This window comes from Parus major, chromosome 2 (assembly GCF_001522545.3).
Source record: "Parus major isolate Abel chromosome 2, Parus_major1.1, whole genome shotgun sequence".
Classification (NCBI taxonomy): Eukaryota; Metazoa; Chordata; class Aves; order Passeriformes; family Paridae; genus Parus; species Parus major.
This window is the reverse complement of record NC_031769.1, coordinates 113,729,412-113,801,500: the sequence shown is the minus strand read 5'-3', so window position 1 is coordinate 113,801,500 and position 72,089 is coordinate 113,729,412. Positions and strand designations below refer to the sequence as shown.

Sequence of the window (72,089 nt, the reverse complement as noted above, 5' to 3'; positions counted from 1 at the left end):
TGTGTCAGGTCCGTTGTTGTGAGGGGACACGGCAGCCAGTGTTCTCCTCCCTGTGCCTGGAGCTTTGCTGATGCCTTTCAGTTTGCAGACGTATGATGGTTGTGCCAAGCCAATGCTGATGGTGCACAAGGACCTTCAGTTTCTGGGCTGTCCACACAGCACAGGATCCTGTGTGCTGCCAGCCATCATGCCTCTCTAAAAATAGATGCTTCTTGTGGCTGGTGAGGAGTAAAGCCTTATTTCTTGTTCTTCTTAACATTTTCAGTGATACCAAAAAAGCCAGGTTTTCAGCTTGGCCCTCAGAAATTTCAGTGATCTTATCCAGCATGTCTCCATATCTTCATTAAAGTGGTACTTGATGTAAATACAAAGAAAAATACATAGGTACATGGAAGAAATACTATTTTTGTTGTATAGGAACAAGGAACAAATACTAACTCGCAGAGTTCAGTGGCTGCTGTAGAACTCAACACACAAGTGCCACATAAGGAGGTTTACCAGTAGGTGGTGACATATAATTATTTATTAGCTATTTTCTAGCTGCAAAGGTTCTGAACTGCAAGCAGCTTCACTGTGCAACTTCTTTATGCTTTCCTTTCATATTGATTCACCTCTCTGAGATCTCTTTTACAAATTTCACAGCTGCAGAAGTGTTTCAGAGCTGCAATTGCATCTTCTGTATGTAGCATGTCAGCCTACTCATGTTCCTTGAACTGCAGGGCTGCCTTCCCACTGCTGAGCAAAATGCTTGGTTTGTGTGGTTTCAGGGTTTTTCATCTGTTGATGAAAGAAAATAACCCAGTTCTCACAATACATGCATGAGAAAAAAAGGTCAATCCTTTCTTTGTAGTGCTTACCTCTTTTTTACTTCCAATGAATAAACAAGTTTTAGAGTTAGCTGTGTGGAAATCTACTATTTACTGCCAAATGCAATCAGCAGCCTTTCCTAATCTATCACACCCTTCTGCACATCAGTGCTCCCAAGTTCTGAAGCCATCAGTAACCCTGGGAAAAAATTATTCCCCTCAGTTTGGTCTATCTACTGTTTTCTATTAATTTAAATACAATGTGGGGGTTGTGACTAATGAAAGCCATATAGCTACAGCATATGAGATGAAGCTCGGGTTTAGGTAGTGAGCAGTTTTGGAGCAGCAGGAGGAGACAAGCCTTAAAGCTTCTCTTAGGCTTCAGGAATCACCACAGAAGTGAGCTGGGCCTGTTTGATTTTTGGGAAGGGTATTGGCTCCACGGAAGCCACAGCCCAACTTAGTTCAGTGGCTGGAGCAGAGGTGATAGATAAGAGTGCTCCTGGCAGCCTCTGCCCGCAGCCAGTGGGTGTATCTGGGTGAAAAGTGTATTGGTGCCCTCTGGGGGAAAGTGGTGCAATGTAACCAAGCATCAGTCTCGACACAATTCCTGGCCCTGAAGACACGAGCAGACCTTGTGAGAGGGCACAGCTGCCCTCGCAGCTGGTGTGGGCAGCCAGGTTGGGCTGGAAGCGGCTGCTAAATGCACTGTACTGGGTGAAATGTCAGCATGCTCTCTTCCCTGCATCCACGTGCTCTTGAGCTGCTCTTTCTGAACTGATTCTAGCTCAGTTTTCATTAGGGCTTAACCAAAAGGTCCTGCTACTGTTCTTAAAATGTTTTGCATTTTCTAACTACTATTTGATGCATTGCTGAGTTCTTGATGAACACCCATGTTCAAACCTGCACCGACAAAGGCTTATACATTCAAATATATGTCATGTTTTATTCCTGATGTCACTGACCTGAGTTGAGTCTTGAGCACAAGTTGTGACAGTTTTTCACATTAATATTCCTCTTACCATTTACTCCTTTACACAAGGAATTTTCTTCACAGAGCAAAGTCAGTATGTTTTTTCTGACTGCACCCTGTGGGTCACCCTCTTGGGCTGGGGTAAGACAGCCAAGCTCATGCACAACACACAAAGTGCTGCAGAAAATGTACCATCTGTCAGTCAGTGGGACCACATGGTGCTTTTTAATCCCTGCTCTGCAGTCTGGTGGCAACTGCCTGAGCTCTGTCTGTGGAAAACAGTGTATTTGTCTGAAGAACACCAAAATACCACATCCAGAGCACCAGAGGGTATTCTACTGGTGCTGCTGAAAAATCAGGAAAGCCTAATGCCCACTAATACAAATGCAAGGAGAGTCACACTTATCATCTGCTAAATTTGGTGAAGTATCTGTGGCAGACAAGACTCCTGCTTGCCTTTATCACAAGGACATAAGTCACAGGCTGCAGCCTGTTGTAATACAGGCTGGCTTTGGGACTGTAGGTTGGCCTGTTTAAGACATTCCTGAGAGAAAAAGATATTATTTCAGGTAAGTTGCCAAGCAGTTCCTGTGCTCTGCCTATGTCTGGTTATACTTTTAAAGCTATTATGTATGTACAAAGCAGAGAGTGAAAGAAGATGAGAGAAGTTACAGCTGCTGTTTGCTGGCAGCAGGATGCCATTTATAAATGATGTTATCATCACATTGCAGCACAACAAACCAAAGCACATGAAAAAGGCAAGTGTGACTGGCAGCTCTACCTAGTACAACACCAGACGTGGTGAGGGGACATGCAACTGTTGCTGGTTAAATGTTATTCCTGTGTGTTGGACACAAATTGACAGTAACTTCTGACTTTCCTTTTCAGTGTTGTCTGGACAACACATGCAAAAAATAATTAGACACCAATATAATAAAATTATTATTCTTATTTAGGATGAAGAGGTCACAGGATAAAATCAAAGATGATACTCAAAACTGAATTTTTCAACATTTCAACAAGCAGGAAATGGGAAAACAAGGTTTTTATAAAGCAATTATGTAATAGCAAGCTAAATTCAGCTGATGAAAAAGAAGTTTTTATAGGAAAATAATAGAAACACCTATGCTGAAATGAAAATGGGATAGAAGACTGGAGCTCACACACAAAATAAGTGATTTTTAGATTAATTGAGGGCAAACCTTGATGCTTGATATATGAAATAAATAAGGTTTGTTTCTTCGGTATAGTAACTTAAAAATTGGCTCAAATGTAATGGCATGTGCACAGCTACCCCAAGCTTCACTGCCTGTCTTGGTTTGAAGCCAGGACAATATTTCCACCTGCCAGATTGGCATGTCAATGCCTTCAGTGTAGTGTTCAATTGCAACAACAAGATCTTATTTCCAAAATCTCTATCACACAGCTGTAGGGACACCAACAAAAACTGGTACAAAAGTGAGTCTGAAAAACCCTTCAGTTTCTTTCTTAAAAACATGTTAGGCCTTGGATGACTAATGAAACATCACTATACCTGAGCTGCCTCCTTGATGGCTTGATGCCAGGTCAAGGAGCAAGCCAAAGTTTGAATTCTCATAAGTCAACAACAGAAAGGAGAAAAGATTTAGTGAGAAAATAAAAGGTGGTCCAAGGACAACGAAAAAAAACCCAAACCAGTGTGATTGTCTAGATCTACTTTCGTTTTCTTCGATGATTCATTCGATGATTCTGTGAAAGAGCATTTTTTCCCTTTCTTCCAGACAAATGTTGTTAGAGGAAGTAAGTCCACCTCCGCAGCCATCCCTTTGCCCAACTGCTGAACCCCGCCGTTCCCTCTTGCAGTGGCACACCAGAGCCAGGACAGTCCGCAAGGAGAAGGAGGGGGAACAGGCTGGCAGCTGAAGGGCAGCACGGGCTGCAGCCACCAGTTAGCGCAGTCTGAAACTCCTGGACACCGGTCAGTAACCATTTCATATATTGCTAAACTTGAACTATAAACTGCAATTGGTAAATCTGCAGGATTAATCAAAATACACCTGGCTAACCTTCAAATTATCAACTATTACTATTTGGTTACTTTGGAACTGCTACTGCTACGTGACATTAGCTCAAGGCCAGATCTGCAACTGTCTGCATCAATCCAGCAAAGCTCTCTGCAGAAAGGTGACAGAGCAGAGAGGGAACAAGCTCTCTCCAGAAATGGTTAATCAATAGCTTGCTAGGTTGACTCAGTGCCATTAGATACAGTGGTGTACCCACTGCATATAAATTATGACCTGTCTTCTCTTTCATTCTCAGTCACCTCTCCTGCCATCCTGGTAGTTACCCATTTTCCACTTGGAAGGTTTTGGGCATTACCAGAAATGTTCCTGACATCCTGGATCTTGGGAGCAGCAGTTATACTTTGTTGTGTGTCTTGGTTTCTTCTGGGGAGGAGGAGAAGGTAAGGACTCTTTTTGTAAAAGCATCTCAGTGTACTTGGCCTTTATTTGTGTCAAATATCCTGTGTACATCACTAAAAGTACTGTTGTCAAACATGAACAGGATAGCATAGACAATGCTGTAGTTTACTCTTTTGAGAGATGTATATTCCAATCATATATTCCAATTTATATTCCAATTTTTATGTATGAAATTTGCAATAATAGTGTAGTGATGCCTAGAGGTAGGTGTAGATACAAATCTCTGCATAAGCAAGGTAATTAAAATATGAATATGTATGCTCTGATTTACTAAAGTTCTGGGCTGTAATTTCACCTGTATTGTAATCACAGTGAATACCTACTTATATGTAATTATAGTTTAATACCTACTTAAAAACATTTTTATATTTTATCTAGTAACACAATTTAATACAGGTAATATTTATGTATATAATATACCATGTATATTACTTAAAAACATTCACATAAGGAGTATGTTGCTTAACTCTTCTTATTTTTTAATTTCAGCAATCATTTTCTTGTTTATTCTAAGAAGTTTAATAAAATAAGGTGAAAATAATTAACTTCATTTACTGTAAATGCTGAAATATTATATGAAAGTTACTTCAACAGTCATGATGTCCTTATACAGGAAAACTGTTTCTACTCAAAAAAGAAAATAATTCAAACACATGCTTCACTTTAAGTATCTGCTTAATTTAAAGCATGTGCTTGATGACACTTTGAAAGACTAGCCCTTGTGCTTACTGAGGATAATAGCAATATTCCCATATTTTTAGAAAGATCTGGTCCATTAATGGGATATGCCAATAATAACAACCTTCCTATACTAAAAAGTTTTTTTGCTATGTTCTTTCTTACATAGCTTAGCCCTTAAAGGGGAGAAAATTATTTGTAAATAAACTACCTATTTGTGGTTTCATTCTTCTTTTTTTTTTTTTTTTTTCACATTGCACAAAGCCTGACATCGGTATTTTACATACCTGATAATCCTGGAGAAGAGATCTTTATACATCATTTTAGACTGAGCTTTTGTTTGTGTTTTGTAGGCGGCAAGGTGAGCCACCACTTGAAAATGGGTTCCTTCCGTACCTGGGCTGTGCCCTGAAGTTTGGTGCCAACCCCCTTGAATTTCTCAAAGAAAAGCAGAAGAAGCATGGCCACATCTTCACTTGCCACGTAGCAGGGAAATACATTCATTTTCTCACTGACCCTTTTTCATATCATGCATTGATGCGCCAGGGAAAACACTTGGACTGGAAAAAGTTCCATTTTGCTACTTCTGCCAAGGTACTGCTGGTTTTAATATCTAACATGCAAAGTATCTGCTGACATACCTAGTTTATCGCTGTAAACATAACTATGCCTTTGAAGGAGGATTAGTTTCACATTTCTGCACTTTTACTGGTTTAAAATATCATGGTCTTTTTTTCCCTCTTCCTAAATGGAAAAGAAATTTGCAGTGATTTGGATTGTTCTAAGACTATACATTATTCTAAGACAGTACATTATTATATTACATTATTTTCGTTCCCTCTAGTAAGCTATGAAGTTATACTTTGGCTTTTGTTTCTGTTAGGCTTTATCATCAAGGTAATGAAAAGCCTTACTTATCATGCATACAATTTTTTTTTGTGACAGGCTTTTGGGCATGGTAGCATTGACCCAGCAGAGGGGAACACCACTGAGAATTTTCATCAGACTTTCATTAGAACCCTTCAAGGCAATGCCCTTGATGCCCTCATTGAAGCAATGATGGAAAACCTACAGTATGTCATGCTGCAGTCAAGAGCACCTAAGCCTAATACCTGGGTGACAGAAGGACTTTATACATTCTGTTGCCAGGTGATGTTCGAGTCTGGCTTTTTAACACTTTTTGGTAAAGAATTTAATTCAAATAATGACAAAAACCTATCATCAAAGCAGGAAACTGAGAGAGCTCATATCCTAAATGCCCTTGAAAACTTCAAGGAATTCGATAAGATTTTCCCAGCCCTCGTGGCAGGGCTGCCCATCCACCTCTTCAAGAGTGCCCACAGCGCGCGTGAGAAGCTGGGAGAGGCACTCCTGCACAAGAACCTCCTGAAAAGGGACAACCTCTCTGAGCTTGTCACCCTCCGCATGTTCCTGAATGACACCCTCTCAACCTTCGATGACATGGAAAAAGCAAAGACCCATGTGGCAGTGCTCTGGGCCTCTCAAGCAAACACTATTCCTGCCACTTTTTGGACCCTGTTCTATCTTCTTAAGTAAGTCTTAATGTTTCTTGCTCCCAAACATGAAAAAATGTTTATCCTTAAGAAGCCAATTCATTAGTACAGGCCAGTTCCACTGCTTGGTACCTCATCAGTGATAAAAAACTTACTGCTTGCAACAGAAGTGCTGTGTTGTTCTGGACTTCCACGGAAAAGTCCTTCACCCATTTGAGAACCAAGAGTGGTAGCACAGAGCAATTCTTTAGAAGCTTTTTTTTTTTTGTTAAGAAACATCACTCCAGGGCAATGCTACACTTTGTCAAGCAAGCTTTGGAGTAAATCTATTGATATGACACTAAAAGTGCAAGTTGCAGTCAAAACATTAATTTCATTAAAGGCCACAAATGTAACTAGACATTTTTAGACCATCTCACTAGAGCAGGTAAAATGAGGCTTAACTTCATTATTGTTTTCACAGATAGTTAATAGAAAATAATTCATATGTTGATAGATTCCACTGAAACTCTACTGTAGCTTGCACCTGCTGAACTTCTTACTCATGAAACAAGTACAGAGATCAGATAATACTATCAAATATGCATTTTAGAGTGGGCCTTTTTAGATTACCTTCTTCAGCATAACTAACTCTGAAATATGTGTCTAAATTCCTAATGCTTTTACTTAGCATATCTACTTGCCAGTGCTCATTTTTGAGGTTATTTAGTACTTTTTGCTCCAAGAATCCATTTGTTTTAGATTTTCTGGACTTGGAGTCTTTTAACACCTTATGATTGTGCCTTCATCAAGACACTACTGCACCCTGTTTTATTGTGTCTGTATATTTCACCATAGGTCATATGTTCCATGTCTGAAAGACAGACTAGGTGTTGCAGAGTACTATGTGGGCTCCTAGTATTAGGAAGATTCTTTTCAGCTAAACAAAATATTGTCACATCAGCCAAAATAAATGATGTTATAAAACTGATCTATAATCCTGTTCCTAAACTCCCTACCTGCAGTGGGGCTATTTTCTAATCTACAACTGGCTGGCTTTTTTCTTATTCTTGGCATTGCTTTTTAGTGACAACACTGTTTATTACCTGAATTATGCACATCAGTTCTGTCCCACTTGTCATTGCAGACAAAATCAAATCCTTGCTGTTCCTTTCTTTTTTTTTTTTTTCCTTTGAAGTTGTCATACCTTTGCCAAGACATGAAGAAGTGGAACTGCAGCATTTTGCTGCAACATTTTCATTTTAGAAGGTTGTGCTAGTCAGCCAAAAAAATAAATTTTAGTCAGGAAGAAAGTTAATAGCAAAACCCTTTCTTAGAAGAGTTTTTTTTATTTAAAATTATGTTATGTCCTTGCTCTTTTGATCTTAGGAGTCCAGAAGCAATGAGAGCTGCTACCAAAGAAGTGCAAAGTGTTTTGGAAAGTGCCGAAGAGAGTATCAGCTTAGATGGCAAACATATTTCCCTGAACCGAAAACAGCTGGATAATATGCCAATACTAGGTATGACTATTTTGTGCAGGATTATTTTATGCAGAAATCACACTACAATTTCCATGGTCTTCTATTTATTACCTTATAAATGCTTGCTATGGAATTCCTATGGAATTAGCAAAGAAACAGTAGAACAGGAAAATGTACGTTCCTTAGCAATAGCCAATAGAACCAGGCTTCCTAATATCCCAGGTGGTACTGAGAGTATCAAAATTCACATGAACAGCACTTTTCCATGGGTAATGGCACATCTCAATAATCCTACACTACTATATAATATAGACCCATGGATAATTCTGAACAATATTTTGTTTGGTTATGTCTTTAAATCAAATAAAAAGGTGTTGCCAAAACTTAAATCCCTATTCTTATTATGTGAAGCAATGTTTTCTAATACCATTACTTGTATTTTCTCATATTTTTTTTCAAATTATAAGCATGTTTTTCAGAAGTTACAGAGAGTTTTGATAACATTGCCTTATAACTACTGTTAGTTTTAAAAAAAGTCAGCTAATATTAAAACAAATATTGCCATGTTACTTTTTTTCTGAGTATGAGTTTCTCTACAGGACATCTTAAAACTTCAGAAAATTCTGCTCACTGCTGTTTCTTTTTATTGTTATGTTTTCAGTTTTCACTGGTCTTTATCTCAGTGTTAAAATATGTCTCACTTTTGAACATTCTGTTTCATCAACTATAAGCATTTTTCACGGGGAAAGCAGATTAGGTTCTCAGTGATATCTGCAGAAGGGATAGAAATGCTAGAAAGAAATGAGAAAGATACTTTCTTCAGCATTTAGAAAGTTAATATTAAAATATTTCTTCTAATAAATTCAGGGTTTGATAGTGGCTCTGAAATAGTTCAATATCCATGACCTGCCCTCAATATGTGAATACGCTGTTTCCATGGCAATCATTCCTTGTCCTCTCCCAACAGACAGCATCATCAAGGAGGCAATGAGGCTCTCGAGTGCATCCATGACTTTCCGAGTGGCCAAGGAGGATTTCACTTTGCACTTAGAGAATGATTTTTACAACATTCGTAAAGACGATGTTGTAGCTCTTTACCCTCAGCTGCTGCATTTCGATCCAGAAATCTATTCTGATCCCTTGGTAAGTATTTTTTCTCAAATTGTCTTGAAGCTGGTAGTCTGGCAGAAGTTATCAGTCCTTTAGATAAAGCATTTATTGGGGTGCCCCGTGGCCGGTTTTCTGTCGTGCTCCAGACTGTCCATTCTTACACCTGAAGATGTCATAATAGGAAAGAAAAAGAATAAAGGCAGTACAAGCATTATCTGTAAAACAGGTTTTGGTGTAACCAAAAGGTGTGCTACCAGCCCCAGACAGTCTTCTACTTACTGCCCTCCTCAGTGAGGGAAGATCACAATTGTGAGGTGAAGAAGAATAAGGATAATAGTTTCCCAAAGGAACAGAATTAGAGTTCTTTCAGTTCTTCTTCTGCTGCATGAACAAGAATGCAGTTTACAATGCTTATTTTTAGAGGTCAGGAAAGAAAAGGAGAGTTATCAGCAAGGAGCCTGGGATCCTGTCCCACCTAACAGAATTTCTCTGAGGTTACTCTTTCTAAAACAGCACTGTGGGGGCTGGTGGTACTGTATGATGTTTATTGCTGCAGACGTCTCTTTCCCCGCCTGCACTGTGTGTCTTAGCAGCTTTATCTGGTTTTTGGAGGTATTCAAATATCAAGGAACTCTCTTGTGTGTTTAACTGCAGACCTTCAAATACGACCGCTTTCTGAACGAGAAGGGAGAGGAGAAGACCGACTTCTACCGGAATGGTCGGAAGCTGAAGTATTACTACATGCCTTTTGGGACAGGCATAGCAAAGTGCCCGGGCAGGTTATTTGCTGTCCATGAGATTAAACAATTTTTGGCTCTGATGTTTTCATATTTTGAGATAGAGCTTGTGGACAGTAGTGTGAAGTGTCCCTCTCTAGATCAATCCCGTGCAGGACTGGGTATTTTGCAGCCATCCAATGACATTGATTTCAGGTACAGGCTGAAATGCTGATGAAAATATATTTTGTATTATGCGTATACACTATGTACTAGTAGTACATAAATACATTGTATATACTAACAGTACTAAATACACTGTATAGCATATACTTTATATACATTTTATGTATATATGCAAATGAAATGCTTCAAGTCTTGGGAGAAAATCTATATGAAGATGCTAATTCACCATTTTAATGAAAAAATGTGCACCAGTGTGATACAGCGCACAGTGGGTTTAATATTCTTTTTTGATGCAAATATCTCCCTTTTTACCAACTATTTTGAAAAGCAAGTTAAGATTTTCAACTGTGTGTGTACAGCAGCCGTTTTATTTTTTTTTGTCTGCCAGCAAATACTTTCCCACAAGTAGAATTTCATGAGCTAAGTCATAAGAATTTCAGAATTGTACTACAGTTAAAATAAATTCTTTTCTATAATTGGAATGTTGGGGGGGACAGTCTCCTCACAGGTGAAATAAAGTTTTTGTTGTATAAAGGCAAATTCACAGTGGGGAGGGAATAGTGTCCTGGGGAATTACATTTATGGTTTTATGAAAAACTAGAAGAAGACTTGAAAAAAACCTACAGAAATGTTCACGTTCAAGTGAAACCACAAAACTTGTATTATATTCTTTGTAAGATACTTATTTTTAGAAAGTGCTAACTGTGTTCAAATAAATTATATTGGCTGAACCAATGCATCTCTAGTCTGTTTCTTATTATAATATCTTAACACTATCAAAGGTTTATGCACTCAACCAAAGCCATCCAAACCAGTTTTAAACTAGCCAGCTCAAACACCAATATAGAGATAAATAAATATAAACCAGTGATTCTGGCTGCATTTAGCCCCATTGCCTAAACTCCATATTCCCATTAAGCCTCCTTAAGTTTAATTCCAATAAAGGATGCCCACATATTTAATTTTCAGTGGTGGCATGTTCATAAGAAAAATTGTTTCAGGGTTAATACAATTTGGTTCTCTCTAACATCCCTTTCCTTTTCTGCTGCAAATGACAGATGTATGTCAAAAAGGTCAATTTTTAAATGAAATTTCTCCGGGCTGAAAGAGAGAGCTTTCTTATCATTTGCTGATGAAAAGAACAAATAGACTTAAAACGCTGTTTTTATCCTGGTTTTTTTTTCTGAGGACTTATGGTCTGACCTTTTGTCCTTAATGTAAATGTAAGCCTTGTGAGAGAAGATGAGATACAGAACTATTTGATATTTTCAAATTTCACATTCTGGCAAGATATCCAGACTAGCTGATAGAACTCTTCTTAAATAAGGAATTTCTGATTGAGTTTTAGAATTACTTTAAATTATCTATTCTTTTTTCTTCTCACTATCCACTGTGCTAAATATTAAAAGGTTAATAAAGAGATTATGCAGTATGTGCATAACGCTTCATTTTGCGTGCAACACACATTTATTACCTGTGTGTTGTCTTTGTAATTTTATTTAATCTTTTTGCATTTTCAAAGGAGAACAGAGTACACTGATTTGTTGCACCATGTATAATATTAAACAATTATGTATAATGCAAGGGGGGTTGAATTATTGGTTTGGTTCTCTTGGTAAGGGTAGTATCCAGCACAGCTTGTTTTCACATCTTTGTCAATTATATTTTATATATAAATTAGAGCATATTCAATGTAAGCTAATTTGGAGAGTGAATGCAAGCCTGACATGTGCCCTGGCACGTTATTATCATCAGAGTGCATGCTCCTTCTTTCTTAAATAAATCCTGCTTGAAACAGCAGTTTTTGAGGGCAGCAAGGCTATGCAATGTTTTAAGCAAAATACACTTTCTTGACAAAAAGAAATTCAACACGGAATTGCAACAGCAGAAAAAAAATAAGACAACTGCTAAACTAATTCTAGGTTCCTTCAAAATTTAAGCCTCTTTTACATCCCACTGTCTCCTTCAAGCTCACTGCTCCACACTTCTCTGGCTGTGATTTAATGGGATTTTTGTCAATTCCTTTGGTCTATGAGAAACAAGTGTTCAGTAGTTCCTCCAGCTGATCCAACTTTGAGCTTCACAAGTGTGGGAGGATAATGGAAGATTGGCTAGGAAGATTGTGGACATGGTCAAATGGCTTGCAAGCTGGAGTGTTAAAAACCACCTACATCATACCAGTCATTGTTTAAGCTTCATGTGCTGAACAACACCTGTGTTGATCCTTTGGGAATCCCCCCACTGGCATCATGATTTATACACCCCCAGCAACAAACACCAAACAGCCAGTCATTCATTCCCCCAGTAGTAGGATCAGGGAGAGAATCAGAAGGGTAAAAGCTAGAAAACTTGTGCTTTGGTTTCAACAAAACCAAATTTTCTCTCCATTTCACTCATGGTGTTGCGGTTGTTCCTGTGTCCTGCCTGAGCTGGCTCACGCACCAAGGAATACCAACAATAGAGGACTCAGGGAAAAGTAAAAGCATTAGAGGATTCACCCCACAGATTAAAGTCCAGTTCTGAACACTGTGGAGAAGATACTGACTTAAGTGCAGAATCACCATAAACTGGTGGAAACCAGCGCTGTCGCTGGACCGGGCCCTGCAAGGCTGGCTCAAATGCTCCTGCCCAAACTCCTGCAGTCCTCACCACTCTGCCTGATGCCAGTTCTCTCTGGCTGGGGTAGCAGCTCTCCATGGATGGCTGGAGCACATAACCTGTGGGTTGATATGCAGTGTATAGAACAGAGGCAACCAGCCCTTTCTGCTCAGCTCTGGACTCCTGCAGCCTGAGGATGATAAAGCATGTCTGCAAGGGACTCTTCTCTTTCATATTGACCTCATGTTATGCAGATGAAAAGACCCAGTATAAGCCACTAAGTATGCTTCCACTCTGGAAATATATATACATATATATATACTGGGCTATATACAAGTGTTTTGATTTACTGCTGCAGCTGCTAATTTTCTAACCTCAGGTACCCCTGTTATTCTATCCCTATTACTGGGGTTACACAGATGCAAGTGAGGAGAGAAAAGAAGGTACAAAGTCTGTGGCACTATGCCTCAGCTAATGTAATCAAATACTTCAGCAATCAATACTCATCTGCCTTGCCAGGGTCACAAACACCACAAGGTTATATCAGGGCAATTCTTTCTGCTGCCTGTCCAAAAAGGAGGACTTCTATTAAAACAGGAGAACAGAGAAAAATAATACTAAAACCATAAGAGCAATTAGAAATATATTGGGCAGATCCAGGCTGGTAGGAAGCAGGCAGCCTCTCCTGTGAGTATTTCACATTATATATTTATGATTTAAAATGCATGAGGAGGTATGGGCAGAAGAGGAGCACTGATCTCAGCCCCTAGGTGGGCACCCTAATCATTAGGATAGCTCAGGCATTTTTCTCAGGGAAACTGTAGCATGCTTTCTCCAAAAAAATTAAAAGTAACAGACTCAACAGGATGATTTTCACAACTCCTTTACAGCCAAAGTGCTCTCTTGGTTGAGAGGAGATTAAATTTCAATTTGGGATTGCAGTCCCCAAGGAAGTGGAGGCTGGTGAGTTCAGTATCCCCCACACCCTAGGGGATAACTCCAAGCTTGTGGTTGTCCTGTAAAGGGTGAGTAAGAGTGGGGGATAACTCTTGAGGAACTCTTAGTGTAACATAGTTTAGGCACACCAGGGAGCTTAAATGTTCAGATTTTCTTGGACCCAGATGAGCTGGGCATTGGGCTAGTCAGATGCCTCTGAACAGTGATTTGGGGATTAGGAGCAAGGCACAGCCAGCTGAGTGACACCATGTGGCTCAAAATCTGGCAGAAGGAGGCATTTTGGCTGAGCAAATGGAACCTAGGCAGGGAAAATGTTCTACAGTTTTTTCAGGCTACAAGAAATCTTTACTGATCACGGAGATCTTGGAAGTGACATGGTGACTTTATCAATCAAACAAGACAACATGTCAGGAAACAAGACAGTTTTACAATTCTGAAATCATGCTGGCCACAGCTGTTGTAACAGAGTTGCCACTAAGTTCAGACAGCCACTCTTCAACATATCAGTAGTGGTTTTGATCACAGATTTTCAAGCCTTACTGTTTTTGTACCTTACTGCAGGAATATCAGGATAAATTGGTATTTATATTATGAGACCTCTTATGCAAGTTTTTGATGAAATAAAGGGGAAGCAAAAAGAGGAAAAAACATGGGATAATTTTTCTGAAAGCATGAAATTAATTTTAGAGATAACTTTTGTTTAGCTGATGATAGCATGCTTCAAGTTGTTTGTCATCTTGGTCCAAACAGATAGCTGTGGCAGCATAAATAGGTATTTGCCATTTATGAACTGCACGGTGTTACCTCTGGATGTCAACAGGCTGAAGATAGGACCAAGACCTTTTTGATGCTCCTGCTCATTGCAGAGGATTGGACAAGATGACCTGTAATTATCCCTTCCAACCCAAAGTATTCTATGATTCTATGGTTCTATTATCTCCGCTCATTTATACCACCAGGTCAACACAGTTAGAGAACATAAAGAGGAGGCTTGATCATAATTATGTCCAGCTGCATGCAGGGGATTTGGTGGTAAAAGCAGTCATTGCCTCCTAGTAACCTTAGAATTAAATAATAAAAAGGTTACATACTATTAAGTGTAGTGCTATCAGAGTAAACACCCAGCTTGCTAACTCTTGTTGACTTTGTTTTCTGCCAAGACAGACAACTCTGTGGGACACATTTCAAATCAAATGATCTTCAGTGACCCATGAGTCATGAAGGGAGAGAGAGGTCACTTCAGAACAATTCACTAAAGAGCCATAGATTTTTCAAATGAAAAGTTAATTTTATTTAATTCACCTATAAATAAGATCCTGTGAGCTCCAATTATCTTTTTAAACATAACAGTAATTTCTAAAATTTGTCTCATCAGATAGCAGGATCCCATAGAAATTTTGAAAGATTAAAACACCTTGGCTGACTGAATCTCTCTTGTTTTGAGAACACTTCAGTGCAACTGGACATGCAATTACTTCTCCGTAACATTAGTATAACAGTTGATTGGAAAAGGATTGAAAAAGGCCCCCAGTAATTGCAGACTTGAGACATAAAAATAGCCACAGGAAGAACAATAAATACCATAGGCTGAGAGAAGTCAAGCTATAAGTCACTTCACCCTAGGTATGGAATGAGCTCCCCTTTACCCAGGGCAAGAACAAGCGGAGCTTCCTTGGGATGGTTGGAATTCATGCAAGGCTCCTAAGGAATAGCCTTGCTCTCAGAGGTGCTCAGCAGGTTTCAAAAAACCAGCTGTTTTTGTGTTGGGTTCTGGAGGGCTTCGAGAAGCCTCCCTCCTGGTGTTAGCTGCAGGTAAGCATGTTGTGCAGAGCGCTGGCTGGTGGGAGCATGGGGTCAGTCCCCGCTGTCACCCCCAGGATGTGCCTGTGCCTCTGCCAGCTGTGCTGGGGCCAGACTCGCCTCTCACTGGGTTTGCAGAGAGAAAAGTGCCAGACTCCATCTCTTCTCAGCCCGTCTTTGATATGGACACTTGGACTCTAAAGGTAAGCCAGATACTGCAAGGGAATTGGAGAAAGATAGGAATACTTTGTGCCTGCAAAAAAGCTGTGTTCCCCCCTTGCTGTGATCTTTCATGTCTGGTTTGAAGGACAGGGTGAGGAACATTGGCCAAAGGGTTACATCTGCTGGCGAGAGGGGAACTGGGTCTTGATGACCTGCAGTGACCCCAGCTCTGCTCTTCTTTAATTCTAATTGCTCCTTAGGCTGAGGGAAAGACTTCCCTGCTTTATGCAACATTTCAGCTCAACTGCTCTGCCCAAGTGAGCGAAACCTTGTAAAGGCAAATAATTAAGCAGGAACTTTCTGAAAATACATCCTCTGCATCAAGCTGACAATTTCATAGCTATTTTATTTTCTCACTGTAAGAACTTGGAACAAGGAATAATATCCTTATAAGAATTAAAAGCTGATGTTAAAAACAACAGGGATAGCCATTAATGATGCAATTAAACGAGTTATGTTCACTGTGCCTCATACTCTTGGTACATTATCTTCTTACATGTATTATTTAGACAGAGAAAGCTTTGCTAAACAGACCAAAACAACTGCTGTCCATTGAAGTTCTGTATCTGGACTTAGAAGAGATTCTCCTGTGTCTGTAAAGAGATCACAGTCAGAGGACGGTCTCTGAAATCTCTTGACTTAGTATTCCTGTGAATTTGCAGAAACCATAGCCAGAGAATAGGAATGCTGGATGCAGATATATGTCATACACCACACTGCAGAGGTATCTGCAGATGAAGTTCCTAGTGGAGGCACTGCAGTGCCAGAAAACAGTTGCCTGGCTGCAATTTGGAAGACCCCAGCTCCCTGCTGAAGTTCTTGGCAAAGCCAGAGCAGAGGTGAGAGATGAAGGGCCAGCCACATCTTGCTCTATGAGTGATTTCTAAAGCTAAATGATGGCAAAAATTACTTGTTTATTCCTCAGCCTTCCCTGCTAAGAATGCTTTTACAATCATTATTTCCACATAGATAAGGACTTAGTATAAGAATTTCACAAATGCAGAACAAAATCACCATACTTCTTCCAGGGATGTCACAATCTAAGGAAAAGATGAGGTGAAACCATCCATCTAGAAGAGGGAAAAGAATCAGTGAGGCAGCATTGCCAGAATGACAGCTAGTGGTCTGAAGAGACCAAGAGATCAGTTAAGGTCAAGTTTATCCTTGACACCAAAGCATCTTGATCTGGTCTGATCTAAAACAGAACTAGACACTTAATACCAGATGACAGAGAGGTGAGGATTAGAGGTACAAAGCTGCTTGGAAGCAAAAAAAGAAAACTATATTTGGTACTATAAAGAATGCAGGATAAGGTAGCAAGGGAAGAGGGATGACAGCATAGATAAACACCCTTTGTGTCAAAAATATAAATGGATGTAGCAGGAGAGGAAAGGACAGCACTGGGAAATTATTGCAATGCAAGGAGGAAACACTTGGGTGAATATTTTGTTAGGAGAATGACTGTGGAAGACTGTATCTCAGCATCTATGCAGAAGGCAAGGCAACATTTGAAGGAGTACATGGACAGTGACGGAGATCGCTGACGGATGACCAAGGGTGAGGATGGGGCACTGATTTTCAGTCTTGAGCCCGACTAAAGACATTGTGAAGCAGCATCACTTGAGTGAACCAGGTATAAATTCAGTTGATAGGGAGCCAGAACAACTCTTTAAAACAGTGCTCCACAATGTGATTTTTTATTGTGCATTCAGCAAGCTGTGAAGCAAGAAAGGAACAGAACATGAACAGCACAGAAATACGCTTGCATTAGGTAACAATGGCTAGAGAGGAACAAAAGGTTAAGGGAGGGCATGACAGGGAGGCTCTGAGGAGTTAAAACAGGATGGAGTCAGAAGATGAGGAGGTCCGCAAGAGCATGGTTCTGGGAAAACCATCACTCTCTATTTCCAGAGTAGACCTCAGACAGACCCTATTCCACAAAGTTACTCTGTAAATAAAATACAACAGACTGAATCCACATGCATGCACTATGCAAATATTTGCCACTACTCTGATCAAAGTTATTAGGTGATAATGTCCAGCCTTGAAACTGGCCTTGAACAGCATTTATTAAGGTGTTCCACTGCTACAGCTATTGCTAAAGATCAGTATATCAAAGTGTACCATCAATCAGCCTTGAACCTTGTGCAGAGGACTGCCAGTGAAGCCATACAGAGTATAATGAATCTCGAGCCTGACAAATAAGACACACATGCAGCCATCACCAGCACCATGGAACCACTTTTACAATATATGTATTGTCAGTGATATGCTGGATAACAAGAAGGAGCTAAAGAAATACAGGATTTTATTGCTTCTTATGCTTATCTGGGGAATAATTCTAATATTTTTGAGGCAAGTTTTTTTCATAACTTAAGAGCCTTTACTTCTATTTCCCAATTTCAGTGTAACAGAGATTTTTGTAATAAGTATGTGGTAAGAATATGAGAAGAAAGGGAAATAATGGGTGCCACATAAGTAAATGAAAACATGCTGTAGTCTGAAAAATATTAAGTTGTGCTGCCAAAGACTACAGGAAAATAAGATTAAAAAAATATTTAAAGTCCTGTTTTGAGAGTGACAGACAGCCAAAGTGAGAGTCAGTTCACAGGTTAAGAAACTTAATTCAAGTTTCAAAACTCATATAGTCAGTGGAGATCTGGCCAGCACATGCAGGCAGCTGAACACCAGCAGCTGCCAAAGTGTGGTGTTACTTTAGGGTAAACCAAATAAATCTCTAAATTAACATGATGGCACTCACAAGGAGGTTGACTCATTTGTCCCCACAGAGGAAGCAGAGACATTTGAAATGCCCTGTAGTAACCCATGTATCTCTAGACTCCCTTCATACAGACTTACAGTCCCAAAAGTCAGGTGTTGAGTCTGTTGCCTTCACGGTGTCTTCAGAAACTGAAAAGCTCCAGGAATCTGACTGTGGGATAGCTGCCTGATAAAGCCCTAAACCTTTACTGAACAGAATGGGGGCTGGGAATTTTGCTCATGCATAAATGTGCACACATATGTATGATACCCACATTTAAGTGCCCTAATCTTTGAACTGAATCCCATTCTCAGAGTTTTGAGAACCATCAAAGAAATGTAAGCTCTGAATTCGGTTTTGGTCATCAGCTTTCAAAAGCAAATTTTTATTTCAACAGGAACAATAGCTATTGAGCATATAAAAAATAAAACTGTCCTAGAGATTTCTGCTCTTGATTACACTCTGAAAGGAGGTCCTGGAGAGACAGTATTTTTGGTTTAGTAATTGTATCATGTAATTTTTGCATAAACCAAGGGAGTCAAGATTGCACCGATCTGGAAAATACTTTGGCCAACAAATTCTGAGGAAATAATGCAAATTATAGTCACTCAAACCAGCTATACAGAGTGCATATTTCCTGAAATATGAATTTCAATTGGAAATAAGAAAATCAATTCTTTCCTTCCGTTGAATTCAAAATGACACATTCCTGGTTTTCTTCCCACTTGAAAAGCTTTCATTTCAAAATTACTTCAAGTTAAAAGATTAAAAGATGGAAAGCATATGATTTTATTTAATTTGATCTATACTGCCTGTCACAATATTTTGGTTTGCTGAAAACCCTGATATATTTGACTTAGGTCAAAACTACTAAATGGCTACAATCCAATCCTTTCTGTAATTAATTAGTTTCATAACTTCCCTAGTAACTAAAACTTCTTTTCACTCTTACCCACAGAACTGTTAACTTTCTCCTACCGGACACTCATGTATCGAAATCTATTAAGAACTCATACAGTATTTACTTTTGAAAACATTTACCAACCAATTCTTTGGAGTTCTTACACAGTAAAAGTTCCCCAAGACACTTAGCACTGTTTTGCTTCCTGTTTTGTGAATACCAGAAGGAACTTAATCTAAAACTTTCACCACAGGAAATCATTGTGTACTGCTCTTGAAATCTTCCTCTATAACATTTACAGTAAGGACAGAAAGTAACTTTGTATATTTCTATTAACTTGAATGAACAGAAGAGATGTATCCAAGCAGATTCCAAAAATTATTTTCTATCTGTTGCTGTATGCACAAATACAGATTTATCAAACTAGAGAGATGTTTCTATCTGCTGACATTAAATTTTGGTGTGCAGTATCCAGACTAACACATCCATAAGGCACAAAAAGCAGTTGGTGAGATGTTGCATGTTGCACCAACCATTTACAATAAATTTAAATTAAATATAAATAAATATTCAGGTGCAGTGCTGCATCTTAGTTTCCTACTTTAAAATATAATAGAAAAGACCTACCCAAATTCCTAATCACAAATTAAAGTCACTGACTGCTGTCTTATAATACTACAGTTTGGTTCTCTATTTATTTTGATAAGCTTCTACACATTTACCTTTGTCGCTGCAGGAGAATGTTATTAATATACTTGTTTAGAGAGAGAGCAAGAGAATACAGTCTCTACTAACAGAAGGTAAAAAAACCCTGTCTTTCTTAGCTCATAATTGTCTGTGAAATCTACTTCCAGTGTTATTTCACTCCCCCCAAACACAGGAAAGAAATTACATTTGTTAATCATATAATTCAAAGAAATAATTCTAAAGAAACCAGAAGAAAAATGGAAGATTCTTTTTGGTAAGAATTTTACCCTAAATGACAATCTTACTAGTATACAATACAAAACTAAGTCATATTAAAAAAATAAATCATAAAGTCATGGTTCTAAGAGCAAAGATTATATTTTAGTCTTTGGGGTTATTCCCTTTCTTAATGCCTATTCCCAACACTCGTGAAATAAAGGGAAATCCTCTTTCAAAGAGCTGTCACTGGTGACAGTGGCCCAAACAGGTCCACAAACCTTTATCTTTCCTTTTGACATGTGCATCACATCTGTCTTTTTCCTCTGCCAGGCAATTCATAGACTCAAAGAGCAGTTTGCATGCTGGTTGGAAAGAACCTTGGAAGGTCACCTAGTCCACACTGCCCCTGCAATGAGCAGGGACATTTTCAACTCCATCAAAGCCCAGTCCAGTCTGGCTCTGAATGTTTCCAGGGATGGGGCATTTACCACTTCTCTGGGCGTCCAGTTCTGGTGTCTCACCACCCATAGCATTAAAAAATTTCTTCATCTCTAGTCTCCTCTTTTAGTTTAAAAACTTTACCCCTTGTTCTGTTGCAATAGGCCCTGTTAAAAGTCTGTCCCCATCTTTCTTACAGGGCCCCTTTAAGTACTGAAAGACTGCAAGATCTCCATGGAACCGTGTCTTCTGCAGGCTGAAAAACCCCAACTTTCTCAGACTGCTTTCATAGGAGATGTGCTCCAGCTGTCTCCACTTTTGTGGCCCTCTTTGGACTCATTCCTCATTCCTGTGTTGAGGACCCCAGAGCTGGACACAGCACTTCAGATGAGGTCTCATGAGAGCAGAGTAGAGGGCCAGAATCCTCCTCTTCTAACGCAGCCCAGGACATGTTTGGCTTTCTGGGCTGTGAATGCACACTGCTGGGTCATGCCCCACTTTTCATTCACCAGCACCCTTCAAGTCCTTCCCCACAGAGCTGCCCCCAATGCCTTCATTCCCCAGCCTGTGTTGATACCCTGACGCAGTTGTGGGAGCCTGCACTTGGCCTTGTTTAACCTCTGATGCAGTGCTCGGAGGAAGATCATAAAAAGATTCACTTGCTGCTCAAGATTTGTTTTGGTTTTTTGCCTTTTAACTTCCTTATCTATAAAACCCATTGGATCACAGGATAAGAACAAATTCCTGCTGACTTCTACATCAATTCCATCTGTTCTGCTTTAGAACACAGAGGAACAAGAAAACATAAAATAAAAACAATAGAAAGGGGAAGTTCTCCCACAAAATAGGTTGCGCTATCTGCAATTTTTAGCATGTCACGGGTTGACAGATCAGCTGCAATAATGGCTAAAATCACATTACAGGGGTAAAACTGGGATGGCAATATTGCCAAAGTGCCTGAACTTTAGACATGATAATTGTCCACTTAGTCAAAAAAGGAAAAAGATAATCAAGGTCTTTGATATGAAAAATTTAGCTTAGCTAAGGGGGAAAAAAAAACATGCAGAGTGTAAAAAGCAGAATCCATCAGTGATGCTTGTATGAAAAGTGCAAATCTTTCATTACTAAGTTGAGGAAGAGTTGTTTTCTTTTCTTCTGTTTTAACGTATTTCTTCCAAACAATCCTTAAATATTGACAAAAATATGGCTCTCATAAAGCAGGTGAATCCTTGGAATACAAATGAATATGATCAGCCACCCAAGTAACTCATTACTCAAGCAGAAGCATTAGCTGCAAAAGACCAAATAAAATGGATGAGGTGCAACATAATAGATGAGATCCTGATAGTACAGAATGAAACTTTGTTGTCAGAAGACTCCCTCTGTTTCAGTGGCAGGTGTTTAAGAAGGCAAGAATAAAAAAAGAAGGAATGACATTTATCAGACATGAGAAGCCACCTTCATGGGAAGTATAAACTGAAAGCTCAGTGGGTGCTATTATAGCTGGAATAAGAAAGCAGTGTCTTTCATTGTCATATCTGTTGAAGCTTTTCTAGGAGAAATACCTGATATGAATTATAATCTATTCCTCCCTCAGAATGTTAGGATAAAGAGAGGAGAAAGAAGCTCCCCCTAATCATTTGCCAGGACCATAATAGTATAGTTATGGGGTTTTTAAACTCTGTGTTGCAGGAATTAAATATCCTTATAACTGTGAACAAGCTTTCTCTAATGATGCTACAGAATCTCAAATTCACTGAATACATTACAAAAATCCATATTATTGACTGTCACACTGTTACTCTACAGCAAAAAGACTGATTTGTTCATCTATTAAATCATAGAAAGGTTTGTTCATCTATGGAATCATAGAAAGATTTAGGTTGGAAGAGAGTTTAAAAATCTAGATTCCAAACTTCCCACCATGGGCAGGAACACCTTCCATTAGACAAGGTGCTGAAGTCCCCATCCAACCTGAACACTTCCAGGAATGGGGCATCCACAACTTCTCTGGGCAGCCTGTGCCAGTGCCTCACCTCTCTCACAGAGAATTCCCTAATTTCTTCTAATTTCTTCTAACTTCTTCTTATTTCTTCTAATATCTAATCTAAACCTACTTTCCTTTTGAAGCCATTCCCTCTCATCTTGTCACTACATGCTCTTATAATTAGTCCCTCTCCATCTTTCCTGGAAGCTCCCTTTGGGTATTGGAAGGCTGCAATTAGGTCACCCCAAAGCCTTCTCTTTTCCAGGCTTAACAATTCCAATTCTCTCAGTCATTCCTCGTAGGAGAGGTGCACTATGCCTCTGATCATCTTCTTAGCAAGCCTATTAGCAAAATGCAGATTTCTTAATAATAAAGACATCTCACTACTTTAACAGCACTTAGTGAGATGTTCATGTGTCTGTAAAAAGCCAGCAGCACTCTCTGAGCTTGGACAGGCTACTCTTCTAAGAAAACTCGTAAAATTCAATGCGTGTTTGTTGGTGGCCTTGACTATGAGTAAAGGCCATTTGGAAATCACTGACTCTGGGTCACCCCTACCTTCTCTGCTTGCGCAGTCGGTTGGGTAAGAACACCCACAGAGACAACGAAGGCAAACAGACCTTGCCAGGTTGACATGTTCTGATACTGGATATCAGTCAAAGCAATAGGAGCTAGAACTGATGGGAACAATAACACAGCCGTGAATCTGATTCTTTATTGTTTCCAAGTTTTATTGCAGTAGGGCCTGGTGAATGCAACTACAACCAGGCAGCCACTATTTTTCAGAACTGTAGACATGCTGAGAGACATGAAAGCAGCCACAAAAAACCTAGGATGAAAGCACTGAACATAAAATTCATTATTCTCATGGGTGCCTACAGGCAGGCCAATAGGAATTGCTTAGGAAGACAGAATTTAAAGAGACTTTCTGTACATGCATAAAATAATCTTTAGATGACTAAATAAATGAAAACCTCTGTGTGGAAGAGGTCAGTGCAGGTTAGAGAAGAAATGTGAGGAATCAAAGTTCTTCCAAAATCTTTTCAAGGTTCTAGTTTTCTCACATTTGTTTATTTGCTGATACTATGACTTACTCCATATCCTTATCATATGTGTGCCCTTAGCTTCTTTCTTTACTTGGACCAAGAGATATTATTACAAAAACACAAAGCCCAGACAGAACTGAATTCCAAAGGCCAGGCTCTGCAACAACAGGAATACAGAAAATACTAGCTAAGTCAACCTTATGCATTATTGAGTCCTTTGGTGGCAGGGTGTGTGTGGTTTATCCAAACTTTTCCAGATTTGGGATTTAAGAGACAGGGGGGAAAAAAATGAACCTGAACACTGAGCAAATCCTTTTAAGGTCTAATTGTCTGATTTTTCCACTGAAACATTCAGTCCTTTCAGCAACAAAATCCTGGCTTACAATTTTTTGTGTGGTGACCAAGGTTATCAAGCAGTTTCAACTTGGTCTAAGGTCTGTGTCCGTTTCCATTAAATACAATTTTCAGGAACAGGCCTTAGAAAATTAAATAAATTATTAGACTATAAGAGCAAGAGCAAATAATTTAGTAAAACACTTTTTGACATAACCATTTGCCTATGTCCACTTATGTTCCCTCCTCTGCTTTCAGTGATTCCTTTTAGACTACAGGATTTGAGGGCTGCTATGGGAAGAAGTCCTGCATTAATAATAATATGCAGGAATATTATTTTATAGTTAAAAGAGGTGAAATATCAAAACAAGAGAACTAAAAAAGTGATAAATAAAGAAGTGGAAACTACTATTGACAGAGTAGTCAGATATTCATGGACAAAAAGTGGCAGCACTTTTCAGCATTCAGAGGCAAAGTCTTCTCTACTGAAAATTTCTCAATTTCTTATACCAGGAATCACTTTGCAAAGAGAAGAATTCAAACACAAAGAGAAGTAAATATGTTATCTATGTTTTTCTCCAACTGCAAGCTTTCAAAAAAACTAGCAGTTTCACATTCAGGCTGGAGTACTGGTTGGCAAAATCTAGTTTAAAACAGACGAAATTGTCATGAAAGACTATAAAGACATTTACATTGTAAGCATTTGATTAATGATGATTTAGTGTAATTTGATTAGGAACAGTCATAAGATAAACAAAAATTCTTTGCACCAAAATGGAAATTTGTCTGCCATTTTCACAAGGTAAGCACTGGAGTTCTGAAGTTTTCATTGGTGCAAAACACTGTAGAAAGCTATTGCAATAACATAGTTTATGAAAATGAAAGTTTAATTTGGAAATCAGAAAATTTATTCTGCCCTCAAAGTGCAATTATTTGGTAGTGTTAAGGTTAGAACTAGTAAACACCATGAATGGTTTTGGTTTTTCTTTTTCTAGAACAGACAATCAAAATTCTTATATCAGCACCTAGTAAATTACTAAGAATTCCATTAAATAAACACCAATTTAATGGCCCAGTACAAACAATCCCTTCTATTCAAACTTCAGCTAGAAACATTATATTAGAAAAATCACGCATGGTTATTCTCATTTTTCAATTCTCGCTCATTAGTATTTAAATGGTCTAAGAGCTCACCAAATTGACTTGGACTGAAGAAGGTTTATAAATGTAAAATGGTAGCTCTTCTAGAGTAATTCCCTGAAGGTTTGTTGTTTTTTTTTTTAATTCCACAGTTAAGAACTCCTGTTTTGTTTTACATCAATGTAGTGCGGAATAAGAAATCTACCTTCTCATATCCCTGAAAAAGAGCTGAACCACCTAGTTTGTAGAACACATACTTAACTCCAGAGCAGACAGCTCCTGGTGAACAGAAGAGAACTCTCCCCATTTCTCAGTTTTAGATGAAAAAGTTTTTAAACATAATTTCTTTGCTTTGACCTCCAGATGTGCTCCCGGGGAGCTCTTATGGGCAGAACATGACCATCACTAAAGGAGAATTGTAACTAAGTGTTAGAATTTGAGTTCTAGTCTGTAATCTGAATTCTTTGATGTTCAGCAGACTTTTTTTGGAAGGTCTGTAATGGAAATTTTGAAGATGTACAGTAATGTATATAACATCTCCAGCCCTTTGAATGTGAAACCTACATCAGAATTTATTATGAGTAGACAAAGGCAAAGAAAGTTGCCTTTCAAAAACGAAGCAATCTTATTTTACTGTTTCAGTACTAAACCCAAATAAATTTGTCTTAATTAAAGCAAATCTTACAGAAAGCCAGCAAAGCAATGAGATTTAAACAAAAAAAACCTCAAACAAAACAAAATAACAAACAAACAAAACAACAACAAAAAATTTTATTTTAAAGGCTGGTCAGCTATTGAAAAATGTGTTTGAATTTCCTTTTGAGAATACCTGAATTTCCAGTTTTGTACAAGCTTCTAATTTGCATTATGCTTTTTGTTACCAAACAGTCCTCTAATACTTTCCCCTCTGTGAAGTAACTGCCCACTTTGAATCACCTCATCCCTCTTTTCTTCCTTTTAAGTTATTTGTTTTAAGAAATTTAACTTGGGACCAAGGATTCAATAGAAATGCTCTCTTAAAAGAGAGATCCTTCAGAAGCAGAACCAGCACTATACAAACTTGATCAAACTCTCTAAGAACCAACACAGGGATTAAAATAATCTCCCAATCACAAAGTCAATTCTGTAAACCTCAAATGAGTGAAGATGGTTCTGCTGCAGTTTCCATCTAACCTCATTCCAGGATCAGTGCTTTCCAGGCTAAATAGAAGCAGCCCTACTTTTAATGTTTTCAGGAACCCACCCCAATTATACCCATCCTACAAGAACACCACAATCTGACTGCTTTTGGCATGCCATTGATTCAGTATTTATCCCAGGCTCTTGCTGCTGTCTCACCTGCACAGAGAGCAGCACATGCCTACGCTGAGGCCTGCCAGCTTTAAGCAGCATGAGCAAGGGGGAGATGCATCTCTGTCTCTCCTCTCTGCACAGAGTAAGATAATTTAAAGACCATGGGAGCTGTAACAGTGCAACCAACTAAGCAGGGAGCTAGCAAATAGCACCTCAGAGTACTTGTTTGCACTTCCTTGCTTCATTTAATATTGGACAGATTTTCACCAAAGAGCAAGAACAGCATGAGATAACTGTTAATATGTGCTAATTATACAAGTGTGTCCAGGAGTTTAATTAAAGCAGAATGTTTACAAACATCTCAGTATGCTTCTGAGAAAGAAAAACAAAAACAAAAAAACTAACAAGGCTGTGTTTATCCAGAATAAATAGTTACAGATGAGTTTTCTTTAAAGAAAACATTCAGGTTTTGATTATTTGGCTCTTGTGTGATAAACAATTTCTAGGAAAGTCAAGCAGAGGTGAAGCCTGAGCCTTTCTTAGGCTGCTTACAAGAGCAAGCAATAGGATTATTACCTGTATTTAATGGAAACTAAATGGAACTCCCAAGCTTGACAGCCTTACTGTTAAAGATTATCATCCTCTACTAAGTTCTTTCTCCCTTGCAGCCAGTCTTAACTGCATATCCACATAGGTCGGCACTCAAAGAACAGTTTTGTGCCAAAAATGCCAAGATGTTAGCTACAAGTGACAATTTATAGTAATAAAAGCTATGACATACAATTATGAGACAAAAGATTCCATGGGTTTCCAAGTACTGAGAAACAGTGAAATATTTAAACACAAGCATTGACACATTTTTTTAGTGCCTGACAAAATAATGCTGGCTTCTGGGACCACCAGTTACTCTCAGCTGCCATCAAACACTAAAATTTCACACCTATTTGAAACAAAGAGATTGTGATAATATGTAGCTGTAGGTTTTTGCGTAAGAGGGAAAAAACAATTTCATTAACCCCTTTTCTTCATGTGTCACTGTTTAATCAATAATAGTCTTCAGAAGTAATAAGCAATGTAACTTCACCTGTATTCTGAATTGAAATATGCCCAAACCACGAACTGCCAAAAATCAATATCACAGACTTTGGCCTTGCATTTATATAAACAATAGTTAGTATATCGCTTATAAGGTACATGCATAATACATGACAGTTCCTTTATGTTTAGGCTTAAATATTTGGCACACAACACAATCACCACTTTATCACAACATAAATTTGGAATAACACAAGAAGTCTTGTCTGAGATCTTAAACATAAAACTTTAATTACTTAGCACATGAAATGAATTATGATTAAAATCATGCAGATATTCAGACTGCAAAACAAAATACTTCAAATACAATTGCATGTTTAAAATCTACTCAGTCAAATATCTACTTTGAGGTAAAAACATAAGAATATACTAGGCAATTATAATCTTAACATAAATAAACAAGTATTGATATTTTCAGAACAAAATAAACATGGAAAACAGCAATTTCTAACATACATTGGGTACAAGAGATACAGCCTACCTACTTTCCTTCAGAGTGTGATCCACTCATCTGATACAAATCCAAAAATACTAAAAAACTGCATACTACTAAACACAGCAGCCAGTTTCCCCCAACATAAGACTCCTACTCGCTTACTGCAGCATTGGGGCAGGTTTTCTGAAAAAATATATAATTTCAAAGATGAAGGGCTTTAGTTATACAGCTTCCAAACAAGCAAAGTGAAAGCTGCACAACCACATCCCCAGTGAATACTACAAAATGCCTTTGGCCAAAATTCCAAATATAAAGAACTGAAATTCAGGTAAAAAATATGTCACCAATTAACATGTTTATGCTGCCATTTGCATGCACAAAAGTAGACCAGTTCTGTGTTTGTGCACCTCAGTGTATTTTTGTTTGGGGTTGTTTAAGTAATTGGTTGTGTAAAGAATCACGTTGCAGACAGGGTCCAACTGCATATTCAGATTCAAAATGACCACAGGGCTCCTCTAAATCACATAATTTAGCCAGATGACAGTGGTCTCACATTTTTCTAACTTTCAAGAAGAAAAAAATTCATACTTATTTTCATCACAAGTAGTACAACTAGAATACAAATAAGAACATTCTATTATAGTGTGCAACAACTGAGGTTTGCATCTCCTGAACTGATTCACTTATACGAGCAACAATACAAGGAAAATGACATATAAACTAGAATATAAATATTATACTACACCATGAAACACTACAAATAGAACGTACAAAAATTATATTAGGGCATTAATTATCTGTAAACCTATTAAAAAGAACACCTTAATATTAATACAGTTTGCAAGGTAAACATAACCTACAGTCTAAGTTTTTAAATGGCTGTTTGTCAATGCAGCATAGAACATTTCCATAGTGCAAATCTTACCAACTGTATGAAAGATACTGCCCCCTTCAGAAAAATGCTCCTTTCCCCACTCCCATCAAAACAATGAGTCACAAAGTCCTATCTCATTTCACATTTAGTATAAGATGTGGGTTGAAACATACTAACATACAGAACCTTAATTTTAACACTGAAAAAGACTGAATAATGTTGAGAAATTAAAATAAAAAAAGTTAGATATGTTATAGCTGGAAGACATGAAATCCAAAAATATGACCCCTGGAAAAGAGGAAATAAAAGACACTGATATCTCCTTTCTTTCATCTGTTAGAAACATATAGTGTGACAGTACAGCAGGGCCCCCATATTGTACAACAACCACAAGATTACTTTAATTGCTGAAGAATCACAGTGTTAAGTATATCTGCTTCTTGTAGTGTCAGGCTTTCATCTGTTAGCTCTTTATTTGGAAAGGTAGTCACAAGAACAAAATCCGTTGTTGCAAAAGCTGGACGGGACTGGATAATGAAATCTCGAATGTGCTTAATCCTGTAAAAAGGATACAGACATGAAAACTCCATATGACTCCATCTCTGAACATTAAGATGATCAGAGAACACCAAACCATCAAGCAGACTAAACCACTAAGTAAATTCTAGATTTCACATTTCTCTTTGATCCAGATGACGAATGGTTGTAGCCTATAATTTTTTGGTTCTTGCATTAAAAAAAAAATTATATATATACAGGAACAAAATTTGTAACATGGAACTGTATTGTAAACTGACACCTAACACATAAAATCAAGTAATTTCAACATCACTGTCAAAAATTTCATTATTAATTAGTATATTCCGGAAAGGTAAATTATTAATGGAAGAAAAAATCTTAAAATATATGGTCACAGTGAAAAGAAAGCAGAGAGGAATTATTAATGCACTTCAATAGCAAGAAGTTTCCCCTACTTTCACTTCACAGTGAACAATAGTTAGTAAAACAGTCACATAAACAGTACAACAATAATAATTTAATTTTATATGACATGGATGAAAAAAATAGTATTTTAGAGATAAAATACTGAAATTTGAGGTTCTTCTATTAAGACATTAAGCTGAGAATAAATATGTGGAGATCTTTTGTAATTAATTAGTTGGCAAATTTACTGGAGCCAAATAAGCAGGGATTTCAGCTTTCTATCAGTCTTCAAGGCCTGTGACATAAGTAATGCACTTTAGAAGCTGATTTTCATCATATATATGGCAAAGATAACCACAAAGATTCAGAGTCAAGAAAAAATTAATAATAACTAAACAAGCTCCTGTCAACTCAGTCTAGGTCGTTACAGATGTTACTGGCAAGTTTATGCCCTTCCATGCAGACAGAAGAACACACAACTCAGCTACAAGAGGCTCCCAATAAGCCCCATGGTTTGTCTCAGTCACTTCTTCAGCTGTGAAGAAAGGATCTGGGCCTGTATCCTCAGAATATATTATTAGGTCTAAACTATCAAAAAATACTGCTGTATCTTCCTCCCTATTGGCATCTCAGCTAAAATTTCCTCACTGTGGTCTGTGTCTAGTCAGGTAAAGAAAGCTACACTTTGTCCTTATTCTGAGACAGGGGGAAAAAAAGGAAACAGATGAGCTCTCCATGTAACAATATTAACATGGAATTGGGTCCCTGCTAACACCATCTCCAAGTCAGGATTGAAGTTGCAGCCATGTTCTAACCCAATTGTACAGATTTCAAACTAAAGCTGGCTTTAACAGTGCTTCAGCATGGGTGGAACTGCTTCCCAAATCTCTGCCCTCTGCCCAAAGATCTCTCAGCAGTGGAGAGCAGAGCTTTGCAGAACCTTGCACTAACACAACCTCTTAGGCAAATAAATGGGGTTGGCCAACACCATTTGTGGCACTGCCTCAATGTCAATAAAACTGGTGCCAAGCTCCAATCAGCAAAGCTACTAACAAACCGAAAACCTTCATCAAGTTCACACACTGCCAATTCTTAGGAGATGACCATCCAAAACAGAAGTTTGTTTTCAGCATCATGTCCAACTCATATGCTGGAATTGCAAATGAGCATGAAGTGTCTATGTTCCCTTCTGCATGTGGGCTGCAGTCTACACTTACAGTTTGTACCACGTTTTGTCACAGCCTCGAGTATAACAAGGTAGAAAGCTGGAATTCTTGATTATGGGCCACAGGATTTCTCTGCCCATAGTGTGGACTATACTCCACACTTTGCAATAAAATATTTTCAGTGTGTCCCACGTCATCTCCCTGGTCCTCCCAAGGAGGGCCCAGGGCTGGGATGACAATGTAGACAGGCTATACAGATTTCAGTTATCCTGGGAACAGTTACGACTTGTACTGTGTCCTTAAAAAAAATCAAAGGACATAATTGGTTATAAAAGTTTGTACAGAAGTTGCAGTTATTAAATATATTGTTGTTTCCAAGTACAGAATTTTTGACTGTCAGTTTATCATGCAATCATGTAATGAAAGTGACACAACTATACATTTCGGCAAGGCTGGTATATCCCTCTTTTTGATGTCTTTCTGAAACTCATTTAATGACAAAACACAGATTTATTGAAATAGTTACTGTTACCTATGTTGATTCAGAATCAATTTACCTGTGTGTTTGATTAAATCTTTGTATTAACCGGCTTCCATCTGCTAATCTAATTTGAATTTTAGTTGCTGGCATGGAATCATCAATCAGAACAGGTGCATTAAGAATGGACTTCTCCTCCTCTTCTGGGGAAGAAGGTGTGCTGACTATTTCAGGTGTAAGGCTATAGGATTGGAAAAAAAAAGTCAAACCAGATGTTACTAATGGAACCATGACAAAGCAGTCTGAAATTTTCAGTCACAGGAATGAAACAGCATATGAATACAGAGCACAGAACAGATCCAGCTTTTTTCACCTTCCAAGTTTTTGCCCTTCACCACTGAAAGCTTTGAATCGCAGTCTGGGCTTCACATATTCTTGTTCTTGGTGATCTTCCATATCCAAATTTACCTGGCCACCATGAACAAGTCGCTGCAGTTCCAAAGGAATTTCCCTTAATTACAAAAATAATGCATTACAATAATTACACTTTCAATTACATTCTGAACTGCAAAATAAATCATTCAAAAACTACACACACAGTATGAGTCAATATTTGTATTATGTATACCTTGAAAGTCACATTCAATTGTTTTATGAATTGATTTCATCCTAAAAGAAAAAATCAGTGAACTAACAGTCAAAACCTAGAACATACTGACAGCTGAATCACAGAATGAGCTAGGAAAAAAATGTGAATATAAAAGCTATTGTAACAATTACCATTCAGAGTTAAACCAGCGAAGGAACCAAAGTATTCCAAATTTTTAAGTGCCCCATGCATCTGGTGACAGACTACATTTTATTGGTTCAGGCAAAGTCTGGAGCTTTTAATAAGTGTATGGAGAAAGGATTTTTCTTCACTTCACTTCAAAGGCATACCTCAAAAAAGTTGTCACCTTAACTTACCCTCTTTTAACAGACTCAAGAAATTGAGCATTTGTTGGATCTGAATAGGATCTCAACTCGCCATCATCTAAACTGAATCCATTCCTCCACAGCTTCAGCAAAATCTGAACCTATGAAGCAAAACAAATAAAAAAGTGAAGACAAATAAGGCAGCACAATTTTGTAGAGACTAGTTAGAGAAATTTTGATCTATACTAAACAGATTTTGTACAAGACCACAAAAGAGAAGGCAAATGACAAAGTAAGAACAATACATTGTACTGTAACTGTCATTGTTAGATGAGTTTTGAAAAAGCCCAATAGTTACAGACTACTATCTTCTTCTAGACCACTTTCCTACCTCAGGAAAAGAAACTCTTAATTTGCTATCCATGACATAAAGTATGATACAGAGAGGGTGCAGTGTTACAATTACTTTCAAAAGCAGTAAACATTTTTATTGAGAAATTAAGAAATAAACCATAAAATTAAAAATTACTGCTGATACATCAGTTACAGCAAAACCTACACTTTTCTCAAACTGTTACATGCTGAGCTCCAACAAAGCTGAAAGTAGCTCCATTTAGTTCAAATGCTAAGAATCCTGGAAACCAGCCTCCTTTGCTCCCTTCTTATTTTGCTACATCCTACATGAAAGGTCCAGCCAAGGCCTTCTAGCTTCAGAACTTCAAAACCTCTCTTCCTTCTAAATGCTTTGCCATCCAGCAAAATTAGGCTTCCTCAGCCAGTATAACTGGCCTTCCCTTAGAAAATTATTTATGCTCCCAGTTATGGAAAGCCCACTCCAACCAGATTCTGGCTGGGTACAGCCAGCTGTTACTTGGAATAGAAGGATCAGTGAAGGATAGAAGGCAGCAGCTCCATGTGTGGCATGACAGCACCCCCTAGCCAGAACCACAGCCCTTGGCCTTCGCATTTGTATCTAGACAAGCTGAAAATTTCCTTTAGCCATTCACAAAAATAGGAAAGTGCAGAGTGTTTCTCCCCACCCTCTCCTTCACATCCTGCTTTTGAAGTGACAGGAAAGAAAGGCCTCTAACCTGCTGCTTCACCTTCCCTAGAGTACATCTGTTGGAGTCTGAGATACAGTGTGTATGCCCTTGTTTTTAATATTTAGTTCTAGAATTCAAAGAAACACTGAATTTCATATAATATGAAATTCATGGGCATGTTTTCATGGTGATACATGAGAACAAATGCTAAAGTTAGATAGAAAAAGTGTAAGTGTGTAGATTAGAAAGTTTTTTAAATCACTGGGTGAAAAAGTAGTTTAGAGAACAGGAGACAAGATGGAGGATTTAAAGTGTTGTCCCTCGTTCCTTCTTTCTTCTTCATGTTCATCTCCTAGAGGTTTTTGGGTAATAGTAAGTGATTGGATAGAAAATGCCACAGTGCATCACAGAGGTGATGGGTCATTGGGTCATTAAGAAAAATAATATATGTGTCTATTGTTAATTGGGTAAGAATAGGTATAAAGATAAAAGAACTGCGTAGTTCGAGGCCATTTTGTGCGTCAGACACGAAGTGAGCCACAAGGCCTTGTTTGTACCATCAGAAGAAAGAAATGTGCCAAATTGCAAAGATTGATCTTGTAACCAGCCTGGAGAGACCTGTTAAGTTTTGTAAGGATCCTTCAATAAACACAAGAATCAAGATTCTAACGAGCTCGGGAGTTTTCTTCAAATCATAAGGACTGAGATAAGTGGGACTCCCGGATCCCAGGAGAATTCAGCCCAAAGGAGGCTGAGAGACTAGAGAAAAGTTACATCCACAGGGAACTGAGCCCAAAGGAGGCAAGAAGAAATAGAACATTACAACATCCATGCCCTCCAGTTTGAGATGGGCTGCTTTGCAAGCCATAACAAGAATCAATTCCTAAAAGGATTAATATGTTAGCATAGCTAAGAGAATTCAAGACTACACCTGGTGGAAAGTAACTGAAAATGAGGTGTGCAATGAATTTTCAGGTAATTTACATCTGACAGCTCCATAATGGAGGCCTTAGGGGTGTTCAATAAGCATCTCTTTAGAAACTTCAACAATTTCTACTGAACACATAGATAATATTTAGATATTATTTTTTCCTCACAGACATAGCAACAGTAATACTGCCATTTCAAGCTATAAACATGATTATGCAGGCCTCTGTTGGAGGTTCTGATTTCTGCTATGAATTTTACTTACATCCTGGTTTTCTCCATATATGTATTCAGAGTGCTTTTGTGATGAGTCACCCAATCTGTATCCACCACCAGAAAATGACTGAAAAAAATGCAAAGAAAAGCTTATAAAATAATTATCTGAAACAGTTTATTAAAATTCTTACCTAGGTGCAAACAAAAAAAAGAAAAAAAAAGTCACCCACAAGCTTGCTTCTGTGCTAAAAAGTGATAAAGGTACTGCTCTATCATGTATTTTCTGTGTGGAAAATTATATCTAGTAGCCACAGTAAGGCTAAGCAAGCTTTGTGACACATTTCAGCTTCTGTTCTGTACAGTTTTTCATACATAAGAATCATAGAAAACTTCAGGTTGGAAGAGACCTTTAAATGTCACAAACTTGAATGCTTCCAGGAATGGGGCATGCACCACCTCCCTGAGCAACCTGTTCCAGTGTTTTACCACATTCATTGTAAAAAAGTTCTCTCTTATATCTAGTGTGAATCTACCCTCTTTTGGTTTAAAACCTTTACCCCTTGTCCTACCAACACAGGGCCTGCTAAAAAGTCTATCCCCATTTTTCTTTAAGGCCCCCTTTAAGTACTGGAAGGCTGTAAAAATGTCTTCCCAGATCCTTGTTTCCTCCAGGCTGAACAATCCCACCTCTCTCAGCCTTTCCTCATAGGAGAGGTGCTCCATCCCTCTGATTATTTTTGTGGCTTTCCTCTGGACTTATTCTAACAGGTCCATGCCCTTCTTGTGCTGTGGATCCCAGAGGTGGTTGAAGCACTCAAGGTGGGCTCTCACCAGACTGGAGTAGAGGGGCAGCATCCCCTTCCTCACCCTGGCACCCACGCTTCTTGTGATGCAGCCCAGTACGTGATTTGCTTTCTGGGCTGTGAATGCACATTGCTGGGTCATGTCCAGCTTTTCATCTACCAGTACCCACAAGTCCTTCCCCAGAATTGCTCTCAATCACTTCATCCTCCAGCCTGTGCTGATGCTGGGGGTTGCCCAGATGCAGATGCAGGATCCTGCATCTGGCATTGTTGACATCAAGAGGTTCCCATGAGTCTACTTCTTAACCTTGTTCAGATTCCTCTGGATGGCATCCAAGACCTCAGGCACACCAACTGCAACATTCAGCCTGGTGTCTCAACCCCACTGTCTGTGTTACTGATGAAGACATTAAACAGCACTGGTCCCTTTATGGATACCCTGTCACCAACTTCCATCTGGACACTCTACTGCTGAATACAATTCTCCATGAGCAATTCTACAGGTAAGATTTGGTATGCAAACTTAGTCTGGTTTCTCATTTAATCAATTGTAATTAAAAAAAAAGCACATAATTCAAGTTCATGATGATTTCTAATGATTTCCCCTGAAATTGTGTGGTTCTTTCTCTTTATTTTCTAGAGCAAGCTATTTGAACACAGGCAATATAAAACTGTGTTGAGCAAATCTGCTATTTGCAAATCACAGAAAGAGGCACTTGTTATCCTTGGTATCCTGTGGTTTGATGAATTTGAGATGTAAAGAGAGATCAACATATTTCTTAACTTTTACCTTGGCTTTACTGAAATCACCAGATGCTCTTGAGGCTTCATCTAATGGGACAGCCCCATGTTCTTTTGCTTCCTTGAAGAGTTCAGCAACAATTTTACTTGGATTATTAGAAGCCCCAGAAATCTGTAATCCTCTATATTCTGAGTCACCTGAATAAAATCTTAAGAATAGTAATGCACATAAGCAATAATGCTTTAATTAACAAGCACAATTTTTCTCTTTCCATCCAAAGGAAAAAAAAAATAGTGAACAAAAAGACAAATTTGGCACAAAACCTTTTCATTCTGATAAATGTTCCACTTGGTTCCAACCATCTTAACAATCCAAGCAGCATTATATCAAAGATACTTGACTAACAAAGAACCAAGGCAACTTCTGGAACAGATCTCAAAGATCAGAGGGCAAGGCCATAAGTTTCAAGTGAACACAGTCCTGATGAAGCTGGGTATTTTATATGGCTGTCACCTACTCCCAGAAAGACTGATTTCCTCAGGGGTGTCCTGTGCATGGGATTGTGCCTGGACTAGGATATAAATTCACAGCTAACACCACCTTATCAGAACAAGTATAAAACTGTTCTTGGAAAACCTGAACAGTACCACAATTTGATTTTTTAATTCAAAGATCTAGCATACATCCATTTCCAACAGTACCAGGAATGGAAATTTTAAAATAATTAACCTTTCAAGACATTTTAAAACCTCAAGAAACTGTTGTGCAAGCTAATTTGTGGGTTTTTTTCTTCATAGCACCATTACTAGCTCTTGAAAAAAAAATGTTAAACTACAAATAATTCTATTCAAAACTGTATCTGTTTGATGCTAAAGATCAAGATATTTCTCAAGAATTATCTTGAGAAAGGCACTACAATCTCTAAATACCATTGGAAGAGATGCTGTAAAAAAATCTGTATATAAATCAGAATCCAGCAAACCTGAATGTTTTGCCCAAATGATTACAGGAAGCTTTAATAACTAATAACTGCTTTCCACTTTCCTCAACTTTGACACTTAACCTCTTGGAGTAAGGCAAATCAATTAATTCATGTGAAACGGTCTCTCAGACCAATGCTTTCACAATGTGTTGTGTGTTTTATTGGGTATGAAGGTATTGTACAATCATACTGTTTTTATAATGCCACATAATTGTCAGTCCCTGAGTAACATGTCTCCTTTGTATATGAATCTGTGTTTATTACTCCAACTACAATTTATATGGAATATTTTTAATTATTAGATTTAAAAGAATAGCGATAAGAATATGAAACAGGAATTCTTATCAAAATTTGTATTCAAGAAAGAAATTAAATACTCAAATATTTGAGCAATAGATACACAGAGCAACTCAGGATATTTAGAAAGACAAAAATGTTTTTGAGTACAAGAGTAAGTTATAACTTTTACGACCATATAAGTTAAGGCATCTACAGGTCCTACATCACTCCAGCCAGGTTCTGCTAAATATAATTTTACAACACCAGTGTACAACTAACACTCTAATAAGCACCCTAGCTGTTTGTGGGACAGACTTAGCTCACATGCATTTTGAAAGAACATGAGGGAACACAAACCTCAATTACTCTCACAATTGTTAAATTATGTTTTTGTTTTGTTTTAGAAATACCTTTGGTTTTCTTTGTCATCGCTCATGCTTCTCTCTGGTTTTCTCAACCTTTTAAGAGAATCCAGTTTAAGACTGTCAAGAGAATAAAAGAAAACATTTGAAGATGACTGGTGCATAAACTTTGTATCTAACTTCTGAAACAACTTATTGCTCAGAAACTAAGAACATAGAGTTGTGTTTTCTGGTTTTGGGGGTTTTGTTTGGTTGCTTGGTTTTTGGGGTTTGTTTTGGTTTGGGGTTTTTTTTGCCAAAGTACACAGCCATGAATGCTTCTCAGTGAACAAGGAAGAAAGGAAATATGTATGGCAGAGTCATTTTGCATTAACAGTTGGACTGGATGGTTTCTATAGGTCTGTTCCAACTGAACTATTTTTTTTTCTAGCACAGAAGAGCAGCACTGTTTCCATGTGATTAATGCATTGCTCTCATCTGAGAGCAAACTGATGTCTACTAATTCATCTCTTCCTTCTCACACAGAGTCCAGTATGAATGCCAACAAATAACTAGTATTTGCCAACTATCACACCAAAGTATTTGAGACAGGGTACTGCAGCTTCTCCTCTGATTGGGAGTGGGAAGTTATAACTTCATGAGATGTATTTGTAAATGGAGCTGTTTGCTTTATTTGTTTGTAAATTTAGTTCTGTGTTAGTCAGCTTTGGTGGTTTCACCAAAAAACCAAAAAAAAAACCTTAAAACCCCTATACTTCCAAGTGTCACATACTCTGCTAAAGTCTCTCTTCATGAAGAGATCTGCATTTGCAGTGAACTTGAAGCATAAGTGACCAAGATCTTTTCTGTTGTTTGACCTCCTTTGACACAGAGATCCATATTGGCAGCAGTGATTCAAAAACAAGACACACACAAGATTTGTTATGGCATCACTGTCGGTAGTTTTATAAACACTTCCCTTCTTGAAGTTACTTTTTTAAAAGATTAATTTAAAAATGGCAAGATACTTTTATAAAAAAAAAATCCAAGACTATGCTGAATCTCCAAATGTTATATGAACTGCAAACACTGCAGTTTAGCAGTGTTTTAGCAAAAGCTGGACTGAAATATAGATATACATCTTTCCTTTCACCTGCCCAACCCAGATAAATTCTTTAAGAAGCCCTTCTTATTTCTGTCACCCCATAGGAACCTACTAGGGAACCCACTAATAATTTTTAGAATCACTATTTGTCTCATCAGTCACTGCCATAAATACAACACTGAAAGCAGCTCACTTGCCAAGCTTCAGACAAACTGCTGGTTTACTGAATTTTGAAGAAGCAAAGAACTGTAGTAATTTTCTGATACAGCAAATTTCCAAATTATGTCTGTGTTAAAAGAGAGCAGCACAGCATTTTGCTTATAGAATCTAACATGAAGTGGGTTTAAAGTGTTTTAGAATACCTGGAGTACCAATTGGTAAAAAGGCTCCTAAATAAATTTTAAAAGCATTCTGAGAAGACAGACAACACATGATTGCAGAGATTCACAATTTTTGATTATGAATTGCTGTAGATTGCTTTTAATACAAGGAGGGGATCAAGGAGGAATGATAAAGTTTTGTGAGCTAATAAAATACCTATCCATGCATTTCTGAAAAACAAAATACATCTTACCTCTGTGATACCTTTGGGGTACTGATCTTTGTAGCTGTTGGCTTGTCAGAACACAATGACTGTCTTTTAGCTTCATCTTCATATAACTCTGCCAAGGCCAGCTGTAGGAAACAGAACTCTTTTTGTAAGTCTATAACTCTAGAACTACATATAGAATAGAAATAAGACAAAAATTAATGTGTAATATGCATCTTTCCAGAAAATTAAAAACATCAACATGAGGGACCCTAACTAAAATTCAACTTCCTTTGTGCTTTATAAAAAAAAAACAAACTACACATAGGTGCCATTATGACTTAGAACTTGTATTCTGCTATCCTTTGGTTTCCACTGCTTCACCAGCTACAAAGAACCTGTATTAGATTCAGAGTCACAAGAGTAAATACGCACAGAGATATTAAGCATCAGCTCATTAATGGTAACGAAGTGAAGCAGCAACCTAACCCTCTGATACAAGCAAATAACAAATTTGACAAACACTTTACATAGATATGTAAAAAACAAAATTCAAATAAGCTTGTACTGGGATGAAGAACAAATTCAGTCTTGCTGGCTTGAATTCAGGGCATCACTCCACAAATACTTACACAAAGCCCAACAACTTTTCCCACAAAGACTCCCAAAATGCTGCCATATCACTGGCAAGTTCATTCTTAGCAAGTTATGCAAGGGAGCTGCAATGTCATTTCAGCAATCTTTCTTTTGTCTTGAATAAGACTCTACTTTGTCAAATCATCCTTAGTTTTTCCCAAACCACTCTGGTCACTCTGTGCAACTGACATTGACATTTTCATACACATCAGAAAAGGTATTACTGCTATGAATACAGGGCGTTAATCTCTATTTTTTGTTGGTTTTATAATATTATGAGGTATTTTCTGCAGGGAAAAAATAAATATCAGGAATTATATCCATTAAGAAAATTAACTGGAGAAAAAACAGTAAAAAAAAAAAAAACATGCTGAAGGCCTCTATTCCATCTGAGAATAGAAGAAAATACCTTTCAGATACATAAAGCTGATGGGTAAGTTATAGACAACATACCCCGTACCATCCGAAATCCAAGGACTGAGGGATGCTGAGGGAGCACAGAAGGGCATGGCCAGGCTTCTGTGCTTTCCTCATACCCCATCTCATGTCGTGGCACCACAAATCAAGTACAGACCCAGGAGAGTATGTCCTTGGGGTTTAACACTTTAGCAGTAAGTATCCAGCCAAAATGCCAGTCTGCTTTAGCTTACCAAGACCTTATGATCCAAAAGTATTAACACAGAGTTTATTAGTGTTACCTATTAAACAGTAATATTAACAATATTAATTATTAAACAGTAATATTAGCAGTATTAAAGCAATCCCGGTGAATAACACAACAGTAACACTGGAGAAGAGAAGGCTCCAGAGAGATCTCACTGGGGTCTTTCTGTACTTAAGTGGGGCTTAGAAAAAAGAGGGAGAGCGACTTTTTACATGGGTAGATAGTGACAGGACAAGGCAGAATGGTTTCAAACTACAAGAGCAGAGATTTAGCTTAGATATTAGGAAGAAATTCTTTACTCAGAGGGTAGTGAGGCATCGGAACAGATTTCCCAGAGAAGCTGTGGATGCCCCATCCCTGGGAGTGTTCAAGGCCAGGTTGGATAGGGTTCCGAACAACCTGGTCTAGAGGAAGGTGTCCCTGTCCATGGCATAGGGCTGGAACTAGGTGATCTTTAAGATCCCTTCCAACTCAAAGCATCCTATGATTGCAGCAAAATTAATCTTAAGAAGAACATATGAAAATTCCAAATAGTAACCAAGAAATGAACTATACTCATCTTTTTCTGTTAATTATGTATAATTAAATAGAACAGGGACAGTTTCAGTTACTAAGTTTCACCTGTTTTCCAATCAGTTTCTTGCTAAAGGATTTTGAACCTTCATAAGGTGTCAAATTGCATGCAAAAACCAAAAAGAACACCGCTAAAAGGGTTTGTAATTAAGCATTTAAGTAGTAATGCTGAATTACATTTGTGATCACACAATACTTTTCCCACCTGGGAAAAGATCTTGTCCTTAGTCTTACATCACATCGGCAGAAGCTGACATTTTCATACGGGACAACACAGTTGTATCAAATAATCAGGAAATGCAACGGTCCTGCAATAACTTCAAGGGCAGTTAAAACCCAGCTAGTGAAGTGTCGGGAGAGTCCTTCCCGTTCCCCGGACAACTGAGCACACGCCGTTCCCTAAAGGGCCTAGTGCTCTTCCAGAGGCATCCTCCCCTTCCCAGCCTCAAAAGGGGCGTGGGAGCTAAAGGCAAAAAAGCCGGCTGGGCTCAGAGGGCACGTCGGTGCAGTCCCGGCGGGGTACCCGCACACCGCCCGCTCCCCTCAGGGACGGCCCGAGGGAAGGCCTGGGGCGCCCCCGAGGGGACGCGGCGCTCGGCCCGGCCTGGACGGCCCGGCCCCGCCCCGGGAGCGGGGCGGCACCTCCGCCCTCTCACCTGCAAATCCCGGGCGCTAGGCGGGCGGCCGCCGCTCCGGGGCTGCCGATCCCTGCGGCCGCCGGCGGCCGGAGCGGCGGGCACATCCCCGTCCGGCTGCGCGGGCGCTGCCCCGCCGTCCGCCATCTTGTGGGGGCGGTGGCGAGGGCCGGGCGGGGCGGGGCCAGCGCCGCCGGGGCGGCCGCCATGGCAACGGGAGGGGCCGCGCCGTGCCCGCCGTACCGGCCCGAGGCCCGCCGGAGGCCGCTGCCCCGATCGTCACAACTTTACAGTGCTTATGCAGTTCAGCAAACAAAGCTATTAGCGTTCATTCGTGGCGAATTGTATCGCTTGTCTATCGGTACTCAAAGCCCTGCTGTCTGGTTGGATGTCTTGTTTCTCATGCTGCTTAGTCTGCAGGTGCATTTCTTCCATCCATGTGAGAATGGGCATCACTGAGTTGGTGGTCAAAGAGTTGGTGGTTGCAGTCGCCCACTGCCAGAATTATGTATCACAGAATCAAATAGGCTGAAATCGAGTCCAACCTGTGACCAAACACCAACATGTCAACTAGACCATGGCACTGAGTGGCACATCCAGCCCTTCCTTAAACGCCTCCAGGGACGGTGACTCTGCCACCTCCCTGGGCAGCCCATTCCAATGTCTTAACCCCTTTCTGTGAAGAAATTGTTTCTAATGTCCAGCTTAAACCTCCCCTGGCTCAGTTGAAGCCTATGTTGTCTCGTCCTGTTGCTGGGGAGAAGTGGCCAACTCTCACCTGGCAGCAACCTCCTTTCAGGGAGTTGTAGAGTCATAAGATCATACCTGAGAGTTCTTTTCTGCAGTCTAAACAATCTCAGCTCCCTCAGCTACTCCTCATAAGACTTGTGCTCCAGACCCTTCACCTTCAATGTGTTTCATTGCCCTCCTCTGGATCCTTCTCTTTCCCCCAGTTACTGCTCGGTTCTGCTGACTCCACTCCTGGTGGCTCTTGTCCTGACAGACCTTTCATCTTGGGATTGTCTTCTCTTTTCCTTAAAACAGCTCATTTTTCTTAAAACTTAGCATGATGCCATGTTTTCTGGGGAGTCCCTGAAGTGGTTCAGTGTCAGCTGTTCTGTCTGCGCGCTTTCCAAACTCCTTGTGTACCTCCAGCCTGCTCACTGGTGGGGCACAGTGAGAAGCAGAAAAGGCCTTGATGCTGTGTAAGCCCTGCTCAACAATAGTCAAAACACTGGTTTTCAGCCACAGATCCAAAACACAGCATTTATGGAAAATTAATTCCATTATAGACAGGATGAAGAACTCTTGAGTGTGACCGGAAAGCTGAACTGCAGTACTGTGAAGCTGTAGCTGGAATAGCCAGCTGAACATCCTAAGTTTTCTCTAGGGCTGTTCAGCTCAAACATCTTCTGCTTTCTAACCAATCTCTCTAGACCCTGTTGACATTGGATTACAGTCCAGAAACACTGGGAATGGTGGCAAATGGAGCTGGGATCTCACGGAACTGTTTAAGCTGGACTATTAAACTGTGCACTTCATGCCTTCATAGTCAGCCAAACTCTCAGTGCGAATGCAGACAGAACTGTCTGTCCTGGCCCACAAACAACACAGGAAAACCATATCATCCAGTACCCAGATCCATCTCAAGGGTTGATGGTGACACTGCTCTCTACACGTGCGACAATATTGTTATTATGGAGTATGTAGATATGAATGATTGCTGGTTTTTCGACAGAAGTATATTGCGTACTTGACAAGGAGGAATGGCACCACTGAGGAGATATATTCCATGTATACGTATTTATATAACATTGCATATATAATACATTTCATGCAGCTCCCACGTTCTGAACTTTATATGCTGATGATGTATGCTTGCAAAAAATTCTTTGCTTGATTGAGATAAAAAAGGAACCTGAATAGAAATAGGATCTTCCCTCAGCTGGCTCCTGTACTTGAAGCATTTGTATGAGGACTATGCCAAGTACAAAGATTTAGTCATGTTATTTCATTCAGCCTTCCTTGGGTTGATACTTGGTGTGCAGCTGCTGTCTAAGTCAAAATGTCCTGTGGTGATGCAGACTGAATTAGCAGAGAAGATGTCTAAACTGTAATCACTTAAAAAGCTAAATAACTTTATTATAAAATCAGGGTTTTTTTTATAATTCAGTGTTCCATATTTTGACAGGCGTATCTTCCCTAAACATTGGCATTATTCCTGTCTGTCTTTCTCTGTGATTGCCCCCTCTGCTTAAGGCTGTCAACAACATTTCAAGGGATCACCTGAATGTAGATCAGCACATAATTATTTTCTCAGTGAAATTTATATTGTCACAAATATCTGGAAATTTAAATTTGTGCAACCCCAAGCATCCATTTTAATTTGCATAACATTATTCTTGTGGCCAATGTTTTCTCACACAGCTATAGATTTAAAACAGTTAATTACTACCTGGCAGCTCTAGTTCTTTAATTAAATTTGGTACTGTATTTTTCTTCATGTCTAAAATATGCTTCAACTATCCTAGATATTTTCCTTCTAGAGATTAAAACTAGTAGCATTTCTTTTTTGGCAGCCAGGTGTTTTTTGCCCAGAATTTCACTACAGTGTCAATCCTGTCCAGAAACAAACATAAAAACAGAAGTAAAAATAAAACAACAAATGAAAAGTACTTATATAAATTGACAAAATTCTCCATGCTAGAGTGTGGAGAATGCAGATATGTAAGACAAAAACTTCTAAATGCACTTCTGAAGCTGCAGTGAACTATAATCTTTTCTTGATTAGAGAACTTGTATCTCTCTTACCCAAGAAGCAAATCAGTAATTGCTGATCTAGCATTTGCATTTTAATTAATTTGCTTGATTTTTGACAAAAAAAATGTATAGTCCTTTAAAACTGGTTTTGTGACTAGTGGGCAGCAGGGAATTCCCTGATGCTATTGCTTCTCCATGAGCTTCAGTCCCATGAAGCTTGTGCTGGAAAGGGAGGAATGCAATAAGGAGGAAGGCATCTGTGCTTTGTTGTTGTGAAGTAAACTGTGTTAGAGGGAAATTTCCCACAGAAAATAATTTAGAAACAAGAAAAGGCTTGGGGTGAACACAATGGGTTGTCATGGCCTATGGTCGCAATGTACCAGCTGTTTTGCAACTGATAACATTGTATGATAAATGAAAGGAAATTTCTTAGGGGCTGGGAGATTCACATTTGTATTAAAAATATGAAATAACTTCCAAACACCAAAACAAATAAAACATAGTCTGTTAAAAATCTACACGTATTTCTAATTTCTAAAGCACTACATCTTAAACTCATAACTCAGTATGTTAAATAAACCTTTTGTTGCTGTTGAGGTCTAATGTTTTGCTATTTCAAAATAGCAATATAATCATTTCAACCTAGAATTACTTTGTATCACAATAACTGCCAAAGAGCAACAGTGTCTTCATTTCCCTGCTAACATTGGTTGTCGCCAAACGTTTCATCACTGTATTTTGGTTTTTGCCGGGTATATTTATTTAGGATGATAAAAAGATTTAATAATGTATCATTCAGTTATGGGATCAATAAATGACAGGTATTTGGCTTTTACTTGATGAGAATTGCACATGGCAAAGTTTTCTGTCAAAGCCTAAACACTAGAATAAAATGAAAGATTAAGAGAGGAGAGAAACAAGAAAAAACACTCAAGCAAAAAACCCCAAAAACAAACAAAAAAACCCCAAATCCCAAAAAAAACCCCCATCAAAACAAAACAAAAAACTACTCCAAAACTATGCTTCGGCTGTAGCATACAAGAGCAGAACTGAACTGCTTCGAGTTACAGTAGACAAGTGAAGTTTGTCACTTCATTATCTTTTAAAAGAAATTACAAGTCATTAGGATCCCTGACAACCTGAATTTTGCAGCTCACACTTATGTGAGCAAAGGGTTCAACAACACACAGGAGGCAACAGAGGGCTCTAAGGATATTAGACAAACCTTCTGCATACAACACATGTGAAATAAAGAGTAAAGTAGATATTTTATTGTATTTTTAAGGCTATTTTGAGATCAAGCCTTTGTGCTTTTCCTGTAGATACTCTGAAAATCAGGATATTTAAATTCATTCTGACAGTGCTAATGTATGTTTATTTCATTTTGATTCTCCAGTAGCCATGCCCCTACCTCCGTCAGGGCAACTAATGGGTGCAGAGACAGTACAGACAAAGATGAAGGTACCAGAGGTTTAGCAGTGGGTTTGCAAAAGACCTTCCACTGCTTCTGCTGTGGGTGACGCTGGAAAGACAGACATATTAAACATAACTAAGGAAACTAAATACCTACAAATCTATATCCTGCATCCCTTATTTCCATTTCTCCCTGTATATCTCCTCCCATTATATTTTTCTCCAGTTCCAAGCGAAAATATTGGCTTCTTCCTTTCTGTCCTCCCTAAGGTCATTTTAGAACCTCCAGCCTCTTCTGTGCCATTAGCATTTTTGTATTCCCAGTGTCCTTGCACTGCAATGGCCCATCTCCCCTACCATGTGTCTTAGATACCTATTTTGACCCCTTGCTTGTCTCATGGACATCAATCATCTCTTGAGTCTTGTCCAGAGCTGAATGTACAGCTGGTTGCCTCCCAGAAGAATGAACAGACTTCATTATCCTTATGTTTCCCTTTTCTAATGCATGAATAAGATATCTCCGCTTGGGCATCTATTTGGTAGATTTGGCTATTTAGCAAAATGGAAGTGGGATTCGAGTTCAGAATAGAAAAAAACAAACAAACAAACAATCAAAAAAGGTGATATATCTTGTCAGCTAAAAATAGAAGATGCACTCAGCTGGACTGGAAACATACTCTTGGATACGACTGTGTTAGGTGAGATGAATCCTTCCTTAGAAATTGTCACAACAGGTGAATGGTAGTGTGTGTACAAATCTCTTCAGAATCATTCACTGTGCTGATGCATCCAATTTTGTTTCAGTTGCAAAAATATGATGAGCTAGATAACACATGAAAAAATTTTGCAAATCAGGAGTCAATTCCCTGGATCCTTTCTATTGGTTTCAGAGCAAGGTTTGCCTATGTTAGGATATAAGAGTTTTGGATAAATCTCTTTTTCTGTTCTCCTTAGATGAAATAATATCAGCATATATTGTTCGGTGGGGTCTTCAAAATGTTTAAAAAAAAACAATCTTTCTTTCTAGTGCCTCCCCGAATATTTTTAGAGCTTAAATGAAACGTTAAGGGAAAACTTCCTGCCATCATTACAATGGAAAAGATGTGAGATACCACCAGGTGGTGCTGATACAACAAGTAACCAGGATCCGTGGCATCAGCTTTAAAACCAACATTTCGAAACTTTTTCTTCCTGCTGATACCATTACTACGTCACTTTCTAATTTTAAATATTGACATCTTATTGCTGTGAAGGCTAAGAACTGTAGCTGTGTACCAATGGCACACAGGTCTAAGTTCTATATACACCGAGAAGAAAAACACAATATACAGCATTCTGTTCCTCTGCAGGTTCAGGAAAATAGGTTAAAATGTGTTACATGGCAGTCATGGAAATTCTCAGAAGTTTTGACAAAATGCTTCTGGTGAACTATAGGTCAAGTTAAGATGGTTTCTTTACCTTCAGTACAGTTCTCACCTGCATAAATACCTTTGTATTACTGCAAAGATAAACATGCCTGAAATGTTGCATTGTATGGCAGGCACTTGAAAACAGAATTTGTGGAGAAATAGTCTCTGCATAGAATAACATCCCTACCACTTCAACTTCTTATCTGAAATGGGATAATTTACCCTGTAACTTATTAAAGAAAAACATATTTCCCACAAAGTCCTCTTAATACAAGTTTCCCATGGTTATGATCTTGGGGAAAGCATCAGTTGTTGATTTTTTTCCTCCTATCAGAGCAGAACTCTGGCATAAGTTAAGTTAAAATTTTAGGAAACATCAGTTAAAATTCAGGTAACATAGCATAAGGAATTTAATCTCAGTAAATATTAATTTGTTTTTTAATTTGCTACTGGTAATTGCAGTGCATGTATTTGTTAAATTTCTGTTTCTTGTAAGTGGAATTACACACACTTCTCATGCTTACTTTCCCATTATTTGCACTGAATGTTATAATATTTGATTAAGTCCCCAGTTCTTTTGGAAAAAACTACAATGCTGTGTTTTTTGTTGTTGTTTTTCTAATTAAATAAAGACCCTAGTTGCAGAGTAATGCTTAGAAAGGTACATTGAGTAAAAAAATCCCCACATTCAGCTGTTCTTGACCCTAAGGGATTTCTGATTTTCTTTTTTTTTGAGAGTGAAATTAAGAATGTACCCGGAAATATGGGCAATATTTCATTCCCATTCACTTAAGCTTCTGACCTTTAAATCAGTGCAAGCTCTAGAAAGCCATCTACAGGCATCCTGTCCATGCAGCCTTTCCTTTCATTTCTGAATTTTGCATTTCTCATCTTTGGCAGTTCTTTAATCTTCCCTTATTGCTGAAAGAGTAAATAGAAGCAATGAGGAGGGAAAGAAGAATTAAAGGAGGTGAGTAACAAGAGGCAGCTGTTGGCTGCTACTTGACAGCAACAACAGTATCTTCTAGGCTCTTAAAGACAGATGATAGAAATCTGAATCTACAAATCACCCTCCCATTAATCTGCATTAGTGGGGGCAGTCCATGGTGGAGTCCTAGAACCTGCCACACCTTGCAAGCTGAGAGATGATGAACACCACCTGTTCCATTTCAGTGCATGTGAACTTTGGAAAAATACATCACCTGAAAAATGAATATAAAGAATCCTGGAAAAAGAGACATCTCTGTTGAGTCTTTGAAGTGCTCCATACAAAGCAAGAGCAGAGGAGTTCAGGAAAGGTCACTTGTTGTGACATAAATTGGTAGATGGATGCTTGCAAGGTTCTGTAAACTAGAGCAGCTCTGAGTCAACTGCAACTTATTTTTAGAAGTAAAATGTTTTTCTTCCATTAATTTTCTCTTTTAATATCTGTTTTGGCCCTTGCTCAAATTAGTATGAAAAATTAAAATCTTGAAATATATTAATGAACAGAATTATATAGGTCACTTCAAAAAAAAATAAAAAAAAAATTTCATTATTTAGTTTAGATAGTTTGAAGTAGCTTGAATTTCCAAATAAGTAGCTTAGTAGATTTGGAGTATCCCAATTAATAATATGCTAATAGATATTTTGACAAATTCAAAATTTGCTGGTTTTCCCCAAAATATTTTTATGGACAAATATTTGTTGAAACCAAAGCCCTTTCCTCACTAATATGTCAGCTGTGACAATCTGGCATTGTGCAGTCAGAAAAACCCCTCAAGTAAGAAATTTCTGCTCAGCTGTATTTATAAGATGGGAGGGCTAGGTAGTTCTGCAGTCCTGCTGTTTTGGTTTTCCCTGCAGATAACTAATACTCTTGAGGTTCTCCAAGTTTTTCACCTAGTAAAGTCCCTCACCTGAGTCAAGGTATTCTTGTAATGTGGCTTGCTGTGGCACTACATTTCAAACTGTCTGAGGTGGAATTAACAAATTGTGGTAGAGCTAGTGAAAGAGTAAGGTAAAAATGGTCCCAGGTTGGACAGTGAGGGAGGCTTATGTGCACCCTGGTGGTGCTGGACATCCTCCCATTCACCACGATTTAGGGAAAAGCTGCTGGTTGCTACAGTACTGAAAAGCAACATTAGCAGGACTTACATCATTAAAATAATTTCTGAAGAGTTCATTATTACTTCTGTTGTGATTTGCTATTTAGGAACGACAAGCTGTTCATGGGTCCATCTGTCTGCAAAACCAGGTTGTTGGGAGTTTCCTCTAGTGTGTTTATGTAAACATTGATTTCTCTCTCTGACTTGTTTTGTGTTTAAATGAAAAGTACTTTAAAACAAAAGGGTCTTCAACACTCCTCAGTTTCCCTTTTACTGTGTAATTCTACATGATGATACAGTAGTAAAGGTGAAACCTTCCCAAGATGGGTATTTCAAGGCTACACAGTTATGATGGAGCCAAATTCCCTAGAAAAACCCTTCCAGATGGAATATTTTACAGAGTACAAATCTTATGGGTGTCTGCACAAGTAGGCTCTACAGAATTTTGGTTCTTTTTTGAAATTACTTGGTAATTATGTGGTATCAGTTTCTTATTCTACTGGATTTTTATTCAATTTGCTATCAAAACTTTTCAAACTGGGTCACTATTAAGAACTGTTGATTTGTTAAGGGTTGCTCTTACGTTTCTTAACCCTTGTGACTGTGGAATTACATTCAGTATTTCTAGCTTCACCAAGTAGCAGGCATTGGCCCAGGAGTCAAAGATACTAGCAAGGTGTAGCTCTTTCAGATGTACTGACACATTAGTCTAGCAGAGCCAGAACAAATGCTGTGGGTGAGCTCTATCAGCATACCTCTTCCAGGAGAAAAAAATAGTGACACAGATCTTAGATCAGCAGAGAGATTCCTTTTATAGTGACATCTCTGGCACATCTGTGAGGCAATTAGATGCTGCATTTGTATTAGGAAACAAATGAATCAATTTTTATTGTGAAAGAAAAGGGGAAAAATCTGGTGAATTGCTCAACAGAATATTGTTACATTAAGTAACTCAAAATAAGCCTCTGAGGGAATTTTCTGTATTTCTCTTATTGGTAATGACATTTAGCTCATATTGCTTGTCTAAATATACTCTGAATTTTTAAACCCCCTCTGCTTCTGAATGTGAGTGGAGTATTCAATTGCACAGTTGAATTTCTGGATCATTTCACTCATCAGAAGCTGCTTTCAGTGCTAAACCAAGGAGACCACCGTGTGGAATTCGTATTGGATTCTGGAGGTTTTGATTGTGTGGAAAGTGCTGGTTTAAGGTTAAATATGGATTACAGGATTCAGAATCATGATCTGTGATTTGATGAGTTGCTACTTGTCAACCACCTAGGGATAGCTCTTCATGTATGTTCTTAGTGAGTGACAAAAATAAAGAAGCAAGACTTAGATTACCCACCTTTGAATATTGTAACCCTACAAAAAGTTCAGGCTAGAAAGCTCTGTGTTTTTATTTAGGTTATGATATCTTGAAAAGGGTTAAAAATAAGAGTGTTGAAAGAGACTGTAATACTGTAACAGGAGTGGTTCAGTCATCACAATAATTATACTGATAGCAGGGTCCGAAACTTTTTCACATGTGGAAGACATTGGAGAGCCTTCAGGCTGTAATGTGATCTGTGCAGGTTAACTGTCCTGACATAGTCAATTATTGTACCTTCCATTACAACTCAAGGTGAAGATTTATTTTTTTTTGCCAGAAATCAACAATGGAAAACCACAGAAAGCAAAATTCAAAATCTGAATTCTATGAATGTTGGAAATTGAGATTTACAAGGAAGCACTCTTTGTATCTTAATTTACCAAAGTTATCAGTAGAATCCACAATACCTCTGAGCAAAGTCAGCATGTCTAACATCTCTGCAATAGAATTTTATGACAGAGAGGCTGATTTTTTCCAAGTTACCCAAGTGGCTACAGACATAGAAAAAAATGTTTAATGGGATTTGGCATTTAAATACTTTAAAGAATCTGTTCATAAGTGATTTGCTTAGGATTACAGTGCAAACCTGTGAAAGAGACTTGAAGTGAGGTTTTAGGAAAAGTCCCTCTGAAAAGGTTTAGTTCTAGAAGCATGCACTAAGATTTGCCAGTTTTTTTGCAATGATTTTATTTCCGTCAACTTCTGACACGGTACAGGTTCTCTTTTGTTTAGCTTTGCTGAAATTGGGGATGAAACAGCTTCCTTCCTGTTATAACAAACTACCTCTTTTCATCCTGGAAACTCATTTCTAATATAGTGCTTCTAACTTTGTTATTTTTCTGAATATACATTTAACTCATTTGTTCTTTGACTTTGAGAGTCCATGGCATAAGGTCAATACTAAGAAGTGGTCAGAATTTTAAATATAGACTAGAGACAGAGTTCCTGTTGACATTTGAAAAATCTGAGCTCTTCTATTAACCATATGCATTATAGGTCAGTTAAAAATTAAGGCAGAAGTAAATTACTTCCTTCTTCATGGTTTAAGAAAGGGAAAATGAATCTGAAATTGAAAGCTTTTTTAACAAACCAGTCTCATAGGGCTGAATAAATTAAACTGTCAGACTTTAGTGATTACACATCTTCCTGTGTGAAGCATGGAAATTGGAAGCACAGACTGTGCATATTATGTTAATACTATTTACTCTACTTGGTATCCATGACGTATCCTGGCTAGTCTAAGCTACAACAGAATTATGCCTTACAGAAAAGAAAGAGAAATAAGGTTAATGAAACGGCATCTTGGCACTATAGCTAAGTAAAACACATCTCTGACTAGAGTGCTGAGCAGTACTGGGGGTATTCATGAGCTATTCTGCAGATGCTATGGCTCACATTAGCATGTATAACACCAAATCATCCTGTCAAAGAACTCTTTTTCTGTTCAACGGCGTAACAAGGCATTGATTGTGATTGTTGGATTATAGACTCTGTCTACTGAGATTCATGCAAGATGTTAAAATGACACAAAGAACCATATTCTTCACTAGAATCCAGAAGCTTTCATATAATATATTGTCCCAAAATATAAGGAAAGACTACATTTAGGAGTGACTTTCTTTTTCATTATGCTTTAGTATTCTGGAGTGTTTTACATGTTGTTTCGATTTCACAGTAAACAAAGCTCTCAGTTCCACCAAAGAGATATTTGTTTTAAATAATTTACAGAAAATCTATTGATTTTCCCCAGGACAGAGATTTATTTTGTCACATTGAATGACATCCTGAAACCTCTGGTATTATTTGAGAGTAGGCAATTTCTTTTCAGGTAAAGATGATACAAAATTGATGAGTATTTTTGTCTGCTCCACATTGCATTGACTTTGACAGAACAAACCCCAAAGCACTGTTGGATATTGGACCATCCTTCTTTGCTATGTAATGTAGATCCTATATAATACAGAGCTGATACTTCAGGAGTTAGTGACTATCTCTAGGGCTATAGGTAGCCTCCCATCCTCCACTATGCTGTCACCAACTAGATTTACTTTGGAACATCTTAACACTAGTTCACTAATCAACATACATGCAAGCTGTGGTATGGATATGGAGGTGATGCCCATGCTCTGTTCTTAGCACTGTAGCATCTTGTGCAACCACGTGGTGATTCTGCAGCAGGAACAAGAATGACCTTACTACATTTGCTTTGGGGTCAATTCCAAGAGTGGCAGCCCATGGCAGTGAGGGGTTGGAACTAGATAATTCTTAAAGTGTCTTCCAACCCTTAATATTATATAATTCTATTATTATAGATGAGTGTTCTAGCAAGGGTAAAATGGTAAAAAAATGTCATTTCAGAATGACAGTCAGATTTCATTGTATTTTTTTTCTTGACAGTAAGGCACAACAACCATTTTCCACCACTTGGGTTTCCAGATGCATGGGAAGCCAAGTCTGTGGCATATTAACTAGGAGAGTCCTTAGCTGGTGTTTCTGAGTGTGAGAGTTTCAGATACATCCACGGACTGGCCGAGAGATGCTCAAAATAGGTAAAAGGCCAAAAGGTTAAAAAAAAGGTAAAAAAAATATATATAGTGACAGTAAGTGTGGTGAATGGGAGATGGGGAGAGGGGGGAGACATTCTTGAGACTTAAAACAGGCCAGTATGTCCCTAAGAGAGGCTCAAAACTCAATAATTTGGTCTGAGAGCAGTTGAAGTCATGCTCATTTCTGCAAATAACATATTTGATGTCAAAGAAGTTTATGAAAGAGGTTATGAAGCTGAGTACATTGACAATTTTCTTGCCCTTGGTATGCATCTTGAAGGTTGTACTATGACACGATTTGGAGGCAGATATTTCTGCTGAAAGAAAGTAGAATTTTCTAAGCCATTGGTCACAGACATGAAATTACATAAAATGAAAGCTGAATTATGGCTTTGGTGCAATATAATATATAAGAATCTATTTAAAATTGACATATAGCACAATTTTGAGAAGATTCTAATTTATTTTTTTTAATTAGACAGGAAGTGACTGATGAAATTATTTGCATTTAGCACTGTGGAATGCAGTGAATTAATTTATACATCACATTAATATTTCTGTTTAAACCAGCATAACCTATTCTTAATTTGCTTTGCTGATGAAAATATACAGCTGTAATAAATTTGAGGATGAGAGAAAATTACCAAGTTCCAAAAGGCTGTTTCACAGCATGTTTTGCCAAGTGAAAATTTGGGCAGAGCATCTAGAGAATCTATGATCCAATTTCTCTTTATTAACAGTAAAGCTAAATGTCTTACTTCATTCACTTTAGATTCAACAACAAGTAAGAAAACGTTATGACTGGATAAATGTAGCATATGAAAAGAGGAAAATCACAACTATAATTAAAAATAATATAGATCCCAGGATAATAAATTGGCAAAGACAATAAATATAAATATTGGTAAAGACAATAAAGATAAATAATTAGTAAAAGACATGGAAAAATAGAGGAATGTAGGTGACCACCTAATGGGAAAACTGAGGGAACCCTTTAGGGACACCTCAGATACTTTTGCAGTTGACTTGGTGGCAACTATATTTAATATACACTTAGTTGATTTTCCTATTTCATTTTAAAATTTCTTTTGAATGGGTAGTAGGGAGTCACAAAATTCACTGGATAAGAAATATATTGCTGCAGAATTAAAATATCTGAGAAAGAAATAAGATTATATGAAATATGTGTCACTTAGGAGGTTATACTCTAATTAAAAGAATTAATCCTAAGCAAATTTACAGGAGAAAGGAAGAAATCATGGAAGCTCAATGTGGTTTTTGTGCAATGTTAAATTTTTTGGACTTTATGCTTTTGTCCAGACAACATAAGTGGGCTGTAGAACACAAAACAAGGCTGGAAAACTGCTGTGTATCTACTTCCCTTTGTTCTGTGGGAGTGACAAATATGGTTCTCACCAGACCTCAAAACACCAACCTAAGTGGTTGAAAGATATGAAACCCTGGAACTGTATAAATACACATTATGTGTTAAAATAACATATTTAAATCCAAATAACAGGACCTTTCTATAATCTACAAATATTTCAGTACATAAACAGACACCCTCAGAGTGGTGGAGAATGTAAAGGGAACGAGTCTCCCTTGAAGGAAGGCTTTTGCAGAGAGCTGGCATTTGAGTTAAAATTGCTCTTTGATTCAGACTGCACCAATCTGACAAACCTCACACACTGTGTAAGACACAACAACTGCTTATCGAGCAGGGGAAATGTCAAAAAGCAACATGATTTATTTCCCAGCAATACAGGAAATGCACTCTACACTGCAATGGGCTTGACCTAAGGCCCTTTAAATTTAACAAGAGAGTTTTACAAGTCCCGAGCAACTGCACCTTCAGGAAATAATGGGCAAGAAGAAGCAACTTCATCAAACTCTCCTGACTGCAGTGGTGTGGTGGTCTCCTTAATATTTTCTCTCTCAGCTCCATCTGGTGCTGGTACTAGACAAATGTTGATATACTCATTTTCTTTCCTGCTGGAAAAAAGCAACTAGTTTTACAGCTCTATGTCCTCCTTTTATAACAGATCCATCAGCAATGTTAAGAGTTCTCTAAGAGCACTGGGAAAACCTCAGCATCCACATACCACCGCAGCCAAAATGGGCCACTTGAATCCATTATAGCCAGCTGTGCTCCAAAGGTGATATTTTTGGCAAATGGTCCTTGGGAAGGGAACAAATTGTTATGTTTCTTTTGCATGAGGGATGTGGTTTTTTTAAAAGGGAAGGACTCAGGACATTGCATAGGGATGTGGGGCTCTTTCTTTGAGAAAATACCCATGCACTGAAATGAATACAGGAACATTTTTTATCTCCTCACTTAAATAATAAGGTGCTGGACTGCATCCCCAAGGCAGTGGGAGCTAGTGGAGCTGGAGCAAATAGGCAGGTGACAGAGAGAAATTTTTAAAAATGCCAGATCTGGAGGTCTAGCCATGCTATTGTCTGTGTTATATTTGAGAAATAAATGTATCTGGTTGAAGTGCAGTGACTGGCATTTTCCAAGCATTAAGGGATTTTTGGATCTCATGTCTTGCAAACCCTCAGCAGCAGGTGTGATTTCCTGCCTGCCCTGGAAAACCCAGCTACTGGAGACATGTGCTACTTTTGCAGATGTAGGAAACATCCTACCTACATTGTAAATGGTATAGCTTTGAAAACAGTACAATGAAATTTTTCAGGTGGTCCAGCCATGTCATCTCTTGTGGCTGGCTTGAGCTAGGGTTTGAGGCCCTGCACAATGTTTTGTGTTGATGTAACAGTTAAGTGTTGGGTCATGCAAATATGTGTGGAGAAGAAATGCCTGCAGTCTCTCTTTTCCCTAGGGACATACAGTGCATAAATATTTCAGCTCTAAGTGCTTCATCAGGCAGTATTGTCAGTGTTATCTTTGTGAAATGTGGTAAGTCAGAGGGATTTGTCCCATGAAGCACCAAATGAACCCTGCTGCTGTAAATGATCTTTTGGATGTGATTACTTAGATTTATTTTTCAAATATTATGATTGTTTATTCTAGAAGTCAAATTTATCTTGCCATACTGAGGTTAGAGTCCAGGTAGGACCAAACCTTGACATTTTAGCAATATTTTATATTATAAACTTAAGGCTATGTTTGGTGAATTTTATTATGTTACAAAACTAGAAGGAAGATAATGGATAACTTTTTTGCCCTCTCACAGAGATTTTTATATTGAGATTCATCAAAGGCAGCAGAGCCTTAAAAGCCCATACAACAGCCTATTCTACTCAGTTCCAAGAATATGTCATGTGGTTACATACTGAACAGGGCTGTGTGCAACTGAGCAGACTTAGCTGAGCTGACTGAAGAAAATGTTATCATTAGCTCTGTAGGCAAACAACATTAGGAGACAGAAAACACTTGTGGAAGCCAATATGATTAAATCACTACTTGCTAGTCACAATCATGTTGGCTGTCATGTCCAAAAATATCAATGCAGTTATTGAAGGTAGGACTAACAAAGAGTACAAGTATCAAATCTTTGAGGGGGGAAAAAGTATCAGGCTTATCCCTTCCTTTTCTTCCAGACTGAAAAAGAAAAAGTCTTGATTAAAGGAAATGATATCATGGGATTTTCTAAGCAACATTCAAGATACTGAATAGAAAGATCAGCAGTAGAAATGAATCAAAACGTCAAGTAGATATTGTTAGGAAGTCTAGGTTTTTCAAAAGGTTCCTCATGATTTCCATACTAATTAACCAATGGAAGATGATCCTTTTTCTCTGGCAAATTACCATACTTCAACAACAATCACTGTGGGTTATGGGGTATCAGGCAGTGACTTGTAATGAGTCACCTCAGGACCAGGATTTATCTCACTGTGGGGTCATCCCTGCTGCCCTACACATCTGGACTGCATCTGGCCACCTGCTGGGACAATCCATGTAATGCTGGGTAGCAGTTCTGCATTGATCCACTCAGGCAACTGGGTTCCCATGCCTCTGAGTACCTCTGCAAGACTCTCCTTTTTGTGATGTAGATGTACTGCCAGTTGCATGTAAATGGCTGCATGAAAGAGGCCAAGTGGCACTGACTTGCTTGTATCCACAGTACTTAGCATTCTAGTACTCTAGAGTAGGTTTTTCAAGGAGAGACTTTGTTGAAACAGGCCCAAATATAGCAGACTAGCAATTAAGTAATGTGGGCACTCAGGGCTTTGGTTTCTGAATTCACTTCTATGCCCCCTTTTGTTTAACACTATAGTCCTGACCATGCAGTGCAAAGACATTCAGTTACATTGCTCCAGCTCATGTAATCTGCTGCCTTATCCCACTGCAGTGTCCTACTTGGCATGTTACACACAGTTGTGTACGTTATTGTTGCTTGAAAGCAACAATAATAAAAAAGGACTCATTCCTCACTGTACTGCATGTATTATATAAAAATTTGGTATATAATTTGGTTCTCAGACAGTGAAAAGTATGTAAACAGATGTGTCAAAAAATTCAACCTATGAACAATATCAGCTATCAGTAAAAAAAATATATATGCAGGATGTGTAATGAAATTTGAAGAAACAGAATCAGTTACCAGGCAGTGCTTTTAAATGTATCCATTACTAGTGATGAGACTTTAAAGTCTTTCTACCGCCACACAATGAAATGAACTGTATTGGAGCAAATGTAATAAACACCAGAAATGTAATAAGTATTGTAGCCTGCTGTGAAAGGAAATGGTTTCCCTAGCAATAAAAAATGATGCCAGAAAAGCATCCTTTCTCTCCTCCTGCTTTCTTGCTGAGAATTTTTAAATTCTCATGTTTATTGGCTGACAAGAAGTATCAAATATCTACTATCTAGCTTCAACTGATGTAAACAGAAGCATAGTGAATAGGTTTCATGCTGATTAGTGACTGGTAAATTTTATTACTTCAGGCTCTATAAAAAATACTAATGATTTTAATATTAGTGTGCATTTCCTGATGGATACTATGGGAAAAAAACTGCATTGTATAACTGGCATTACATATGAAATGGTGAACATTGGCATATCATCTACAGTGATTTCAGCTCTCACACCATTATCTCACATGAATATATTTAATTTTTAAATCAAATTCTCAGATTTTGTATTTGGGGAAAATGGGTAAGAAAGGATTTATGCTCTCTCCCTATCCTAATAGATATTAGGAAATAAATATCATTCAGGTAGTGATTAATTTTATGTATTCTTCTGTTGAATCTTCTACAAAAAATCAAGCAGGAATTCTGAAAATCGGATTCCTGTAGGACCTGATTCTTCTTTACACTGACACCCAAACACTGTTCTGGCAACATGAAAGGAGTTGAAACCATACACATTTTATTCTCAAGATATAAGAAAAACTTATTATTCTTGAACACAAAAACATATGTGCTTTGTAGGTATAATGTATAAATCAATAATTCAGACTTTTTTTAAAAAAATTATGTTCTCCAGTAAAAAAACTACATACAAATGCAAAAATTCTGGACTGCTCTTCTTGAAATAAGCAAACAAAAACAATCCCTTCCCTGCAAGTCTCTTGCTTGTAACTTTTGTGACTTAGTTGTGAACCTTAGAGCACCATGTTGTGGGATGTGCAGGGCTGGTTTTTGAAATAATGATTATAAAATTTTCTGAACAAAGACGAGGCGTGCACAGTATACATTGCTACTGTTTTGAAAACATATTCAAAAATGTAACATTCTGAAAGAATCTGTTCCTAGTGGAGTGAATAGGGCAAGGGACTAAAGAACAGATAGGTGAGTGGATGCTGCACAAAGCAGTAGGACAGTCAATGCCATGGGTGGTCTGTAGTGTTGATGGTCAAGAAGAGTATTTTGCTTCCACACTGGAGGAATTCAATGGGAGTCTGGTGGACTAAAAGCTCAGTGTGTGATCTAAGTACAACTTAAGAGTATATGCAGTGCTGCCCAGTGTTTAACCTCCACTAAATGCACATTTCAGTGTCAACTGAAAGGACTCCATACCTCAATAAATATGAGAAATCTTAACTGTAGTTTTTTCTGAAATACTTACTTTGCCTGAAAATAAATCCAGTATTTAAGAGCTTTATATTAGATTCTCATTCCTGCCATAATGTGTCTGTGTGTAGCTGAAAGATAGTACTTTAATTCCTTGTTGGGCAATGGATTGGATGGCAAAATGTAGAGTACATTGGCCCCTGAGCCTTTGAGACACTTGGGAAACAGTTCTGGTTTTGTGGTATGAAGTATAGATAATATAGTTTAATTTGAAAAGAAAACTTTCCCATGAAAAGCTGAGCCACAGAAATCCTAAGGGAAATGATCAGATGAATATTATCTACTTGGATTTCCTCTTTTCCTGTGTGTTCTGTCTTCCAGACCAGCTTGGAGCAGACTCCAAAATTTGATAAATTCACATGAAGTCATCAGTCTCAGAGCCTCTCAGAAGAGCTTGACACGGAACACCAGGCTGTTGATATTACTGTGTTGCTTTTGAAAGGGTGAAGCTGACAACAGTTCAGCCATGCTTCAGGAGATGTGAATGTCTCTCATGTTACACAGAGGTCATCAAAGCAAAGAACTTCTAATACAATTTCTTTGCCATGAGTCTCTGATTTCATTCTCTTGAATATGGGCTTCAGCTTAGACTTCTCCAGCACAACATTTAAAAATCATAGCCCTTGAATCTCCCAGATTCAAGTTCACCTTCTTTTTGCAGACTCCTATTCCATGTGTTCAAGGCAGCTGTCACTGTTGTTGAGTCACGTCCACATGTGGATATATATTCTTCATTGTAGAGGGAAAAAAATGGTTGCCTTTTAATGGTTTCACTAGATAGAAGGCCAAAGCTTTCTATGGCTCTTTTCTCTCAAAAAACCTTTATTTTTTTCATCTAAAATTACCCTGTAACTCTTCATTTAATTTCTGAAAGGGAGTGTGTTCATGCAAAAGATAGCATAAGCTATTTGCTCTTAGGGATGCTTTCCCTCCATTCATTTATGGTGCCTTTTAATTTCCTAGTGCTCCCATGATGTCAGCTTTGTTATTGATAGTTGTTGATACTATGATATAGATTATTCTATAAATCTATTAAATATTAATCAAATATTTTTATTTTTCTGAAGAACATCAAGAATTGTATATCTAATGATTTTTGATGTTCTAAGTCATATAACACCAGCTTGCAGTGCTCTTTCTTTTTCCTCTGCCTTTTCATTTTACTTTCACCATTGTCCTGCATTGGAGTTGGCCAAGGATTGCAATGTCATTGCTAAACCTACCAAACATGTGAGAATTGAATCACAAGAATCATTTCAGACTGGAAAGGAAGTCCCAATTTTACATCACCTTTTCTTCATCCTAATAATACCTTCATTAATTATGGGATGTTATGTGTGTTCACAGGGTGTCCTGAAAGTGCCTTGGGAGGACTGGTCACACTGAGTGAAGAGTGGGCTAGTTCACTCAGAGAGACATTTCTATCAGGCAGTTAAAGGATGAGGGGGCTATGTCTGGTGTGTCACCCCACAGCAGACACAAACCCAGATGGCCGGTCCCAACCCAGCTCATCCCATAGCAGATCTCCCAATACAGCCTCATGGACTTCCACACCTCTTCCTACCCCAAACTCCCAGTCATATGTTCTGCTTGCTCCACAGGTATTTCTGAGAACTATCTCTTTTTATCATCTTTATCATCATTTTATCAGGTCTTGCTGACTTAAGAGTTATTATCCTACCTCCAGCTCCAAAGCTGAGAGTCCTGTCCCAGATGGCAAGGAGGGGGGCCACCAGTCTCACTGTGGAGGACAGTGTGTTGGTAGCAGTGCTATGGCTCTACTGATCAGGGGAGCTTGCAGCAGCCTGGAGGGTGACTACACACAAAATATAGGGTCCAGGCATGCCTTCAGAATCCTAGCAGCTTTCACATATTCCCTTCCACAAAAGTCCTTGATGGGGTTTTTGGAAGGAAATTGAGGACAGAGGGTGACATGTAAAGGCACTGCTGAAGTTGTTTTGGTGGCTGGAAAAACATATAATTTGCAAAATGTCACAGTCTGTCTGTGGTGATGAATAAAATTTCCTTTGTGCCTTCTCAGACAGTTCACAGCATCATGGGAGAGCACTCAAAGTGTTCGACATTACTTGCAGTGGTGATAGTGCTTAGATTGGGCAGTGGCATTTTCAAGTTTTCCAATGTAACTTAAAATATCACAGCTGGCAGAATATCCAACATCAGTTGCTAAAACTACTGTGATAAACTGAGTTTTCACTGCTCCTTACTGCGTTGAATAAATTGAACTCCCTTCAGCTTTCTACATACTGAATATTCAAGACCAGACTCCAAATGCTGTGTTTCTGTCAGAGCATCACTGACATGAAAATATCTCCTCACTAATATATGAAGTAGCTTCACCTTTCTGTCCTCAGCCATGAATTCTCTGTCTCCAAATACTGCAGCTATGCAGTACCACACAAACTACCAGTAGTTTTTCACCCCTGAAGTAGCTTTATGTCACTGCTAGAGGTTGTGTATCATTAAATTACACTTTGGCATTCTTTTGTGTGTGAGGACCTATGGACATGCATTATTCAAAAAAGAAAAAGCTTTTCCAAGACTTAGCTAGGTTTAGCTGACTGCTTGCTCTCCTGGAAAGGAGAGAGGACTTGCATAGTAACCATGACTCAAAGCAAGCATTCTTAGTGATGTGGTCTGAGGCATTGCATTCAGCAGGCAAAACTAATACAAAACTCTGGTTTAACATGAAGTCACAGAGAATTCCTGCCACACAGCTTCTAGAGTTTCTCTGTTGCCCAGGGTCTGCAACATGTCTTCCACTTAGTAAATATTTGGCTGTTTGTTCAGAGATTTGGGGGAAAGGGCTTATTTTTATTTTTTTTAAATACTTTCACTGCTTAGGCTGTGTTTAAATTCACTTAAAGTAGAAAGTTCTGCAGTGAAGGCAATGGGAACACATTCTGATATCATGTGAGGAAGTTTAGTTTCAGGCCACATGAGTCCTTTCCTGAGTATGATCTATAATATTTCCTCTGGAGTTATTCCTGCCTGGCAGAAGGACTCCATTAGGACATGGTGCCATTACAAGCTCCGTTTTACCTTCACTGTGATCTCAGAGGGACACTCTTATATTCTCTCAGACTTCCTTAGGAGCTAATTTATCTTTGCAGAGATTGTCCTGCTCTTAGAAGGCAGAGGATCTTATAGTTAAAAATCTGGCTAAGAATTGATTTGGGGAAAGATATATGCCTGTAGAATACAATTTTTTTAAAAAAGTATATAGAATATTTTTTCTCCCTCTTTTTAACAGAATTTATCATAGTGAATAATTAATGTGATCTGGGAGCACATGGCAACTTTTATCTGAAGTCTCCTATTCCAGGCAGAGGTAAGTGTTCTGATGACAGAAGAAGGAATGAAGCATTGAGAAGCTTAATCTGGGACAGATAAAGGTCAGAGAAGATGCCTCATGGGGTAAAAGCTGTTTTGAAGAAAGAAGCAGCCACTGAAAACAAAGAATTGTTTCCTTTCACTAGGGAGAAAAAATTGCAAGCAAAATGCTGAGTGGGATTAGAGCAGTCCTCAGGTCCAGGACCTAGGAGTTCAGAGCTTTATGTCACTGTAGGCAGAAAGCATTTATCTTTACAGTTATCTGTACAACACAGTTAGCTCTCTGTATGTGAGCTGGGTACTTCAAGTACAGCCAGGCATCCTAGAAGTGCCTGAGTTTATTCCTTTCCACATGCAGGAACATCATTTTGACAATGGAACTTAGAAATTGGACCATAAAATGTATTTGTTGAAATGCAGAAATGAGCTTTCCCCAAATTATATAAATTGCAAATTGGCATGAAGGGAAGCTGATTTTCTACATGACTGGCTATCCAGTTTCAGGAGACTGAAGATGAGTCTTTTGCAGGGTAATGGGATCCTGACAGAAGCCTGTAGTTCATGGACACTGCGGTGAACGTTATGGTTCATGTGGCCTTGTTGTCTATGAATCAGCATGTTACAATCTGCCAGGCTTTTTTGTTTGGTTGGGTTTTGAAGTCATGGCAACAATGATGAATCAAGTTAGTTTTTATATTTATCACAGCTTCCTAATCAAAAGAATTAAAAACTTGTTTCCTCTACCAGGGGTTTGCACAGAGATGAAACATGCCAACAAAGTAGATAAGCAGATGCTTTCACTGAAGTCCCAAGGCTATGGAAGGATTATCTCTCTCTACCTATGTCAAACACACTGCAGTGAAATAGGGGTTTTTCATATAAATACTGAAGTGTAAACTACAGGCTTCTCTCATGTGCAAAGAGCCTAAGAGCAAAGCTAACTTTGCTCTATATATCCTCAAGGATGTATTCTTACAGTACTAAACTAAAATTCTCTGGACCCCTTCCATGGCAGTAGTGACAGCTGGAACCAAATATCCCATGCAACAGGGATATTCCATAGCAAATACCCCATGCAATAGGGATATTGCAGAGTAAAATAGGTGAGTTGTGTGTTGGGAGTGGTCCTTGCCTTATACTATCTCCCACACAATGTCTGAGAGCTGTGAGAAAAAAGTGCAAATCAGTCAATGCCAAATAGATTCCAAAGTCCTTTCTAGTATATAAGAGTCAATACTATTTTCAGTTCCCAGCTCACAGTGCCTGTGAACACTCCGCAGTGTCATTTCACTTTCTAGAAGAGAGGTCTATTATGAGTTCATTTTTTATGACCTATTAATGTATATTTTTAAGAGAGGCTGGTGTTACACACAACATCTACAGTGAAATTTGGAACAGCTTTTTTTGTTTTCCTTGCTGGCTATTTAAATGATTTAGTACTGTCTCCAATTCCAAGCTCTTAAGCTGAACTTTTTTGAAAGTGCAAACAGATGTAGAAGCAGAGGTAGATGCTTTTGTTAGCAAACAGGCTACCACTTCTATAATGCAAGACAGTTTTTGAAAGGAATTTTGTACTGCTCATGATTAAATGGATGGATATACATACTGGGATAGCTTCTTTTTCCTAACAAACCTAATCCATAGATTACTTTCAGATGATTGTGTTGATTTTTTCCACACTGTTTTGGCTTACATGAAGATCTGCTTTAGAAAAGAACTAGGATTAAGTACAATTAAGAACTGATCTAACATTTCCTAATAATAGGTATGGAGAAAACAGGTGAACCTTGAGAAAAGCTAAGATGAATTATAGTGAAATACATGCTTTATCCATAAGATTCACAGCCTTTTCATAGGAATGTACACATGTTAAAGTGTACAGGAGGGCTGTTATTCCTTGCTAGCAACAATATCATGCTGTGAATTATAAATAAAAACATATGTGGCTCACACAGGGCTGTTACATAAAATATCAATTTGTCTCTGGACACACCTAGAAAAAATACCATTCCATTAATTTCACTAAGGCCAGTATACCAGCCAGCAGATCATTTGGAAATAGTAACAAGGATACAACTGAAGTTATTTAATTTGCTTTGATTCACCTCCTCCAGTACCTCCCACCTCATCTTATGATAGAACTTGATAAAGATCAGAACTGCTCAATTTAATTAAACAGATCCATGTAGCTAGAGGAACTGCATTATTGTAATTCTGAAGAGCTACCAATTCTGCTAGACTAGGTTTATAGCTGCAGTAATCTAAACCAAATTAATGTTAGGTGATCATCCCTTTAAAAACTTGGTTTTGGGCCTTTCTATGGAAATCACACCAATTTGGATGAATTCAGATGAGCCCAAATGCTCCAAGTCCGACATACATACCAGACTGGTTCCAGTCTGGTAGCCAAATATCACTTCAGTATGGTGCAAAAAAGTACCATTTTATTTTGAGGTCAGACAAAAAAGTGGTCCACAAATCCCTGAAGCATGTGTCAAATGTCTAAAGCATTCATGCAAGTACTTCAAGAGGAGAAAGTCTTCTGTCAGATGACTTAAAATCATTAGGTTACAGTCTGATAGTCAAAAAAGCTTCTGCACTTGTCTTTTTAAGCAGTGAGAACTTCCTGTCCCCTCCATGTTTTCCTGGGTCAAAAAAGGGACAACTGTCACAGTAATAGAGTTTTTGACACCCATGCATATAGGTGCATGTAATACAATGATAGCTTTGGCCATAGAGAATTAACAGGTGGGGTCCAAATATTGTAGTAGAATAAATCTCATTGGTAAATTGTGAGCATGTGTGCAATTGTGTACAGGACTGAAGCCAAAGTTAGGAAAAAAGCACAATTTCAGTGATACTGCTGTCTCTGCATGTAGTGTAATTACAAAAGCAATTTAGACCATGGAAGTTAAGGGGTTTTATTGACCAGGTAGATCATGTTGTACTGTTCCCTTGTGGTCCTATAAGCACACCATCAGCCTGCTAACCCAGCTAGCAGCAAGTGTTACTCAGATGGATTTAATGAGATATGTTTAATAAATACATTCACAATCAAGTTCAACACACAGGATTTTTTGCTTTCCCCAGGCTTCTGACAAAGCCTGTGACCAGCTGTGAAAGTTAATTGTATGTTATGCTGTAACTGTCTGGGGCTGTCAGAGAACCTTTATCCTATGGTATATTTTTGTCCCTTGGCAGCAACACAAAAGGAAAGAAGGAAGGTTGAATTTCATTTTCCCCTGGTTTGATGTATAACAAGTATGGCAATGTGTTGGGACATGTTTTTATGTTGCAGTGAGTTCTAGATGTACTCTTTTAAAATTTTGTCTTTTTGCTTCCACCAAGTGGAACCCTTGCAGACTCTTGAGGGTTCATTTTTGTTTAGCACAGGTAAATCCTGCAATAGTGCTTGCCTAGTTTGCCACTGCAGTAAACACTGAAGGAAATTTTCTGTGTTTTTTATGTCCTTAAAAGGCTTTGTTTTTCTCATCCAGGACATCTTGGTGTTTTTTCTGTTTTGCCTTCTCGCACCTTATCATTCCTTTATTAGTAATATTTTACTATTCCCTTATTAATACCACTGTGATATCCATATACTCCAGTTGTGTGGCTAGTGGTATTTTCATTCTAAACTATCCTATTTGGTGTTTACTGATTGAGTTATTTGAAATCATAGCAGCCCTTTTGAGTGGTCTGTTCCAACAGCAATTATTAAAATAAAACTACTTATACCAATCAGATAATTTTCAAAGTCCCCTTTTCTTCAGCTTTGTGAGTGGTCTCTGCTGCATCTTCCTGGGGGTTACACAATTACATCAAAATGAGAAAGCAGATAATTATTTTTTTTTTCATGGGGTTTGTATTAATATGCTTGGGCATTCCTTATCTCATGGAGGTTTTTGGGTTTATTTCTTTGCTCCTGCAAACTCATAGATTGGATGTCTTGCCAATGAGAATTGTGAATGAATAGAATGAGTGGCAGTGAATTGAGTGGATGGAATGGGCATGTAGAAGGATTAATTTCCTTGTGTTTCAGAAGTATCTGTTTTTTCTTTGGTCAAATCAACGTTTTATGATCAAACAGCAGAAAGACATAATCTTCTTTTCCTGCTTCCCAGCATTCCTAATAGATTAATTTTTTTTTGTGAACGAAAGAAGGTTAAATGTTTGCAAAATAGTAATTACTAGTGTGTGATTTGAACATTAAACAATAATTGAATTGCATGATCTTAAGTGAAGAATTTTAAGATATTTTCTTCTGAAGGTCTCTATTTTAACCTGCCCCTTATAGATTAAAGCTGAGGGGCTTTACAGACTAAAATCAGCCTACCCAAATTTACAGTTGCATGATTTATAATACAGTAGAATCATAGAGTTGTCTAGGTTGGAAAAGACCTTTAAGATAATTGAGTGCATCCATTAACATATTATTGACAAGGCCACCACTTAACTATGTCCTACATACCACATCAACACATATTTTAAATAGCCCCAGGGATGGTAACTCCACCACTTCTCTGTGAAGCATGTTCTATTGTCTGACCACCCTTTGTAAAGAAGTTTTCCTTGATATCCAGTCTAAACCTCCCCTTGTATAACTTGAGGCCATTTCCTGTTGCTTCATCATTACCTGGGAGAGGAGGCTGCCCCCCACCTGGCTACAACCTCCTCTCAGGAAGTTGTAGAGGGTGAAAATGTACCACTTGAGTCTCCTTTCCTCCAGTCTAAACAACCACCCGCTCCCTCAGTTGCTTCTCATAAGATTTGTGCTCCAGACCTTTCACCAGCTTTGTGGCCCTTCTCTGGAAACAATTCTGTTAGTCTAAAAAAAAAAATTCCAGCATTTTGGAATTTTGTTTGGTTGCATTTTGCACCGAAGCTGAACAGTCATCAGTTTGATTTAAAGTGCATCCTCTTAGATTGACTTGTGGTTTATTTGTCTGTCTTTAACTCTTCTCCCTGCTTGTCTTCTGCAAACCTGTTTAAGCTGTGCTCTTGATCTTGCTCTGGGCAGCGCTAGAGCTGAGCTCAGGGGTTCCATGCAAAGAATGCCGTTCCTTGGTGTAACTTGGTTTCCAAACATGTTTAATTAAGCTGGTGAGGCTTTAGGAATAAAAAAGAGAAGGCACCTGGGAGAAGCAGGAGCTGTGCCTTGAAGTGACAGGAGTTTATAGGGTTTGAGGACTTCAGTCCAAACTGGCTCCTTCAGCATAAAAATAGATTCCTTGGGCTGGCATCATCAGCACTGTGGGTGCCTTGGGACCCCACTGCAGTCCAGCTCCTGCAGGTAGCACTGCTGTGCTCTCAGGAGTAAACCTGCTGTGGCATGGGACCTGCTTGTTAGGCAAACCACTTGCTGCTGATAGGGGGATGCTCTGTGGCTGCTGGCTCCTAGACTGGGAAAGTAATTCATCTTCAGCTGCAGGTGAGGTGAATAAAAATCAGTCATGGTAAGGGTGATAAATTACTCATTTAAAAGTTACACTGGTAGTCTAGTTCTAATAAACTTTAGCAATTCTCATCCACTATGATACTGCTACTTTTCTATAGGAGGCTGGTAGAAAGATAACACTGCACTTGGGGAAATCATCCTCTCACAGTAATTTAAATGCAATGCTTCACCACAGATATCTTTTAGTGTTTTCAAATAAAAAATGCTATTGAATTGTGCATTTCCTGTGTTTCACTTTTGCCAGTTGGTATTCCCTCAGTTCTTCTCTGAGCACATCCCCATCTGCATCCTGATATGTACGTACTTAAGATATTTTCCCTTTTTCTGTGTGTTCATTTTTCCTGCTCTAAATATTTGCAGTTGATAATTTCCCAGATTCCCTCCCAGAGCGCTCTTGTTGATCAGCTTCTGCTGTCCCTTCCTGACAATGACCAGTTCAGCCCACGTCCTACTTTCTGTACATCTGCTCCATGGAAGTGAAAATTCTTCTTTAGCAGTGCAGAAGAAACCTTGAAAGGATCATTATCTCCACTGGATAGGGAGCAAGCACTTTACAAAGTTGCTTATCCTTGATGTCCACCTGGAAGCTTTAACCAACATAAGACATGTTCAAATTCTTGCAGGCAGAATGAACTTTTGCAAAATCACATCTGCACTGGCTGTGGACATAACCTCGGTCTGGGTTCAACCTGCACATCTGATTGCCTCAGCTCCTTAGTTATAAAGTAGAAATCCAGTGTTTATCAGGTAGTTTGGAGTAAATGTGTTCAAAATTTTGAGCTGGCATAAAATGTTAAGTAATTTATATGGTCATGGAGTATTTATACTCCAAATTATCTTTAGAAACAACTCTGAGCTTAGCTGATACTGAAAAACAGAGGCCTACTGGAAATTCTGCTGCTTAAACCATGTGAAATATATAAGTACCATCAAAAAATTACAGAAAAAATGTTATTTAACATAATAGCACTATGACTGTAGTTAATACCCAAAGGATAAACTACAAAGTGTTAAAAATTGAATCATCAAGGAGGAAAAAATCATCCATCTTATTTCCTAATGAGATCTTCCAAACAGAGTCCTACATACCCTTTACTGAGTAGGTACCTAATCTGCAAAACATATTTGTACATTCAGTGAGCACAATATTGTATAAATATATAAATGAGAAAATGTTACAGCATATACCATAGAAAAGTGCATATCATCCATTTATTTCCTACTATTAAATCTTTTCACAAAATTGCAAGTTCCAGAATGAAAGGTCAAATACTAAAAAATAAAGATTAAGTACTCCAAAATATTTCTCTCTAGAGCTACAGCTTCAGAGTGGGTTTCTTATAAATTCCATAAATGGAATGATTTTTACTTCGCTGCTCTTCTTCCTGTATTAAATGAGGGAAGCAGAAGAGTCACCATAACAACTGTTCTACCACCAAGAAAAGCAGCATTTTCTTAGAGCAGTACATCAATCATATAAATAGATCTGTAAATATATATATTTGGGGTGTATTGTCTAAGATTGACAGCAATTACATCACTGTTGACAAAATTAAATGAAGAAGCATACCAACATCCTGTGTCCTAGCACCCACAGGGCCATAATTTCTCCTTTTTATTTTCCTCTCCTTATATGCAGGTATATTCAGCAATATTTCTACATGGCACCACATAGTTCTATTTTTTCCTAGTGTAAAACCTATAAAAATATGGCACTGACAAAGTTTAGCAGAGAGCAGGATCAGTTTCTTTTGGGCTGCTTGGGCTATTTGCTTACATGGAGATGCTGTCCTATTGACCATGGCACTGGAGGTGAGTGTGTAGTGTTAGAGGATGTCAAGACCTGCAGCTTTGATGTAATGTTAATGTTTAATATCACTACTAAGCTTCCTGTCTTTAAAAAGTGTCTTTTAAAGGTGTCTTTACCTCGTTATCAACATCGGTTCTTTCTTCCCATTATAAAGAAAACAACATTTGATACAAACGAGAAAGCAATCAAATCACAGTTGGAGTATTCCCTAGTTCATTCTAAAGTTTAAGTGTAGCTGGATAAAATAATTACAACGCAGCAGTGTTGGTAAACAAACCTAATTTACATATAATATCTCACTCCTTGCATCCAAAGAGCTCTCTTAATCCCAGGTGGCATTTTCCAGTCACAAGATTATGCATGTAATAGCAATAGACCTTTTTATCCCTCAGGTCTTCCATTTAGCCTCTGGAGGCAGATAATATCTCATAGCTTGTCAGCGTGACAAGGAAAATGCTCTAATCAAACACTCCTGTGGACCATTATAGCACATAATAACAGAGGCTTTTGATGGCTTTATCAGACATGCATTGGAAGGTTCCCTTTCAAAAGACAAACAAATTATTTTGTTTTAATGCAAGGCTTTGGGATATACATTAAGAAGGATAGAAACTGAGAGGCAAAATGGAGGGACAAAACTATTATGTCTCCAGTGACACTGAATAACATGTTTTATAATAAATTATGTCTAAATTGAAATGCTCTCATCACTTCAGCATGATTTCCAGGGTCTGCCCTGGGAGCTGGTAGTGTGCAAAAATCTGCAAATTGTATTATAACCTTTGAAGTTCAAAAGCTGTCCAGAGCTGCCCCATTTCAGGGATGATATTTTCAGGACTTGAAAGAATAAAATCAAGCCGGCGTGGAGGAAGCTGGTGTGCCAGACCCCTGCAAGGAACGCCTGAGGGACCACACGCAGCAGTGTGGGTCATTTTCAAGCCATCCTATAGAGGAAATAGCTGTGCAGGGTGTTAGATTGTCTAGCTGAGCTGTCTCTACCTGGAGAGGGGATCTGGTGAGTTCCTGCAGTCTCTGAGAATCTGTCAAGGACATGAACAAATTTACATGTGTACATTTGTACATGCTACAGTTTTGCTTACAGGTGAAAGAAGCAGAAGGTGAACTGTGCTGTGCACATTGCTGGGGTGTGGAAGAGCACAAATAATTTTGCAAAGGAGTAAAATTATGTCAGGTTTGAAGCATGAGCGAACGAACACTATTGCTAAGCCTCTGGAAGACCCTGTCCTTACTATTTTAAAGGACTTCTTAAAATATATGTGTCTTCAGTCTCTTTACTGTTCCTCAAGCAGCTTGTCTGTATTTTCCTATACAAGAAAATAGTGCTGTAATTCTTTAACCTTATGATATAATAATTTATTTATATATATTTTTATATCATAATTTATGATGATCAATACACTCCTGGAATTTTAGTACCTCTTTGGTTTCTCAGAGAGGAGTTGAGGTTAGATGGGAGCTCTGGAGATTATCAAATGCAAAAACATGATAGTGAGAGCAAGTACCCAAGGTAGTTTTGGATTGTGCTTTGGATATTTCCAAGGATGGAGGCTTCACAGTCTCTCTCTGGAATAGTCTGGCTATAAGCATCCATTTCATTACAGCTTGTCTTTCTGCACTAAAGTGTAGCTTTTCCTACACTGCCAAGTGGTGACTTATTTAAAATCAGATTATAAAAATACTACAGACAACAATTGTTTCCAGCTCCACAACACATGGTGGGTTTTTTAAGAGTCAGAGACAACCACTTGCCAGAGACTGGCAGCAGTGTTCTTGTTACAGTCCAGACCACCAGAAAGTTTTCTAGCCAACTTTCCCAGAGTGCAACTACAAGGCAAGAGCATTTGTGAAGAAGCTATGGAGCAACACTGTGAAACTTTGGCATGTGTTAAAGTATCTCATACTTACCTGAGAATTCTGCTTCTAAGTAGGTCACAAGAGACCAGGTTAATGCTGCAGAATGTGTTTACCTGCTTTGAAATCTTACAGGCAATGTTCAAATGGGACTTCATTTTTATGATGCAAGCTTAGTATGCAGATAGCTTTAATAAATCTTTTAAGGCAGTGTAGAAAACTTTTTTAGAAATTCATTTAACATAAGTCCTCATAAACAATTTCTTCACACTATACACTGTCTCAAAGACTGTATGCCATCTGAGCAGATATCTAAATTCTGGG

At 38.3% G+C, this 72,089-nt stretch overlaps 2 protein-coding genes and 1 long non-coding RNA gene across 3 annotated transcripts; 2 read left to right on the top strand and 1 right to left on the bottom strand.

Annotated features, from left to right (window-relative positions):
* The first annotated feature begins 3,640 nt into the window (after nt 1-3,640).
* LOC107214557 (cytochrome P450 7A1) lies at nt 3,641-10,640 on the top strand. The gene is made up of 7 exons (XM_015650068.2): nt 3,641-3,736; nt 4,078-4,222; nt 5,273-5,513; nt 5,865-6,472; nt 7,802-7,932; nt 8,861-9,036; nt 9,658-10,640. Exons 2-7 carry the CDS (start codon nt 4,143-4,145, stop codon nt 9,952-9,954), a joined length of 1,533 nt encoding a protein of 510 aa, XP_015505554.1. The 5' UTR covers nt 3,641-3,736; nt 4,078-4,142; the 3' UTR covers nt 9,955-10,640.
* A 3,474-nt stretch (nt 10,641-14,114) lies between these two features.
* LOC117243950 lies at nt 14,115-21,251 on the top strand. Its single transcript, XR_004496115.1, has 2 exons — nt 14,115-15,463; nt 20,688-21,251. It is a non-coding gene; the product is annotated as an uncharacterized LOC117243950 (long non-coding RNA).
* A 6,171-nt stretch (nt 21,252-27,422) lies between these two features.
* On the bottom strand, nt 27,423-41,805 carry UBXN2B (UBX domain protein 2B). The gene is made up of 9 exons (XM_015619954.3): nt 41,672-41,805; nt 39,188-39,288; nt 37,578-37,649; nt 35,955-36,114; nt 34,411-34,488; nt 32,227-32,336; nt 31,634-31,771; nt 31,340-31,501; nt 27,423-29,250 (listed from the first exon to the last, which is right to left on the bottom strand). The coding sequence occupies exons 1-9, from the start codon at nt 41,795-41,797 to the stop codon at nt 29,088-29,090; spliced, it is 1,110 nt and encodes a 369-aa protein (XP_015475440.1). The 5' UTR covers nt 41,798-41,805; the 3' UTR covers nt 27,423-29,087.
* Nucleotides 41,806-72,089: the final 30,284 nt, after the last annotated feature.

Bases quoted from the DNA above. Each gene is read 5' to 3' on its own strand.
- LOC107214557 (XM_015650068.2), top strand. From the start codon at position 4,143: ATGTTCCTGACATCCTGGATCTTGGGAGCAGCAGTTATACTTTGTTGT. The intron at 4,223-5,272 runs GTAAGGACTCTT...TGTGTTTTGTAG, and splicing joins CTTCTGGGGAGGAGGAGAAG to GCGGCAAGGTGAGCCACCAC. The intron at 9,037-9,657 runs GTAAGTATTTTT...GTTTAACTGCAG, and splicing joins AAATCTATTCTGATCCCTTG to ACCTTCAAATACGACCGCTT.
- UBXN2B (XM_015619954.3), bottom strand. From the start codon at position 41,797: ATGGCGGACGGCGGGGCAGCGCCCGCGCAGCCGGACGGGGATGTGCCC. The intron at 34,489-35,954 runs GTAAAAGTTAAG...CATTTTTTTCAG, and splicing joins GTGATTTCAGTAAAGCCAAG to TCATTTTCTGGTGGTGGATA. The intron at 29,251-31,339 runs GTAAATTGATTC...TCCTTTTTACAG, and splicing joins AGATTTAATCAAACACACAG to GATTAAGCACATTCGAGATT.